The 72089-nt window shown below is 41.4% G+C and overlaps 1 protein-coding gene across 1 annotated transcript; it reads right to left on the bottom strand.

The window, feature by feature from the left end:
* Nucleotides 1-6714: 6714 nt before the first annotated feature.
* LOC149232759 (uncharacterized) lies at nt 6715-47767 on the bottom strand. The gene is made up of 3 exons (XM_089381996.1): nt 47530-47767; nt 47213-47445; nt 6715-6849 (listed from the first exon to the last, which is right to left on the bottom strand). The coding sequence occupies exons 1-3, from the start codon at nt 47765-47767 to the stop codon at nt 6715-6717; spliced, it is 606 nt and encodes a 201-aa protein (XP_089238122.1).
* Between the last annotated feature and the right edge of the window lie 24322 nt (nt 47768-72089).

Here is a 72089-nt window from a genome sequence, read left to right on the forward strand (position 1 = left end):
GAAGGGAACTGATGTTGCGAGTGCATATAGCATCGAAAAATTTTAAAAGTAACCTTTTTCCAGTGTTATCAATTATTCAAGCACTAGTGCATTGTGTTATTTAGTGTACCGTGTTTTTTTATTTTATAAAAATAAAATTTCTATGGTGCACCATGTTCTATGAGGGACCAGTGCTTCAATGGAATGTAAAGCATCGGTGAGTTTGTAGATCATAGACACATCGTCCAAAAAACATCTGTTAAAACATCTACTTGCCCACCTTCGCTAGTGACATCTTCTACAAATGGATTTTTGGGCTATTTTTATAAGGGCTTCCGCAAAAACCTCTGCTATAGTGAACTGGTGCGGACAACTCTAAACATGTTTACCAAGGAATGGTGAACTTTAATTCAGGGAATCACTAGATGAGATAAACTACCAGATTGGGAACACCTGTGGAGTGACTTCACTCAGGAAGATCTCAGGCTTAGTCTCACAGAAGGTGCTATCAATAGTAGTAGCAAGGGACCGAAGGTGGAGAAGGAAGAAGAAAATGTAGACCTTGTAGGTAAGGGAAAGCTGAAGAATAGTCCTAGTTAGGGACAAGACTCAAAAGGACAAGAGAAGAAGAAGAAGGACCTGTCGAAGGTCAAGTGCTTTGGATGTGGTGAGTTTGGTCACTACAACACCCAGTATCTGAAGAGGAGGAAGGACAAGAAAGGGTAGAGATTGCAGCTTTGATAGAGATAGATGAGTTGACCTCTAGACTAGAGGAATTCACATTGATAATAATTATACCTCCAGGTGGAGGAGGAGCATGATGCTACAGAGACTAGTTTGGCTAGGATCAGTAGGAAGAGACACAAGAAGTCTAGATCAGATACAGTGGTTGTTCACATGGATCAATACCTTCAGTACAGGAGCCCAAAGTATCTTAGTAGCAAGAGGATCTAGGTGTAAGCAAGGCACAGTCAGATCTTGAGGGACAATGTAGAGATAGTTGTTGTCAGATACATGAGAGGTAGTTGCAGATTTAGTTGGGTGTAGTCAAGTGCTTAGTAAATAGTGCAAAGCTAGTTGCATTCAGAGACTCAGGGGACAGTTTCAGAGCCAATTGTAGTGACACAGTAGATCAAGAAAGATCGAATTTCCAGTTGCAATTGCAAGAAATTTATGTGATTGGTGGTGTGAATTAGCTAGTTACAGGTATCAAACATAGTTCCATCCAAAGAGAGACTCCATGAGAGAGTTTCCATCCAGGAGTGGCAATGCGAATCAACTAGTTTCAGAGTGCAAGTGTAGTTCTAGCCAAAGGGAGACTCCATGATAGGATTTCCAACCCAAGAGAGATTTCCTAGTTCTTATCCAGAGGCAGATAGATGCTAGTACACACAGTTGCAATGGTAGTAGAAGTGCAAAGGCAGTGTAGTAGCAACAACGTAGAGGTACCAACAGTGTCATATCAAAGATTGGTTCAACTACAGCCAGTGGCAGGTAAATCAGAGTATGTGTAGTATTTGATGGAGTGTTTGCTTGGTTGAATTCTTCACAGTGATTTCCAATGACTAGGAGTTAGATTAGTTGAGATGTGAAGAAAGTAGGTACAATAGAAGTCAAACATCAGTATCATATGACAATCCAGCTACATGATGTTCTTCAAGTGGATAGTGGAAAGTATAGTGGAGAACACCTTCCTCGCTAAGAGGGAGTGTTAGTTTTTTTATGGATATGGTAGCATTAGACAAGTGTTCCAGTCTCAAATGATGTTAAGAGGCTAAGGAACACTAGATCTCCAAAACCCAGAAAAGATTTCACGAGATAAGCTTGGGAAACACCTTAATTAAATTAATTTGTCATAATTAAAATCTTTCCTAATTCCAACTTAGGAAAAGTGGTAAATTAAAGTTAATTAACTAAGGATGTTTAAGATTGATCCAGAGGATTCTATTGATGAAGTCTAATTGATCTTAATCGTCTATGGAGATTAAATCATGTTCGTTGAGACTCCAATGAGAGATTATAAGAGTAGGTTGAAGGGCTTGGGGATAACATTAGTGTGATCATTGTGAGCAAGGCAAGGCGAGCTACCCAATTCACAATTTTAAGTGAGGACACAGTTTGATCCAAGAAAAGAGAATCAGATAGAGGGAGAAACAAATATATGGGAGTAGAGATCCGGAGGAGAGATTCCTAGTATTTTTCCAGTGCGGGAGTGGCAGGAAAAGGGAGGTTGAATTTATTTGCAGAGTAGTTGTACATGCAATGCGAATAGCCAAAAACCCCAATGCAAGTTGTCGAAAGAGACATATATCAATAGCTGAAGGCTGGATCTATTTCTGAAAGTCAGAGAAAGTGGTTTCCAGTGATAGAGGGAGGTAGGATGGCTCAGTTAGAGTTATTTTCTAGGTAGTGTGAGTGGATCCAGAGCCACCATTGCGCATTTTGAGTAGAGGTGTGAGTAGCCAGTAGGGAGTGTGAGTGGTTGGATAAAGGCCAAGTTTGGTTGTAGAGGAGATATGAGATCTACAGTATATTTTTTTAGTTGTGATCTATATTTGCCAGAGGATTTCCAGTTTTCTCCATCAGGTTTTTTCCGGGAATGTTTAGTCCAAAATAACGATTTCAATTTTTATTGTGTGTGTATGCATCTATTTCTCAGTTATTGTTTATAATTCCACAACATTTTTATTATAAATAATGCCTCAATGATTTAATCGTTATTTGTCATAAATAGATAAACTGCTAATAAGTTAGAATATTAAACTTCAATTGGGCCTTTGCCATTCATAGTGTTGCCACAATAGGCCTACATAACACAAAGAGAGTCCTTCTCTAATCCAAAAGTCCCTTGCTACTTCCTTTTCAGTGTTTGTCATGGTTGGTTCAGTTGAATTAATCATAATTTCTCCATGCCCTCTAGCTCATGTTGAAGTCTTCCACACTATATTTCTTATCCATTCAAGTAAATTCACAACTTCGCATAGGTTTATGTGACTTAGAAGGAATTTTTTCACCTTTTGTTCAAAGTCATACTCTTAGCACCCACGTGTGGTTTTCTTTCTTCTTTCACTAGTTATCTCTCTTTCTCTCTATCTCTCCCCTCCCCCCCCCCATGACCCCACAAGAATTTCGAAAACAATCTTCTTTGCTCTGTCATATATGAAAAACATGCATGTTACTATGTTCTTCGCTTACTCCACTACTATTTGCTTCTCCCCCAACCAACTCTAACTACCCTGCATGAAAATTCGAGGTCTTGGAATATGTGGTCAATCAAACATCCCAAGTTGGTAAATTACTCATACCTTTAGAGAAATTTAGTTACCACTCCCATTCCTTCTTGTAATTATTAGTAGTTGCGTAGTAATATGAAATTAAATTCATGATAGTTAGGAAACTCCCCAGTTTGCTCTCCCAAATTCATATATGGCATATGAATGTGTGTTTCCTTCTCTCTTCTTCAATTTTAGCAATATATTAAATAAAAGGCATATTACATTGCATAAAGTTTGTCAAGATATATGCATTGGGAGTTTGTAGCATTGCAAGTCTTCATTTTGTTTCCTAAAAATAAATTGCAATTTCAGTTCCAAAAAGCTACAAAATTACATCTTGCATATGTGTACAAAAGTACACATTTATGAGTGTTGGCTTGGATTGGGTTGACCCAGGTTCAATCTATACTGCGCACTAACAAAACCCTCAATCACTAGACCTTTCGGCGACCACCTGCAAGCAGATCGCAGTCTCACCCAAAGTGACTTTGGGAGGATGCAGAACTAGGTTTCAACAACCTTGAAGGATTAGGAGATGTGGTATTATTATGTTTTCTTATTCTTAATAGTCATAAATTACTTCACCACATTACTTTAATCACTTAAGCATATCATATAAAACTATAAACCATCATTGTGTTAAATGAAACTATAATAATTGCAACTCTAAAATAGATAATAGAAAATATGCACATGAAAACACCGAATTACCATGGTTCACCCCAATGTGGGGCTATCTCCACAAGAACTATTTCTTATATAATGAATATTTGTACAACAAACAGTTCTTGGCCTGCGCACTAAGATGCAGGTTGTCTGCACACTCAGATGTAGACCCAAGCCTCCTCTAAAAAGTACAAATCACAATAATACAACCATAACATTGATATGGATCTCAAAGATAGATGATTATCTTCTTATTGTTTTACCCTATAAGGGTTACATCATCAAAATACCATGGTCCAAATACCATGGACTCCCTAAAACAAGAAACTATGGCCCAAAACCCATCGATCCTTTACAAACATCACGTGATTTTACAAAAAGGAGGGTCTTTGACCCAACCCGAAGCCCTTACACCGCGCGGTATCTTCCAAGTGCTCCATTGCACGTTCCACTTCGCGTTCTATTGCTCTACTACGCGGTACACTTCATGTTCTGTTTCTCTACTATGCACTCCATTCCACAAAATGCGGAGTCTTTGCCAAAATCTAGGCCAAGTTGGGATGCGCCCAATAAGCCCTCAACACTCACATGTGACTCTCCCGAGTCACTCAACCATTTTGCCTCTTATCTTTGCAGCAATGATGTTATAGGCACTATTGAACTTTTGCAAAATGTTTGTGACTTGCTTCTCTTCACTGCGAACTTCCTCTAGCAATGCCTCTATCACAGGTTATATAGCCTTCTGCATCATTGTTGTCTTACTTAGTCGAAGCTCTTGAAGATTCTCATCCACTTCTTAGGATATTTGGAGAGCCTCATCCTTCCATGGTTGAGTTCTCTCTATCAAAACCTTCTCTTCCTTCCGTAGCTCCTCTATTTTCTTCTAGAGGGCATTTCCCTCATTAATCTTGGTAAGATTTTGCGAGATTGGTAATGTCTTCGCAATTGCCCAAATATCTTTCAGTTGTTGCTACTTCTGTTGAATGTCTTCTTGAATTTTCTGCACATTTGGATCTTCCTATAGCAAAATCCAAATATGTAAGCTTTCATCCAAAAGATTCCCACAATCTACCACTATTGTAGAGATGTCGACCATTGCAGCCTTCAAGTCAGTCTCCCTCTACTCTCACACTTCCTGTGGTGTGGTTGGTTGTAGCTTCATCTACAACTCATTGATATTCATCTCATATGAAAATTGTACTTCGTAAATTCTATCCTTATATCCTTTCACTACAAGGTTGAGCTTCGCAACCTTGTCCTCCACTGGTTCCTCTTTCTAGGAATCAAGGTTTGGAACCTCTCAACATGTTGCTTCAACCACTTCCTTCAACTTTTGTTGTTGTTGTATTTCCTAATCCCTCTCCTCAATCACTTGGTTGAGCTTCAGCTACAGCGAAGCTCGCTCTCTTTCTACCTAAAAGTTCAACTGCGAGGTGTGTTGTTCGTGTAACTTCATCTCATCTATTATCTCCAGATGTAGCTTGTTTAATCTTTGCAATGGTACTACTACGATGTTCGTGTTGACATGCCTTCATTATTTAGACTGTTGCTAAACCTCGACAGAGTCAAACTGCAGGTCTCTGACAGGTATCGGTGCTATCTGCACTATAAGTGTAGGCTCTACTAGTCTTTCCTCTCCAATCTTCTCCACTACCTGTGATGGTTGTCTAACTAACTGTGCCAATATCTTCAACTCTGCAATTCGCTCCTTGACACATGTTAGAAGTGTGTTGTAGTAATCCTCTAACTTGTTCCATGATTCTGTTGTTACTTCATGGATTTTATCCCCAATCTTATCCAAGTCCCCATCACTAAGGACCACTGGCATTATATCCTTTGTCTTTTCTGTCTTCTGTTTATTTTTGGCTCTTGAGGCATCTTTGGCACCTACCTTCCTCTTCTCTATGAAAACTTGGTCTGTCTCTATCTTTTCAAACTCTTTAATTTTCTCATCACCTTCAGGAGGATCCTTGTGACCCTTGTCTTGTTGATCCTCTTCTTATGACTCTTACTCATCCTTATCCTTATCTTTCCCACTCACTTCTTCGTGCTGCAATCTCTCCTCCTCTGTCGGACTATCTTCTCCCTGTGTCTTCAGTGCAGTCATCCATTCCATTGACCACTGTTGTACCTGTGCTAGGGGATCATCTTATTTTACCAAATATGACAGGGGATGCCATTTCTTCTTTGTGTCCCTACGAGCCTATATATAAACTTTGTGGAAATCCTCCTTAAACTTCAGAACAGAGTTATATTGCTCGTGTAGGCTCGGCGAAAGGCAAGGGTGCTCGTTCACCAACATGTGTAAGTCCATATGACATAACACAAAAAACATATTGTTTTCCTGTGCTCGCGATGATTTAGTGGTATACCACAGGGAGTTATATCGCGTAGCTTCACAAACGTCTGATTATATCAGAGGGAATTACGAATCTTCCGGCTCACTCCATGCCAGCATTGCAATTATCAAAATTATTCATGTGTAATGAAATGTAGTACCTTTCTCTTAGACCTCGTGGCAGTCGTCCAAACACTCCCGGAATAGATATGTGGCTCAATTGTACTAAACCCCATTAGCGCATTGCACAGCTAATAAAACCAAAAATGCAGGGACTTCATTCACTCAACACTTCCTCATGATCTTCCCAGCTAGTATATGTGTTATGAAGCAAACTCCCTGGTCGCTGATGAACTGATATCATAAGCTCACTTCCCTTTTGTCAATCCAAAAATTTTCTTCAAGTTCTCGGCTATTTTTCTATCCTGATCTTTCCCAACAAATTCTTCTACGAGATTATGTCCTTGATACGACAATCTTTTGATTCTCCATGTGAGCATTTGGTCTATAGGGATCATCTTCCCCATCGAGAGGCATCCATCGTGCACCAACACAAGCAGTTGTCTCACACATCTTGTGCTCCCTGTACTTCTGCCGAAGTGTGACACATTCAACATGTTCAGTAATCTCAACTTCACCAATCTAGTTACCCATTGCTGTGGTTCTAACCTTGTCACACCACTCTCAAGGTAGTGCACCTATTTCAAGTATTTGTCTAGTGTGAACTATGGGTATTTCTTCATGTCATTGAAATCGTAGTCCGCAAACTTCAGCTGCAGAACTTTCCCAATGATTTCTCTAGCAAATGGCACTAACTCAAGCAAGCATTGACTCAAGCAATAAGGGCGTGAAGGTGCCATACTTCACATCCTTCGAATCTTTCACTAGTTTTTCATATGGTTTCCCTGGTGGAATATATAGTGATATAGGCGATGGAAACGCCACGCCATTTGTTTCCACCTACACTTGCTCTACTTCTTCTTCACTATTTCCTACTTGTACGGGCTCAACATGTTTCTTGTCCTGTTTCTTCTTCGTTCTTTCTTCCTTGGTCAGTTTTTTCGCGGGGATCTCCGCTATGTGCATGATGACGTTGTTGCAGGTAATGTTATTGAGAGCATCTCAGATGATGTTGCAGGTGTATCATTTACTACTTTAGATGTTTCTTCCATGACTCCGGCTAAGCCCTTCTTGTTGAATATACGAATAAATTATTCAGTCGTTAGGATTTTCATGCAAAAATTTCTGCGACTTCTTCACATTAGAAATGCTAAAATTCTTAATTCAGACAAATGCCAAATCTGGGCTGGACATGACTTTTTATAACAATTTTGAATTTCTAACCTCATCATTATATCAGATTGTGCTCATTAATTGCATATATATCCCTAGATCTTGACAATTTGTCTTCATAAATGCAACTTCCCATGTGTTTTAAAGTTAACAATCATATTTTTCAGGCGAACTTTGACGCATCCTATAGTGTAGCGAACAACCCCTCTTAGGTTGCAGCTCCTATGAACTTCAACACAATCCATATTATAGCGAAGTAATCTTCCTATGTCGAAGCTCTCTCTGCAGCGTAGTTTATAGTCCAGTTACCACTTTCAACTACAGGTGGCACAAAGACTTTTCTTCTTTCTTCTTCAGAGTGAAGCTATATGGGCAGGGTTGTCCCTGTAAAGCTTCAACCTACTACCATTTACTCTTCCCTGAATCATTTCTCCATTTAACTTTGCTAATTTAATTGTGCCTCCATCAGTAATATGCTTGATAATATATGGGCCCAACCAATGCATCTTGAATTTTCCTAGAAATTTTACAAACTCACTGTCATAGAGGAGAACAAGTTCTCCTACCTGGAACTTCTTCTGCTTAATATGTCTATCATGTCAAGCCTTTTCTCTTGATTTTTGTACCTATTGATGGAATCCTTCTATAAATTTGTCTTCCTCCAAAGCAAGAAACTATGCCATTCTTTTCTTCATTATATCAGGGTCTGCCATATCTGTAAAGGTTGCAATCCTCAAGCTAGGCACGATGTACTCCATAGGAATCACATCTTCTTGCCCATAAACTAACATGAATGGTGTCAAACCTGTCAACTTTTTACATGTGGTCCTATAAGCCCATAACACTGCTGGAATTCTAAGGTCCCAGTCATCTCTATTCACATTACATACTTTAGTAAGTGAAATCTCCAAAATATTATTAAATGCTTCTACTGTTCCATTGGAATATGGATGATAAGGGGTACTCTTCTGATGATAAACTTGGAACTCCTCAGTCAATGCTTCAATAGTCTTATTTAGGAAGTGTGAACATTGGTCACTCATCAAAATTAGACATCCAAATCTAGACAATATGAACTCAAAAATAAACTTCGCAGCAACCTTTGCACTGTAGTCCCTTACGGGTTGTGCTTTTACCCAACTTATCAAGTAATCAGTCATTGTAATTATGTACCTTGCACCAGTCCTCTTTCCAAGTGGGTTGATAGGTCCAACAAAATCAATGGCTCACTTATCAAAGGCTTGCAATGTCACTTGTGGTACTGATGGCATCTCATCTCTTTAGGAAGGCTTCCCTATTCTTTGACACACATCACATGCTCAGTAGTACTCCTTCGCATCTTTATCTAGTGTAGGCCACCACAATCATGCTCTCAAAACCTTTTGTGCATTAGATTTTCCTGGATAGTGTCCACTAGTTGCGTCCCCATGAGCCTCTACTAGAATCATCTATATTTCATGCTCATGAACATATCTGTGCATTATCTCATCTGGTCCCATGTTATATAAGTGTCCCGCTATTATTGAAAATTCAACTACCTTAATCACTAATTCTTTCTTTTGTTGCGTAGTATACTCTGAAGGAGCCATTCATGTCGTAAAAAATTGAATGATATCTATGAAATGGCCATCTACAACTCTAATTCCAAATAACTACAGATCAAGGAGATTATCCTCCATGTTGGTTGGTTCCTCCCCTGTTTCCAATCTTGACAGATGGTTAGGTCCTACATTCAGTCTCCCTAGTTTAATATTGATCTCAAAGTCATATTCCTATAATAACATTAACCATCTGCAAATATTTCCTCTTAAGACAAGCTTATTAACCAAGTACTTTAGCGCATAATGATCTATAAACGCCTTAAAGTGTGATCCCAACAAATAGTGTCTAAACTTCTACAAGGCATATACCATGGCCAGTCCTTCCCTTTCTTTAGTGCTCTAATTCTTTTCTTCTTTAAATAACTTCCTACATGCAAAATCTATCGGATGATCAATCTCTCCTGCACCAGGTTGTGCCAATACCACTCCCAAAGCTATATAAGAGGCATCCACATGGACATGGAATTCCTTATTCCAATCAGGGAACACTAGTATAGGTGCAACTACCATTTTTTCTTTCAATATGTCGAGGCTCTTCTAACATTCTTCATTCCACTAAAAAGTTACATCCTTCTTCAACAATTTCTCCATAGGCACAGTGATCTGAGCATACCCCTTGATGAACTTCCTGTAATACCCAGTATGTCCCAATGTAGTGCAAAGTTGTCTTACTATCTTAGGTAGAGGCAAGTTCACAATGATAACAATCTTAGCAGGGTCCACCATCATTCCTTGCTTACAAGCAATCTGTCCCAAAAATATGTCGAAAGGTACACAAAATATGCACTTCTTTAGGTTCAAAGATATCTGATATTGTCTACATGTGTTGAGCATAAGTCTTAAACTTTCAATATGTTTTCTCAATAATCCAAATATTGTCCAATCATCAAAATATACCTCTAAAAACTTATGGATGTATTGAAGAAAATCTTGTATTGATTTTTGAAAATATACTTCTGTAACCAAGCTTTGGATATCAGATGAAGGTTTATGTTTTCTTGATCCTCAAATTCTCAATCTTTTAGTTCTATCCAGTCTTGAATCTCCTTCTTCGACAGGTGCCACATCCACATATCCTTCAAACAAATCCTGGTCCTAGCAACAGAACCATTTGTTGTCTTGGTTCGGGTTGACCCAAGTTCCATCTATACTGCGTACCAACAAATCCCTCAATCACTAGCCCTTTCGACAACTACCTGCAAGCAGATCGCAGTCTCACCCGAAGTGACTATGGGAGGATGCAGAACTAGGTTTCTGCAGCCTTGAAGGATTAGGAGATGTGGCATTATTATGTTTTCTTATTTTTAACATTCATAAATTACTTTGCCACATTACATTAATCACTTAAGCATATCATATAAAACCATAAATCATCGTTGTGCTAAATGAAACTATAATAACTGCAACTCTAAAACATATAATAAGAAAATATACACATGAAGACACTGAATTATCATGGTTCACCCCATTGTGGGGCTACGTCCACTAGAACTGTTTCTTATATAACGAATCTTTGTACAATAAATAGTTCTTGGCCTATGCACTCAGCTACATACCCAAACCTCTGCAAACTCAGCTGCAGAGCCTCGCCTTCTCTACCAGAGTACAGATCACAATAATACAACCATAAAATTAATCTAGACCTCAAAGATATATGATTCTCTTCTTATTATTTTACCCTATATATATTATTACATCAAAGGGTTACATCATCAAAATACCATGGACTCCCTAAAACAAGCAACTATGGCCCAAAACACATTGATCCTTTACAAAAGTCACGTGCTTTTACAAAAAGGAGGGGCTTCAACACAACCCAAAGCCCTTACACCGCATGGTATCTTCAAGTGCCCCACTCCATGGTCCACTACATGTTTCAGTGTGCTCTCTACTCCACAAAATGTGGAATCTTTGCCAAAATCTAGTCCAAGTTGGGTTGTGCCCAACAATGAAATGCCCTATGAGTTGTCCATATAGCTATGAAAATGCATTTCTAGTCCTAATACTCACCTTACCCCTAAAAAAGTAAGAATTACATATTGCATTATGTTAAAAAATAACACATTCAAAATAAAAATCTATAATCAACCAATATGGTTGTATAAGGGCCTAATTTTAGGCCTTCTGCCCATCTATCAAAACATAATAGAACCAGATAGTTCCAAAAATCATTAAAACAATGTTGTTCCATTTATACAAAGATAACTTTTCACAAAAAAAATCCAGGTGACTCTGTGTCTTCTAAGAGCTTCATTTTCCTACTTAGTTCAATAATTGAGCTTGTTCTAGTACTTTTATGAATGATTGGTGATAAAATTTAAAGTGATCCACCATGTTTACTCTATAGAAGTGCCACTACCCCATATCTAGTTGAAGACCTTTTTTAAAGAGAGTTTCCACTATCTTGTTGCTCTCCTTGTAAACATGGCAACAACTAAAAACATAAAAAGTGTCTCTCATGTGAAGAAATTCCTCCAACAAAGGAAAAATATGTTCATTATGGCATCTATGTGCCCCTTTCACCCAATTGATGATTAGCTTTGATTCCCCAAAAATCTATATTGAGTCACAACCTTTTTCCTTTACAAACAATAACAATAATTTCAAAGTCAAAAGTTCTGCAAAATTGCCAATGCTAGTTCCCAAACCCATTTTAATGGAGAAAGAGTGTGTCTCAAATAGATGGAGAATAACACCCCCACCACAACGATATGCTTTTCCCTAAGAGGCCCCATCAAAGAAATCCCAAGGCTAGAAGGTGTCTATGTCTTAAGGAATAAGATTGCAACACGAGGGAGTTTTGTCCTTAGGGAGTAGAAGAGCATATATGGCCAAACTCAGGGTAAAAATTCTATCAAGCAAGAAGAGGAAATCTTAAAAAAAAAAATCCTATTTCAACCAATCCATATGCCCCGACAGATTAGCAATGGGAGAGTTTAGAACTTTGAAAGGTCTTGGTTCTCCAACCAGGATCACAGAGCTTCTTCCATAGATCTCCCTTGCCTTTCTATTATAAGTCCTAAATGGATTTTGCATATTGTCTATACACATTTAGTGAAAGTGCATTCACTGGAAAGATGTTGAATAGTCTCCTCCTCTGACCTACGCAAAGCACACCAAATAGGGCCTTCGATAAGCCCCTTCCGAATGTTGTCCCGGGTAGGTACTTTACTTTTAAGTAAACACCACAGGAAGATCCTTGAATTTGCAAGAAATTTTAATTTCCAAATATGTTTCAACCACTAGACCTACTCACCTTGAAGTTGGTCCGACATTAGTTGAAGATAAACTAGTTTGTGGGTATAATCACCAAAGGGAGAAACTTCCCACTAGAGCTCATATTCTCTCTCTATTAGATGGGTTTGGGAGGAGCACAAAGCTATGATGTAACCTCCCCAAGCCTCTGAAATTGCTTCGAGAATACCCAACCTCTTTGTTGTCTACCATCCTTGAGTCCAAATGGTTGTGTTAGTTGAATTAGAGATGGTTGTGTTAGTTGAATTAGAGATTTGATTCAAGTGGGTGATTCCTCTAGCATTCAGGAGGCCCACAAGTTCCCTTGAAAGGAGAAAACTATTCCCACACCCAGTCCAATGATCCAAACCTATCTACACCCAAGTTCCATTGCCACTTCTCCAGGCCAGTCCCTCCTCAATGACCTGAAAGGATGATAATACCACCTTATAGATAACATAAATATTAGCTCTCATCTTAGTTGGAGATTTGATCCATTCTTTAGTGGAGGTAAGAAAAATATATTTCATATGAACCACCAATGTCCATAAGCTTTGAGATGTCAAAAGTCTCTAGCAAAATTTGGTTACCAGCGCCTTGGAAAACAGTGGAATTTTCTTAAGCCCCCATCCCCCCCAAGCCTTCAGCATAACTATCCTCTCCCATTTAACCCACGACACGACAAACTGGTCAGGAGATCCCGCACATAAGAATCTCAAATAAATCTTGTCAATTTCTTTTAGGGTTCCTTTAGGGATCTAGGACAAAGACATCTAGCAAACCGAGATGGCCTCCAATATTAGATTTAATAATCATTAGCTTCCACACATGAGAAAGCCACCTTAGACTCCATATCTTTAACCTCTTCTCCAGCTTTGCAAGCAGTCAATATCGATCTTCGTTTCTATAAGAATTTGGCTTTAGGTGGAAGCCTTTGTACTTCATCCCTTCATCACAATGCATTAGTTCGAAAGGAAATAGTTATTGAAAGAAATATAATTGATCTTATTTTAGCTAAAAGAGAGATAGAATCGGTTTGCTAAGATTTACTGGCATTCAAGTGGTTCATCCAAACATATCCAAAAAATCCTGAAGCAAACATGCATCTCAGCATGAGGAATTGCAGAAGATGAGGATGTCATTAACAAAGAGTGAGTGTGTAATTGATAAATTTCTAGTCACATGTATGCCTTTGAATTCACCCATACGTTTGGTCTCCTTCAACTATCTACTTAGTCCCTTGCCACCATAAGAAAAAGTTGAGGAGATAAAACACACCCTTGCCTTAGGCATGTTGTGCATGAAAGAAAGGGGAGGTTGATTTCTTGATAAGCACCAGAAAGAAAACTAAAGTTATGTAGTTCATGACCCAGGAGATGAAAGGTATTTTGAAGCCTAGGTGGGTCAACATAAGTCTTAAATATAGCCAACTCACCCACTGATAAGATTTGGAAAGATCGATATGAAGTACTGATCCTTTTAATTTTCTCGTCTTTAAATTCTGAAGGGCCTTTTACCACCCCTATGGTCTTATGGATCTACCTTCCTTCAAGGAAACCAAAATATTCCCCCAAAATGGATCTAGAGAATATGGGCTTGATTCTTCTCGCAATTACTTTGGAAATTATTTTATAAATACAATTGTAGAGAGATATTGGCTTGAAATCATCAAAAGTATGTGGATTGTCCACCTTAACGATAAGGGCTGTGAAACTTGAGTTAAAATATGCCCTTACTTGCCCTGGAATTCTATACTCCTCCACCACCCTCAAAATATCTACTCCAATATTGTCATAGAACTTTGGGAAGGACTCCATCGACCCACCCATCTGACCCAAGATGCTTGTCCTTTTGAAAGTTGTGCATAACCTCTTGTAGCTAATTATTAGTAACCTCTTCCATTAGGTGAATGTTATCATTCTCATCAACAAACATTGGAAAGAGTTGAGCTATCTTGATCACTTCGGCTACTAAGGATCCATTTGGAGCTTTGAAGAGATTCCCAAAATATTCCTTCCCTAATGCTGCTAGCTCTTCAAAGGTTGTAGTTTGGGATCTAGTCCTTTCTTCCAGCCTGCAGATAATGTTTCTCATCTTCTTTCCCTTGGAAAAAAGTTGAATTTTTTTTGTGTTCTCATCTTTTCATTCTAACGAGACCAGTCTACTCTTTAGCCCCAAGTGGCTTCCTTTTGTTCCAATAGGTTCCACTTTCTAGCTTCAAGCTATTTTAGTTATTCTTTGGAATCATGAGTGGAAAAGCCCCCATCATTAGACTCTGACAAAGATCTAAGTTCATCCTCTACCTTCCTTAGATCATTAATCATCCATTTCCCATTTACAGACTACCCAATGAAAAGTGGTTTCTTTGACCTTGAAAATGTTACCAACAAAGTGATTAGCCATCAACTCTCCTAAGTCTGAATTGAAAGGAATCCAAGTAGAATGCACCAATTCCAAAATCTTCATTTTGAAGCCAAGATGTATTAAATTTGAATAGGCTCACTGGTTTCTTCCCTACCCATTTAATCTCCAAAAAGATAGGTCGGTGGTCCAACTCGCGCTTGCATCCTATCCAATTATGGATCAAAGGTGTTTCATCTACCAAACGTTTAGTAATCAGGAATCGATCTAATCTCTTCACAATTCTATCTTCTCCCACCGTATTGTTCCTCCAAGTTGGTTTCAACTTGACCAATTCCACATTGATTAAGTTGTAAGCCAAGAGTACATGAGAGAAAAAATCATGATAGTGAATCCATCCTTGCGTGTGGGCCGTAGACCTCTAACACCCCCATTGAAAAGTTTAAATCCCCCCCCCCAAATATCCTATTTGTAGAGGAGAGAAAATATTTCCTCATAAGAGATTACCAAAAAGGCTTCCCATCCTTATAAATAGACATTAAGGATGGTTAGTTGCATTTTTAATTTGGTAGAAAAACACTTGAACCCAAGAGTAGACTCAAAGCCCCATGAGTGGATTTTTTTAGCCTATTGCTAACCTTCCTGATCTTCCATGAACCCATTGCTTCTATAACTTTGGCAATTTCATCCCCATTCCCCAACATTTCTTGGAGGAGGAGAATACATTAACAATTTGAATCTACTAATCTCCTCAGGGATTTTTTTTTTATGGCCTCACCAGACCCTTGTAGTTGAAAGATTTAATGATCATTGGGAAACCCCTCCTAGGGATTTCACTATTATAAGTGACCCATCACTAGAGAGTTGTTTCCCTACTACTAAATCTAGTGGAGGCATATCTTGGGACTTGGCTAAGTGTGACTTCCTACCTCTTCCCTTCCCTTCAAGTTTGAATATGAAAATCTGCCCCAATCCCCTAGAGGAATATCCATAAAACCATAAGGGGGATGAGGTCAAAGATTGTAGTGTTGAGTACAATCGACGAATTCATATCGCCTTCTTCTAAGGAGACAATAAAGGATGTTATAGAGATAGGGTTTGGGAGACACTGACATAGTTTTGGAGCGCGGTGTAAAGAGGGGGATAAGGAGGAGGGCACAAGTTGCGAAGAGTCAAAACATATTTTTCCCAAATCACAAAACAAATCAACCAAATTCATAAGAGAGGTAAGGGAAGAGGGAAAACCCAAATGATGATTTGTTTGTTCCTCCACGTCGGAAAGGGTTTCTAATGCCAGTCCTCCTGCTTCCTTAGCCACTTCCATCTCCTTGCCTTATTCCAAGTCTAGAAGAATAAGGGGAGGAGGGAGAATGATTGATGAGGTTCCATGTCCCCGTGTTCCTTCCATATGTAACGACTTATCCTCTGAAGCCTCCTCTCTAAAGAGGCCCCTTTTTTCATCTCTGATAAAGAACAAAGTTACCAACTTAATGAGAACTGTAACCTCAAAACGAGAAATCTAGCCAAAATACCCCTATTTTTGTGTAAGAAACATGAAAAAACACCCCAAAAATGAAAAGTGGTGATGCTACTTCAACATTTTTTATTTTTTTCAAATTAAAATTCCAATTTTTTTTAAGCAACGACATTAAAAACCAAATCTTTTGTGCAATAAATATAAAAAAACACTCTAAAAAATGAAAAGTGTTGACGTTGCATCAACACTTATTTATTTATTTTTAGTTTTTTTTAATAATGGCATTAAAAAGTGATTTTTTTGTGTCATAAAAAAAGGAGAAACAGTGCAAAATAAAATAAAAAATGTTGATATTGCATCAACACTTTTTTTTGGTTGAAATTTCAACATTCTTTAGCAATGACATTAAAAGTAAAATACCATGGCTTTGAAAAACCTTAAATTCTAATAGTTTTTGACGATAGCATTAAAGATAAAATATCACAGCGCCAAAAAAACTAAAAATTTCCAACAATTTTCAACCATGGCATTAAAGATAAATATCATGACTTTGAAAAGAGTTAAAATTTTGACATTTTTTAACCATGACATTAAAGATAAAATATCACGACTTCGAAAAACCTTAAAATTTTGACATTTTTCCGTCATAGAATTAAAACCAAATATCATGACTAAAAAAAACTTGAAAATGAATACCTAAATAAAAGAGTCACTATACCAAAAGTAATTTTTTTAAATGCTAAAAGTATAGTTTTTTTTAAATCTTAACCTAAGACTAGTTGACACATTGCAACGAAAAATTAAAAATCAACCATCAGAGTGACACCTAGTGGGGCAGACTTCACCCATCGCAATAAAAACTTTAAAATTAACTATGAAATTAACACACAATGGGGGCATGTTTATCCATTGTAACGAAAACTTAAAAATCAACTATCATATTGAAATATAGTGAGTCGAGTTGCTAATTGATAGAACCCCTCAACCAAAAAACAAAGGGAAAAAATAGATAAATATATAAAAATGAATAAAAACAAAAAACAAAAAATCGAAAAAAAAATTAATAATAATAATAATAATAAGTAAAAAAAATATTAAAACATAATTAAAAAAAAAAGAGTTCAAAAACATGAGAAATAAAAATTTAATTAAAAAAAAAACATAAAAAACTTAAAAAAAACCTATAAACACAAAATTTCAAACCTACAAATATTTTAAAAAATAAATAAATAAAAAATAAAATAAAATAAATGAAGAACAAAAAAATATCTAACTAAAAACATAATTCAAATAAATAAGTCAAATTAAAAAATAAATAAATAAACACAAAGTCCACAAGGTCTTGGATAGACGGTGATGGGGTGCTTTGTTTAGGCACTCATTGATGTGATGTCACCGGTTCAATTCTCCGCCCCAATCGGGGTGATATATTGAACATGTTGAAGATGTAGCCATGTCAAAATTACAAAAATAATAAAATAAATAAACACAAAAATTAATTAAAAATAAAAATAAAAAAATAAATTAAATTAAATTAAAAAAAAAAAAAAAAAAAAAACAAAAAAACAAAAAAACAAAAAACAAAAACAAAAACAAAAAAACAAAAAACAAAAAAATACGCCTCGCCGCTAAAGGGTCGTAGGCAAAGGTGACTGGAGTGGTGGTGACCTTTCTCACGGAACAAAAAACAAAACAAAACAAAACAAAAAACAAAAAACAAAAAAATACGCCTCGCCGCTAAAGGGTCGTAGGCAAAGGTGATTGGAGTGGTGGTGACCTTTCTCACGGCCCTTCACTGGTGGAGCATCCCATCCATTCATTGACCCCCTCATATTTTTTTTTCAATTATTTAATTTTTTTTTAACAATTTTTTCAAATTTTAATGTTTATTTATTTTATTTCTTTTTTAAATAAATATACAATAAAATATGTTTCAATTTTTTAAACATTTTGTATTTATTTATAAAAAGAAATTAGTTTTTAATATTTTTTTAATTTTCTTATTCCAATTTTTTTAATAAATTTTGATTTTAATGATTTATAATGTTTTAATTATTTTCTTTTTATGTAATTTTTTGTTTTTTTCCTCAAATATTTGTTTTAAATATTTTCTTCTTCTTTTTTCTTTTAAATAATTTTATTTACTTATTTATTATTTTGATTTTTTTTAAGTTGTGTTTTTTTAAAGGTTATTTTGTTATTTTACTTAAAACTCTATGTGAATCATTATTTTTGAAAAAAAAATAAAAATCCAAAGTTATGATCTTTGGACACAGAGTTCATAAAAATTGATATTTTATCAACTTTTTTTTGGAAAGTTTTACATAAAAAACATTTATTTGACCTACAATTTTTAGCAAAAAGGTTCTTAAATGTGTATTATTTTAATTATATCTATATGCAAAATGTGTATTTTTTTTCAAATGTTTTGAAAATTGTTATTTTTTTAGTGACAATTATTTTATGTGTAATGAAGTATTTATTTTCTTTGTTTGAAGTTCAGCTTTCCATTAACTAAATGAGGCATTCCAAATGGGAGTGCTCTATGCTACTGGCTTGCCTAGTGGAAAACCAACTCAGTAACATAGATTAAATATCTTTTGGTTACAAAGGTTTTGCTTAATTAGTACATTAAACAAATAGAAGCTTTTCCCAAAATTTGCAAGGAACCTTGAGAAATCAGAGGAACGAAGGCCTTACTTTAACGAGCTACATAAATAAAAACTAAGTATTGTCATATGTTATAAGGAAAAGAGACTAACTAGAAACAACGTTAAGCTTATATGGTCGCCTGAAGCTATAAATTCCCCGTGCTAGGAGTCGCCTAAAGCCATGAGGTAGGAGTTTCCTAGAGCAATGACCTGAGAGCCATGAACGTAGAGTCACATTGAGCCACACATGCCAGTCTGCATGGACCTTTTGACCAGAGTCTCTAAGGCAATGTGTTACACTAGGGAACTTTGCATTTGTGAGCCACAACCTGCTAAGACGAAATTTCCCACATTTATGTGCCAAGACTCCACTTAAGCCGTGAAATTACCACCAAAACCCACCATCTATGTTACTTTCAAGATTGAAGAAGAGTAGACTAGACCATTGTTGGTGTTAACACCCAGGTTGTTCCCTATGACTCCCAAGGGAATACGGCCGGGGTAACCACTAACCAATCTTTGGATCACAGTTTCTAGCCAAACTGTAATCAGAGAGGGCTCTCTCTTTATGATTTGTCTCTGTTATGATGTTGTTTTAGGCTAGGTATTATGCTCAGGTTTTGGTTTATGTTTTGGTTGAAGGACTTCTTTCAGGTCTTACAGTGTAGTGTTTGAGGAGTGAAATATCATTGGGCGATGGAGTCCGGAATTGTGAAATGATTTGATATGCAGGATTGGTGGTGTTCAAACTGCAGGGCCTATTTTGTATTTTAGACAAACAAACTTAGCTTAAATGGTGATGTATGTCAACCAATAGAAAGCAATTAAGAATTTTCTATTAAGCTGGTGAGGTGAAAGTGTAACACGCTGCGCAGGAGCAAACTTGAATTCCTGTGACAAAGGCTACTGTGAAAGATGTATTCTGAAAGTGCAGCAATTAAGAATTACACTTATCAAGATTGCATCTGAAGAAAACATTCATTAACAACGCAGATTGAACTCAGGGTATTCATTGAATAAATCCTGAAAGTTATTCTTTTTCCTTGTTGCTAGATATTTAAAGTGAGAAAACATATGGATTTTAACAAACAAAATACATAACAGAGAGAGTTACAGAGACTTATTGTATGGTGAAATACACAGGAATCCAGCAGTTTCCAACAGACACCAGTACGCATTCAACACTTCAGAAATCCGAGAAATTCCATCACTTTCTTTATTAACTTCTGAAAGGATTACAGCATAAGAACTTCTTCAGGAGAAATCAACAACAACCCTTGCAAGCTCATGCGAAGGGGGCTTTATAGGAATGCGTATACAAAATATCTCAGGCATTGAGTCATCTGAGAGAGAAAATATCTTCATAAATTTGTTCAGAAAGTAGAGAAGAAGTTATTACAACTTTAAATGCAGCATAAATGCCCTTTATGTCTGTCAGAGGATAATTTTGACCTTTGGAGGTCATTGAGTCGGTTGCAACGCTTAGCTTTAATGCTGATAAATGCGCCTTTATTTCTTGTTGCGCTGTATTTTCTCGGCCCTGCCAGCTGTAGTCTTCTATCTCTGCTTTGTTGGCCGATCCATCTGCTGAGTTGGCTCAGCTTTAATCCGCCGTGCATGCTGATTTTGTTAAACTTTGCTTTGCATGACCACTGATATTTTTAAGAAACAAAATTGTTAAGTGACTCCCTGTTTACAAAATCTTCTGTATTGCGTTTGTCCACCATTCTTGCGTAGGGAGTTGATGCCTGAGAATAGCATCCATTGTCTCCTCTGCCTCTGTGTACTTGAAGAAATTGGGAGCCACCCCAAACAGGTGATTGATCTCATTCATTATAAAAAACAGATTCTCGACTCTGTTGTAAAGAGACTGTCCTGTGGCTGGCCCTATTTCCTCTGAGGTGCTGGGCTTATCATTGATCTGGCCAGTGGCAAATGTATTGACCCTTTTAGCATACTGGTCATGTGTGAACAATCTCCCTGCGCTGTTCAGTAAGCCAGGGAGTCCTCTGCTTTCTAACACTTGAAACTTTTCCAAAAACTTGTTCACCTCAGTTTGCATATCCTGGGTTCTTCTCTCCAATGTCTGCACTAAGTTTCTCAGTGTGAGAACCCTTTTGACCATTTGGATAGTCTCAGTTCTGTTTGTAATTCCCATGGTAGCCAACTGAGAACTTGTTCTATGGTTAAGTACATTGATCATTCTGGTGGCCACTTCAGGCATATTGCCCAATGAAGCTCTTGATCTGTAAATCTCCTTCTGTGCCTTTGGGATGAGCTCTAATTGCTCATGGATTGTCTCAATATATGGCCATTGCACATTGATAGATTGACCAATGTTAGCCCACAGCACTATTTTAAGCTCAGCCACCACCTTGTCTAACTTGAGCTCATTCTCTAGCTCTTTGATCTTGTCTTTGAGGGCTTTGATTTCCCTGCCCTTTTCTGCCACTTCTCTCTTTGATTTATCATGTCTGTCATTCACCTTGGCCAACTTATCCCTGGTCTCATTTAACTCTGTCATTTGAGCTTCCAGGATTTGGATTTCATTCTTCAGCTTTTGCATATCCAGGCTTTGGGCCTGCTCTGTAGTTGTTGGCACTGCTGAAGTAGATGTTGCTGTCTGTTCAGTCTGTTGAGGAGGAGGAGCAGTGATAGGAGCAGTTTCCTCAAGATTTATGATTTGAGGAGGAGGCTGAGAGGTCTGACACTCTTCTCTTTGTTTTAATGCTGCTTGCAATGCTGCCTTTGCAGCCTCTGATTCTCCTAATTTCTCTTGTGCTTGAACAAGCTCTTTATAAATGGAGATCAACAAATCTGTGGTATCTTTCTCCTGCCTTTGTTGGGCTACCTCATCTGTCTGAGGGTGCATGGTGGCTGGGAGTTTGATTTTCTTCCTCATGGCAGCCATGTCAGCATCCCTCAACTTCAAGATTTCCTGTATCCCTGAAATATCTTTGGGATCATGCCCAATTTCAACGATTATGTCTTCCAGGGACCTTATTCTGTTGTCCTTCGCCTGGGATGATGCCTTCTCCAATTCCAGTTGAGAGGTTGTGGCATTAAGGCTGCTCTTTAGTTTGTAATTTTCTAATGTTTCATCTGCCAAGGAGGCATACACCATCTCACCAGTCTGTTTATGCAGTTCAATTTTGTCCATTGGGTGTATGTCTTTGGCCATGACTTCCAGGTTGGTCCTGAGGTAATCTGAGGTAGATTGGGGATGCAGTGCTGTGGGCATAAAATGACTCATGATCATTTTTCCCTCACCTACATCAAAGGCAGACATAAGTCTTTGCTGATTGGTGGGAGCCATGTTTAGCAGGTGATTGTACAGCTGTATTTTGATAGGATCATTCCTCCTTTTGATGTCTATAAATTGTTGTTTGATGCTTATTTGTCCTTCTTTTTGTTGGCTAGAGGAGCTGACCTCCCCTCCCATAGTCCTGTCCTGTTCCTGCTGGAAGGAACTTGCTGAAGCTTCTCTGCTGGGTGGGCCCATGCCCAATGCTTGTCTTATTGCTGCATCATCCTCAGAAAAGTCATTTAATCTTTGTCTCTTCTCTCCCTGGTTGATAGATGAAGTGAGAGGAGTTTCTCTATCCCTTTTTCTGCTTAAGTCCTCCTTCTGTGGAGTTTGGAGGACCGAGGCATCAGTGGTGACTTCTGGCCTAGGAGGCACTATGTTTTGAGCCTGTTGCTCAGTGGAAGTTGGAGTATCAATTACTCTCTCCTGCTGTAAGGGCTGCTGTCTGTCATGTTGCCCTTCTTCTTGCTGCAGATCTTGTTGCTGTTGTTGCTCTTCTTTATCTGTCTGCTCTGTCTCCATTTCCTTTTCTTTGCCTCTGCTGGATATATTCTCAGTGGCCTTGGTAGTTTGCTGCTTGGCAGTTGAGGAGGATTCAGCTGCTCCCGTTTGTGTGCTTGGAAGTGTGAATACCTGTGAACAAAGCTCAAGGTCAGCCAACTTCTTTAGATTCCTTAGTGCCCTCTTGTTCAGCTCTTCTTGTGACAAGGGCTCTTCTAAGGTCCCTCTCCTCCATTTGTCTTGGTTTGCATATTTTTCAATGTGAGGGATACTATGGTGATCATAGGCAGATAACTTATATTTGAGCCTCCTCATGGATATGAAATGATTAGGGTCATAGGGTACCCATATGAAACTGGTTTGCAGGCCAAGGGCCTCAAGCATTCTCTCTGCTTCCCTCCATCCTTGCTCCCTCTCATTATAGATAAAATGGCCAAGTTGGCTTTTGACCTTCAACTGTGCCTTTTTTCCTTTTCCTGAAAAATGAAGCACATCAACTCTGACAAATTGCCTAAAGTACTCTAGGGCAAATAGCCTCATAGGCACATACTTGGGTAATTTGAAAGGAGGTAGATCACACCCATATGTCCTGATGACAGTGTGGTTTTGGTAGAAGTACCAATCCCCAATGCTATAAGCTTTGGACAGCTGAAGAATTCTCTGCATGTCATCAGTGAGTCTCGGAGGAGGTGAGCTCATCAGCATTGCCATAGTTGGATGGATGAACAGATCCATGAATTCACAGTAAGTGTATGGAGACTCAGGTCTAATGTGGAAGACAGATGACCAGTAGACCACTGATCTGGGATTGCCTTGGGCATCCATTCTTTTGATTGAAAAGTGAAACTTCTCATGTTGATGGTACAAGATCAAATGGTAAATGTAGGAGGTGTATCTGAACATCCTATCTCTCCTTAAATTAATCAATTGCTCATGAATCTTGTCTGATATGTAGGTGGCGTAGTCATAGCAGATTGGTGACTTGCCAGGAGCAAACATGAGCATCAATACCAGCACAGTTGCATCAATATGCTCAATTGAACTATATCCCAAGATGGGAGAAATCATATCTGCAAGGTCTCTGCCCAGCTCATTGAGGTATACATGAAGAATTGGAGGGCCCATCACAATGTTAGTTTTGATGTATAATTGATTAAATTTGACAATTTGAGCATCTGTGAGTTTATCCCCTTGTTTTATCAAGTTTACCAGTGATAAAGGAACCAGCTTCTTCTGAGGGTTGAAGCAAAGCATGTCTCTGATAGCTTGAGGGGTAACATAGAAAAGTACTGAACCAGATGGGTCAACAACAGCTCTCTGAGAAACATCATATTGTTCAGCACAGAGGTGGATTAGTTCAGGGAACTGGTTGACCTGAGGGAGCTTAAAAATAGGGAGGAAAGAGTCCCATAAGCCCAATATATCTGTCCCATTTTCATGCTTGGCTTTCAACTCATTCAACAGATGAATGTGGAATTTGTTGCTCATAAGCTTCTCTTCTGTAATTTGGTAATCCATATCTGCCAAGGTTTGCCATTTCAAGTTCTTTTGAGGGGCATTCAGAGGTTGAACATTTAGTACTACAGGTGTCTCCATTGTAAAAGAGGATTTTGGGTTGAGTGCTAAGTGGTTTTAACTGAGCAAGACAGTGCTGAGGAATTTCTTTTTACCAGGGAGGTGAATTTATGAGGAATAGAGAGTGGTTCTAATAAGCAGCAATTGAAATACTGTTTAGAGTGTAGATAAGACCAATGCTTGGCCTCACTCTGTCTCTCGTGGCAGGTTCTTAATGAATAACCCACTGTCTCACGATTGCGCGAGCAGTTGACAGTTTCTGATAGGAACTCGGGAATTAAGGCTCGGCTAGTGTTTTTCGACCTTGTAGTTGACAATAGAGGCTCTGCAGGGGGAACTCGCCGGTGAATTTATGAGTTTTAGCATCCTTTAATCTTTCTGAGTGATTTATAGACAATTCCAGGCGTACGGAGGGAAGATAACGAGAAATACCTGGCAAACAGCAAGCAGAGGTCGTATATGCAGGCAGGATTGGTGCTCCGGAGGTCCCCTGGTCAGGTTCTGCAGGTTGGTGGACTGCGGACGTAAAAATTGCATGCAGGCGCAACAAACTCTTTTTGGAAGAAAAAATGGAAAAAACGCGAAATTTCACTATAATATTGGTTTTTTGGACTTTTGGCGCGTTTTTCTGCTGACGTCAGCATGACGTCGTAGGTGGGGTCAGGGTCGGATGACGTCAGCATGACGTCATCAGGCCAGGTGGCGGGCTCTGATTGGTCCAGGGGGATGATGAAGTGGCATGACAGATCGGCCAATGGTTGAGCGCAAAGGTTGACGTGACGGCATCGTGGCAGTGACGTGGGATGACGTGGAGGTGACGTAGTATAGGCGGGGAAACAAAAACCGGAAACCGCCAGTGGTTTCATATCGCACCGCTCATGGTACGGGGGAGGTATCTGTCAGACGTACCTCCGACGGGCTGTGGCGGGGACGCGTGGCTGCCGCGTGACGTAACCTTTTTACGGACATCGGACGATATCGGTCGGATGTGAGACCCGCTCCGATATCAATGAGGACCGTCGGATCTGGAGGGCCAGATCCAACGGCTGTCGGGGCAGTGAGGTGATCGGTGGGTACGGCGGGTAAACGGCGGACGTCGGAGCCGCTCCGATGCGATAAGAGCCGTTGGATGTTCAAGCTCCGATCGGACGGCTGCCGGATCAACGAAGTGATCGGTGGGTATGGCGGGGGCGGTATTATTTAACATTTATTTTCGGGATGCGCGCTTAGGCTGAAGACCATCGGGGTGTGGTGGTTTGGTAAGGTTTTTCAATATATTTCGAAAAACAAATATATGCGCCGAGACTTTGGTTTAAGCGGCGGAAGTGGTTTTTTTTTGGATTTTTCATGATTTCAAAGGGGTTATGGGTCAAAAAGGGGCTTGTATAGGGTTTATATTTGCAAATGGGGTGCAATGGGTTTAACAATGGATTCAGAAAGGGGGAGGAAGGCTAGGTTTAGGTTTATCAACATGACCAGGTGTCATTTGATCCCTTTTAGAGAACATATGGCTATAATGCCAAGGGGAGGGATATTTATACAAAATTTGGGGTTTATACACCATGGTGTTAATACTAGTAGGGGAAAGGCAATATAGGGGATTTACATAATAGAGTTAGAGTTAATATGGATGGGGGGAGTGAATGGAGGGGGAAAACACTAAGTTTACTTGAAACTCACTTAGTTTAGGGAGTAGATCAAAATGAAAAGATTTTAGACAAGAAATGTGGCTTCTAAAAAAGATTAAGAACCACCATGAAACCATAATTCTTCCATGAATCACAAGTGATGAGGGAATGTTAGTAAATGACATGGAAAAGGGAAAAGGGAAGTCAGTCATGCTTTCTGCTGCAACTTGATGAAGAAGAACGCCTTGCCAACTGATTGACTTTGCTCTGGTAAACATAGTTAACACATTTGCAATGGTAAAGATAACCTTTCTGCAACCCCAACTACTTACCCAGCTACTTGCCTAGCATTTTTTCATTTCTTCTTGGAGGGTGCACTTGGACTTGCAGACCCTTACTTGCCTTTTCTTTTCTTTGGCTTTTCTTTTGTTTTTGTATCCACTTCTACCCTTATTTCTTCCAAGGTCCCAGATTAAGCTGTTGGGAGCCTATTTTCTCTACCTAAGCTACTTGTCTGCCAAGATTTAACAGTTTGGACAGACTTCTTTCTCTAATCTACAACTGGAAATTCAAAACATGGCATGATCCAGATTAGACTGTTGGACCATCCATCAAAATTGGGATGCATTAATCTATTTACACACCTTGTACTTCCTTGGAAATATGTGATCTTTGCATGATCAAAGTAGAGCATATTTGGACCTTCCCTTGCCAATCATGAAATATGAAACCTATTGGTATAGGTAGCTAACAGTTGGGAGGGACTGACTCCTAAGAGGAACACTAGAGGAGTGTCACAACCTGAAAAACATTCAAAAATCCCATAAACCGAACTATGAGGATGACCAACCATAACCAAATTTGAGCATGATGCTTGGCTAGGGCAATCGACATACTAAGAGGAGGCATAAGACTTTGTGGGAGAGGTGAGCCATCACAATTAGTTGAGTTGGCCAACTGTAACCCTAAAGAGATGATGCAGATGCAGAAGAGAAATGAAGACCCATCATGAAGTACATGGAAATACCAAGCCTCCAACATCACGTGAGCTAATAAGCACCAAGAGTTGGGCCAACCACCGGGTGCATAGACACAATAAGAACTAGAGGCATGACTGCCATGAATGAGAACAGTTGATGTAACACCCTCCTCCCACCTCTACCTAAGTAACCGACCAACTAGGATAAACATGTGATGAAAAGTTATTATGATATGATTTGACATCCTAAGTCATGTTAAGGAAGTGGAACCGATGGAAACACACCATACAGACCTTCAACATCATTAATAAGACTCCTAAGAACCATCCCAACCTTTCTACTAACCAACCCCTGAGTCCTACTGAGGTTTTAGGCCTCTTGACATCTGAACACTCCCATGCTATGGGTTTGACAGCGTCCAGGAGGCTCTTGACACTCTCATGACAAGGCATGCCAGCATCTAGGGACTATTTTGCTTAGTGTCCTGCCAGCGTCCCCGAGATTTGAGCCACCTTTTCAGGCCCAAATCCCGAGTCACTTACCAGAACAAAATGACACCTTTAGAACATAAATATATCAATGAAACAATGATGTAAATACAAATACTTGAACAAGCCCTTGACTGGACCCCTACCAGCCATGACATGCATTCCATCAAACATATCACAAATATATAATTTACAGGTGTAAATAACATATCTAAGCTTATGGGTCTCGTACTTAGTTGAGAATCGCTAAGAAGCATTGATGCCTCAACACATTAGCTGTCATTTCATCTATTAGGTAATAGATACATTATTCATTCATTTACAAGTAAAAACATGATGATATCCATACATAGCTACTATCATAAAACATATACATAACCAGCATAATAGCAACATAAATACCAGGAAATCACAGCCATATAATCCACATATAAACCAATATAATACTCATATAAATACAAAGAGAAATAACCTCATATTGATGATGCAAATCCAAATCGGGTATGAGACTACCACATTCCACCCGACCATAGAATGGTTAAGCTAAATGTCTCTTCAGCCATTCACCCCCATTCCATATTCCAAGCATGAATGTGGGATCTCATAAAACACATCAATCCAAAACCATCCAGGGCTTCCAGAGGCCAACCACCTCAACCCATCAAACACTGATTCCACCTCACGGTTGGACATTACAAAACCATCATTAGATTGGTCTCTACCCAAGCCTTCCAGGTCTCCTGAGCATTTGTTCCAACCAAGGCTTCCATGATCTAAATGTTGGGCAAAATTGTTAATGCTATGCAAGCTCCCTCATCAGTATTAAAAGAAAATGTGTTTAGGATCGTCTCAAATTAACCAAAATGTGAAGAATTAGTGTCAAGTATTGAGTGTCTTTTATGAGCAATATCTCCTTGGACCTGCTTCAGTGGCTAGGCCCTCTTTGGATTAATGGCCAATTCTCTGATTACATGCATCTGAAGTGATCCAATGGCTTTGCAACTTGCTCCATTAGACTCAAAAGACCCAAAAACCCAAAAAAATACTATCCAAGCTCTGCAATTGGACTTCAATTGATCTAGGCTTGACCTACTCTCCTGGTGGCCCTATGCTTCCTTAAACTTCAACATAGAAAAATCACATATAGAAATGCCTTTCTGCCTCTACAAAATGTTCCATTGTGTTCAGAGCATCCAAATCATCTAGGAATGACTCTTTATGAGGCAAAATTGGTCTAAAATTGAAGCAGTTATGGTATCTTCAGTTTTCCCTAGGAAAACTCCACCAAATCTAGAGAAACTCTAGTTAACCCTGCCAAATTTGGTGCAATGTCGGATTTGTCGAACCTGCCAAACTGCCGCCAAGTTAATCTGAAATTAATTAGGGGTTAATCATGTTTAATTACCGTTAAACTCTATTTAGTGCATTAAGCGTGCGATTAGCATTAATCCTGGCTCTTGGTTATGGTTTTCGTCACATGCGAAGGTTAAGGTTAGAGGTTACCTCCCAATCTGCCACTTGCTATCACATTAAATAGAAAGTGCGCCCATCATATGTTAAGTCACATTGGTGCGACATAGTGGTAAGTATTTGGGTTTGTGTGGGCGAGGTTGCGAGTTTGATTCCCCAACCTGCCAAAACATTTTAAATGACCTTTGAGAGGGCACATGGCAGCCTCTGGGCTTGCCACATGTCAGCCTCTCATTGGTCCACCTCACATGCCCTAGACCAATAATATGCAGAAAATTGTCAAAATGCAATTGAGCCACTTGTGGGAATATTTCAAGCATATTCCAAGGAATATTTCAAGAATATTCCAAGGAATATTCATTGGAATATTTTTTTTGTTAATTGGGTTGTACGGATGCCTAATCAACATCCCAGTCAGTATGTACCCAAAATTTTCCTTGTTTGACAAAATGGACAAAATTCTCTATCTTTCTCATACGAGCTCCGTTTTGAGTGAAATGAGTTGCGTTTGGATCATATCGTTGAGACGGACATGGTCATTCAAGTTTTGAGTGATTTTGAGCACTTTGATTTTTGAGCAAATTTTTGCCCCTAATCCAGATTCTGCTCACTCCTTCCCACTGACAGGATTTTGGACCCACAAAAGTTGGTTATCTAATGAGAGTTGAATACTCTTATCCTTCCCAAGTTTTTCAATTGATTCTATTTGGAAAAATCTCCATGACAACCACTTGGGTTCACTAACATGCCTTGCCTTGCAAATGGCTTGGCACTTCAACCAACGTTCTCCTTTTTATACTGACCCAATCCAACACTTGTTGGTTGCTTACTGATTAAACACCATGCTATATCAAAGTGATCCCTTGGTGCTTGGAAAGTCGACTGATGGCCTTCCCACTAAGAATCATGTTCCTCCTTTGCAACACATGCATTTGATGAAAGCTTCTCCTTAGAAACCACTTTTCCAAGTTAAGCCCATCTCCACGGTTCCAAATTCCACATCTGAAAGAATGCATTCACCATCTCTTTCACTTCTTGGCATCAACACATCAAATGGTCTACAATGGCAGCAAATTTTTTGGCAATTTTTTCCACTTTCACTTTTTGATTCCATCATCCTCCAGTATTAACATGCTGCTCATGTCATAATTTGAGAATGAAGGCTAATCATGAGCCTCTTGCTCAAGCGTGGACCTTCCAAAATCCTGCGACATCTTGTCACAAGAAACACCACTAACCTTGAAAAACACTCATGCAAGAATATAACCTGATGACCTCTTCCTTTTTCTTCTTCAAATCAATGAATGTCACATCATGTGAACATCGCCATGTACTCTTACATCTTGGTGTATAAACCATCAACTAAACACAAGTTGAAAAAACATGCTTCTTCAAACAACTGACTTTCAAGTCAAGCAAAAACATGTACAACAACTTGATTATTTACAACAAGAATTCCACATTCTTATGAAAGAATTCGTCAAATCTCCCTTTCATCTTTGGAGACAAAATCAACTTTTCCAAGTTGATATAACATGCATGTAACAATCAATTGACCACACAAGCCGACACTCATGCATCTGCAAGTGATCAACATTCTCAAGTTGACAACATACATGTTAACAATTATCAACTCTCACACAAGTACAATCACAAGTACAAGATTCCCATTGGTATGTACGAGTACTGAAAGAGCTGAAATGACTAAATTTGTTGCAATAAAGTGAGTCAACATACTCCACTTTCGAACACCTTCCTCGTGTAAACATGCAAGTTCAAGAATGCAACATGCATGCAAATTTGTAGTTGCAAATTGCCATCTTTGCTTCATCTAAGTGAGTCAACATAACTCTACTTTTCCAACATCTTGCTTCATGCAATATGCAGCATACTTTCAGGAGAAAATAAATGCATCCAAATAACAAGGAAATGCATCAATAAGGCAAGATTTGCATCAATTATCAAAATAAATGCAAGGCCTTAATTGGTTAATAAATCTAACCATCTCTTTCCAAACCATTTCAATGGCACTTCTTTCAGCTGCACTTCATCATGTGTATCATCCTGACTCACATCAATTATGGAATCCTCTTTTCCATTATTGCCAAAATCCCTCTCCACCTTCTTCAAATGTCATGGATGACTTGTTGGATGCAAAGTCCAACATTTGTTTACAAGATGACCCTGCTTATGGCAATGAGTGAAAAATAATTGCATCTTCTTTTCAATTTGGTTTTCATTATCCAATGGACCTTTGGCTTTCTGTCTCTTTTGTTTCGAAAGTTTCCTGTGTATGGCTATCCTCTTCCAACACCTCGAAATAGTATGGTTATTCAAACCACAAAAGGAACATGTAAATTTTCTCCAAATATTATGTGAAGATTTACCATGTTTATCATAATCAAAAGAAACTTGATTAAAGCCATATTTATACCTTGCACATTCACCTTTGTCGCCTTCTTGAAGAGGTGAATTTCATGAGGTAGTGGCTCTCTTCGGAATACCAACAATGGTTTCAATGACATTAGAGATTTCAACATCCTCTTGTTTTCCATTTCCACTAGTTGCATGCTTATGAGCACCTTCTTGCAAGGTGGGTATAAAACTTTGCATTCCTCATGAACACAAACTTCACAAGTTTGAGGTAATGAACATGTAATGAAAGTCCTTCTTGGAACACCTTCATGTGCCTCCTTGGCTTTGGAGCATTCTCCATCATGCTGTCCATAACCAAGACCCAAATACCTAGGCTCAACAACAATTGGCTCAACTATGCCTTGTGCATGTTTGCCTAACCCTTTACCTTCATAACCCATCTTCATCAATAATTTGGACCCTATTCCTCTAGTGTGTCTTTAAAAAGCACCAAAACATTCATTTTGAGAGGAAATTGAAGATAAACTTGAATTGCATACCTCATTTTCATGCACATACTTGGCTAGGGTTTCCTTGGCATCATGGAGTTGAATCTCCATCTCATGCATCTTTTCAAGAAGCTCTTGCTTCTCCTCCTTCATGGCCATCAACTCCTCTTGAAGTATAGTGTTCTCCTTCCTATCTTCATTCATCTCTTGCACCATATCTCTCATGATGATAAGCTCTTGCAACATCTCTAAATCAAAGAGTGTTTCTAAGGAAGATGGATTAGAAACATCACTTGTTGAAGATGCCATCACACTTGTAATGCATCAAAAAGCTTCATAAAGCTTCAAAAAGTTTCTCAACAAAGAAGCATCTCCCTTCTTCATCTTACACACATAAACTTGCACACAGTTAAATTCTCCTTGCACAAATACAAAACCAATAGCTAATTTTCTAGTTAACCTTGGCAAACCATCTCAGGATTAAAATGAGCTAACAGTGCCCGATACCAACTTGATCTAAATGTTGGGCAAAATTGTTAATACTATGCAAGCTCCCTCATCAGTATTAAAAGAAAATGTTTAGGATCATCTCAAATTAACCAAAATGTGAGGAAATATGTGCCAAGTATTGAGTGTCTTTTATGAGCAATTTATGAGGTTAATTAGTTTTTTGAGACACATATATGATAAGTAAATTGTAGAGAAGTAAAACACAACAACTCATAACACAAATATGATAAAGGAGTTCACACCTCCTAGGCTACATCTCCTTGGACCTGTTCTAATGGCTAGGCCCTCTTTGAATTAATGGTAAAATCTTTGATTACATGCACCTGCAGTGCTCCAATGGCTTTACAACCTACTCCATTGGATTTAGAAGACCTAAAAACCCCAAAAATGACTATCCAAGCTATGCAATTGGACTTCAGCTGATCTAGGCTTGACCTCCTCTCTTGTTGGCCCTAAGCTTCCTTAAACTTCCAAATCATCTAGGAATGACTCTTTCTGAGCCAAAATTGGTCAAAAATTGAAGAAGTTATGGTCTCTTTAGTTTTCCCTACGAAAACTCCACCAAATATGGAGAAACTCTAGTTAACCCCGCCAAATTTGGTGCAATACCAGATTTGTCAGACCTACCAAGCTATCACTAAGTGAATTTGAAATTAATTAGGGTTTAATCATGTTTAATTACCATTAAACTCCATTTAGCGCATTAAGCACACAGTTAGCATTAATGCTGGCTCTTGGTTATGGTTTTGGTCACATGCGGAAGTTAAGGTTAGTGGGTACCTCCCAATCTGCCACTTGTTATCACATTAAATAGAAAGTGCACCCATCATATGTTAAGTCACATTGGTGCGGCATAGTGGTAAGTATTTGGGTTTGTGTGGGCAAGGCCGTGAGTTTGATTCCCCAGCTAGCCAAAACATTTTAAATGACCTTTAAGAGGGCACGTGGTGACCTCCGGGCTTGCCACATGTCAGCATCTCATTGGTCCACCTCATATGCCCTAGACCAATAATATGCCGACAATTGTCAAAATGCGATTGAGCCACCTATGTGAATATTCCTTGGAATATTATTTTTGTTGACTAGGTTGTACGGATGCCTAGTCAGCATCCCAGTCAGTTTGTACCCAAAATTTTCCATGTTTGATAAAATGGACAGAAGTCTCTATCTTTATCATACGAGCTCTGTTTTGAGTGAAACGAGTTGTGTTGGGATCTTATCGTTGAGACAGATGCGGTCATTCAAGTTTTGATTGATTTTGAGCACTTTTATTTTTGAGCAAATTTTTGCCCCTAATCCAGATTCCGATCATTCCAAACTAGTAACTCAACCCACAACTTATTTTGGGCTTCCAGAGTGTTTATCCAACCAGGGCTCCCAAGAATAGTAACTCAACCCACCTAGAGCTTCCAAAGCATTTGTCCAACCAAGGGTTCCAGGACTAGTAACTAAACCCAAGTTGTTACAAGGCTTCTAGAGCGTTGGCCAACCAAGGCTTCCAGGAACTAATAACTCAACCCAAGCTAAGGAAACATGAGAACCAACAAGAAATACAAAGAAATAAACCCACATCCCTATGGCTATCCAGGAAATGGCAAGGGTAGGCAAATCCACTAATAAATTAGGCAATCCTCCATGCCAGTGACATATCATGACCAATAAACCACATGCATTTGCCATGCATGCCAAAACAAGTGAAGAAAACATAAATGCAACTTGGTACCCACAAGAAAAACCTGTTATAGTTGTTGATATTGATGCCCTCTTACGCTTTCTTGCTCTTCCTTTGCTTTCTTGCCCCAAAACCCCAATTATGCCATAGTCTCCAAGGGTGCTCAAAGAAAGCTCTAAGTGTCCAAGAGTATGAGAGAGAGAATAGAAGAGAGCTCCACCAAAGCCTATCAAAATCCTACCAACTGATCCTTAGAAACCTTTTTATTAAGGAGGCCTCTATTTTCTTCATTTTCCATTATTTTCTTTCAATTTCCTCCTCACGTAACATGTGACCTTTCACCTTCCTTTTCTCCTAATTTCCATTATTTCATAAATAAAATGCCAATTAATGCCTCTTTTCCTTTCCAAAGCATTTGCCAATTTCCTTAGCCATAAAAACTGAAATGAACACCCACCAAGATGTTTTTCCCACCATTCAACTTGGAATACATGTCCCATCAACCGTGGTCTTATATTTTTTTACATGGATTTTTAACTAGGGCTGTTACAGAACCCTCCCCCTTGGGAGAACACTATCCTTGGTGTTCAATGACACCTACAACTAGCAAACCACTGAAAACAGTATTTCCCATGGAGCTTTATAACACAGCTCGTTGTAGTATTTACAATGACTATCTACTAAAACATGACAAGCATACCGTTTACTGGAGATTTATAACACAACTCATTACGGTATTTACAATAATAACCACATACACATTTGCTTCAACTGGTGAATAGCCATATTGTCTATGGAGATTTATAAATCCAGCTCGATACAATATTTACAATGATATACACATATGCACATTTTCTCAACCAACAAATAAAGGATATGATGCTTGCATCAATGACAAGGGAATCCAGAGGCTCACACCTCCACCCTCAAAAGTAGTATCAGGATTCACCTCCTTCCCAGGAAGTCCAGAATCCATTGTCAAAGTCAAAGTTGCATCCGATTTACAATGCTACAATCTTGCACCACTTTTCCTCTTAGTGAACAGTTACTGGCTCATTGTTCCAGGGCACACTCCTAATGTGCATTTGATTCCATCTGGCAATGCTAATGACCAAAACAAATATATCCCCGACCTTCCCTTCTCTGCTACATAGTCCCTCAGGCAATCTGGTCACTCCCTTCTATGCAGTCACACCTTCCAAGTTTCGTTGGCACCCCCAACTCGGGTAGTTCATCCCTTGGCAAGGCTTCCTCGCATCAGAAGATACAAAAAGTAACGCATATCCCTACCTTAAAACCATCATACCGGCCATAGCATGCTCATGGAAATCAATGGACACTATTGGGTACCAGTGTCCCATAATGGCCCTGCTCTTGAATACTTTACCAACATACTGATGCATCTTCCAATTCCTTTTGTTGTTGCAAATTATTGCAGTCAATTTCAACCACTCAACCAAGCATTTCATGCTTTCCTGTACCAAGCACATAATTTCCATTAGATTCAAAATAAATTGAAATAACTTCAAAACATACCTTATTGGTGGTTCGTCAATAAGGTATACTTGTAATTTTGTTTACTTCCTGTCACAACAAGTCAAACTAACTGTCTGATCAAGTCATCATGAATAACCATGTCACATCCGGTTAGCTCAAACTCAACCATCATAAATTAAAATCATGAATCGCATGAAATCCTCATAGACCATAATCGCAAATCACATGTAATCATCACAAGTCAGAATCATAGATCACGTGCATAATAAAACTTAAATAAAATATTGATACTTATCCTTCATCGATCCTTACTTCTGCCTTTTTTCTTTCTGTACACACACCAGATCGGTTGCCACACCCAACAATCACCCAGTGCCTTCTCCTCAACCATGTGCACATACACATAGTGTGCATCACACACATACAACCACACATGACATACAACACCATGTGTTACACAGTAATTTGTCACTGCCTTCCTGTCAGTCACCCTGCTGTGCCAATCACTAAGCTTCATGCCTTCTGAACTGGCCCAAAAAACCCATTCTCCTAAAGTTTTATTCACCAGCGCGTCTGTTTGCAAAATGCCCGCGATGACTGGCGCTCCATAGTGTATCTCGCGCGCTGCCAGCTCGGAAGGACATCACTTTTCCGCGCTGGTCGCCAGCGCGCCTTTCCCGTGTTCTTCCGCGCTGACATGACTATCCTAGTTATGTGGACGCGGCGACATCGCGCCAGTTTCCTCATAATCCGCGCTGATCCAGTTTGGGCGAATTTGTTCAAACAACCAGCCTTCCAGATAACTCCAGGTTTGGTTGTTAGCTTTGTGAATGTCGACTCCCTTCTATGGCATGTCTGTTCGACCCTTTGCAACCATTTCCCTCAAGGATAAGCTCATCCTTCCACCCTTTTAGGAGGCTCCTTCTCCTATATAAACTCTCACCATTACCATGAGCAGCTAGTTAGACTTAGCTTGGAATAGCTTGGATTGTACAGAGCTTGTAGTGCTCAGATTGCTGCTATAGGTTTGGTGTGCTAGGTGTGGAAGTGATTGATTGCTTAGGGAAGGTTGTTTGGTACTATTTGTGTGAGAGAGAGAGTTGTTTGTCTTGGGAGAATCATCCTCAAAGGTGAATGCTTGAGATACATGCTGACTGGCCCCTCCTGAGAAGGTTACCGACGTCAGAACATTTGGTTGTATTCTTCTCTATTCTAATTAATAATAGATGACTGCTATTATTGTTCCATTCTCATTTGTCTATGCAATGGTTAAATGTGAATTACATCTTTTCTGACTGATGTATGGTTGCTTTTACTAGATTTCACGCTTGTGTTTGTTTCCCCTTCGTGTATGCAGGTATCTATTCGCGGAGATCGTGGAGGATTGTGACCAGCCGAAGCGGAGGAGCGAAGGCAACATCTCTTCGTCAAACGACAACGCAGGAATCCAAGTAGGTGCTCATTACCTCTTGTTTAATTGTAATTAGGAACATGCGTAGCAGCATTGTGTGATTGTTGCTAGACCCCTGCTGGGCTAGTAGGGATCGCCTCTATCCGTAGAGGGGATTTACCTCTCCAACAATTTGGCGACTCTGCTGGGGACCAGCCTTTTTGTCTCTTGAGTCCACTTTTGTGTTTGGCTTTGATTGATCTCTTTTCGAGTTTTTGGGATTGTCTCTTTTGCTTATGAACTTTCTGGGTGTTTCTGGGAAGCATCTTTATTGTTAAAAGGCTCTTGCCTTTGGTTTGGGAAGTTTTTATTTTTGGCCTTCCTTGTTTTTTGCTCTCAGCGCGTTTTAATTCCGAACAGTCGCGCTGACGTCGCGACCCTGTTCTTTAGTTTTCTTTTCATCGCGCCTGTACGTCTAACAGTCGCGCTGACCTCGTTTTCAAAGGCAGCGCGCTTTATTCGTGTCCTTCCGCGCTGGCATCGCGCCCTCGCTTCTTTGTGGTTTTTGTCATCGCGTCTGTGTGTTTTATTTCCGCGCTGACCTTGTTTTTCTAAGACAGCGCGCTTTATCCCTGTTCTTCCGCGCTGACGTCGCAAAGTTGCTACAGGCCTCCCCCTGTCAGCGCCGAGTTGCTGAAGGCTACCCGCGCTGATCCTGTAAAATTCATTTTTGACCAAATTGGCCTCTTGAACCTCTTGCTGTGACTTTCCCTTTTTCTCTCCACCTGTCTGATGACTTGTTTTTCATTGTCTGAACTCTGAACTGCTTGATTGCGGAGCTTGGTTCCATAGGGTTCCGTTTTTGCTCAGTTTTTAAGTTTGCAAATACCTTCCCTTTTTTCTTTCGCTGCTTGGTTCATGTTTCCATCGTTACTTTTGCAATTGCTGGGTTGTGTTGGGTCTCTAGTTGACTGGTTGTGACTCTCGTCCTTCGGGTGTTCGCTTTTCTCTATTGATTTCACACTCTAGCCCTAGGACATCTAGAGGCCGTGTGTGTGTCAAGCCTACCGTAGGGGATCTTGTTTGCTTGTTCGACCAGCCGATTTCAGATTTGTTTATGCACTTGTTCAGTGATTGTTGGAGTGTTTGGATTGTGTTTCCGAGTGGTCTTTCGCTTCCTCCTTGCTTGCAATCCTCGCTTGTCTTGCAAGAGCTTAGATCACACAGCTCGTGCGGATTTTGTTTTCCTTTGATTTGGAAGCTTTGGTTGAGTGTTTCGGGGACTTTGTGTGCTTTCATTAAGTAGTTTACTTGGTGTTCCGGTTCCTCCAAATTCATTTAGATGCTTTGTGTCATTGAAAAGAAATCAAACTAGTAGCTTTGCTTTGAAAAATTGAAAAGGAAAAGAACATTTCATTGATTTGCATCTTCAAAAAGAAAAAGTTTCCTTTCCTCGTTTTAGTTGCATTAAGTTGCTTGTTTGCTTCTACTTGTTTTGTTTGGTTAAAAATTCCTTGCCCTCTCGTAGCTAGAATTCATCGAACAAAACGAAATTTTTTGGCATATAGATTGCATCTAGGTAATTGTGAGCGAACATATGATAGAGCTTGAAATCGAAACTTAATCTCAAGATCAACTGTAAAATGAACCAAATGAATCTAAAAAACGCATTGGAACTAAACACAAATATCTAGAGGTCTAGGTTAGAGACGTGTTCCGGCGTCTTTAAACATAGTCACTGTTGTTTCACATTAGGTTGGGTGATTCCTCCTTCTGTGGCTCGATAGTGGTCTAACACGGACTGCGCTCCCACGTACCGTCGCGTATATAGGGAGACCCCACTAGGCTTTTATCCTTTATCCATAGGAAGCCGAGTCGGCCGCCCTACGATTCGCAATGCAGTGAACACAGCATTCACGAAGATTGACCACCCGTACCCTAAAAAGTATTCTGTGGTTTTGCGAAAAGTTTGGCACACCCTCTACCTAGAGTTCCAGAGCAGTCACTTTTGATCCTTTTCGGACTCCCTAAATGAAAATGTGCCTGTGAGCGTCTTGTCACTTCGTGCTCATTAAACATTCGAAGGAGACTGGAGTCATCTTTTCGTCCTTTTCTCGACTCCTGAAACATGAAAAGGTCAAGTTTGGTTCTTGTGTCTTAAAATTAATTTGGCCACGATAACATCACCTATTTTAGATCTTGTGTGCGATAGTTTTGAGTAGGGTTTTATCGTTAGTTTCCTTTAGGTTTTCTAAGGGGTCTGGTCATCCTGGCTGACCCATCAACTCCCGGTCTAAGTGATCAAGGTTCTCCGTCCTCTGTTGCTCCAGAGGTACCAGTTGTAAGCGGTACTCTTCCCATTGTTCCGAGTATCCGGCCTATCAACGTACGTGCCCCAGGCGACGAAGATTACATAGAGGATTGGAATCCCATCTGGGAGCCCGATTATACCCCCCGTACCCCTCGCACCCCTCTCGGTATGTCGTCTCCAATGTCTTCTTCCCACATGGATGAGACAGCTTCCAGCACCGGTGAGACACCCGTGGTCACAGACATCGAGACCCCGATCCCGGCTTCCTCTCCCCTCCCTCCACGATATCAATCAGTGAGGGATAGGTATGCCGCTAGAACGACTTCTACTACTATATGGGATCCTAGTCTTGTTGCCTCCACTGGGCCTTTTGTGTCGCAGCCCCTTAGTACACCCCTTACGACAGGGCTTAACACGCCCGTCACCTCAGTTCCCACTCAACCTACTGTCTATGTAGCACGTTCGACTCCGGTCGTCATTGCTGTACCGGTTTCCTCGTCTGAAAACCCTCAAGATGGTTCCTTTGTTGGTGGAATTCCAGGATTAGGACCGTATGATGCTTTTGGGGAACCCATAACGGACCCGGATTACGAAGGTCCCTTCTTTTTCTATGATGAAAACGGTGAGTTCCTTGAGAGCATCTCAGGCCTCCCTCATCGCCCTTTCGAAGAAAACGAGGAACCCTTGAATGTCACGTACGATTACGCTACTCGCATGTTCATACGGAACCGGGATCCTCCCAGGCAGCCCATAGGACCACCCAATCAAGGCCAGCCATTCTATGTGCAAACCCCCCAGGGGCAACCACTTTATGGCCCGCCTGACCCAGGACAATCTGGGGGCCCACAAGGTCAACCTTACCAGGAACAACCCATGGGCATTGGAGGTCCGCCATATCCATATCAAAATCAACCCACTGGACAACCAGAGCAACCTTCTTTTCAACAAGGCCAACTCGGTTTCCAGCAAGGGTACCCCTCTGGACAAACTGGCTCAGTTTACAATCCTCCAAATCAACCAGTAGTCCAGCAAGGGTATCCTCTTGGGCAGGGTGGACAACCCTATGTACAACAGGGCCAACCTACCGCCCAGTCTGGTCAATTTTCTGGGCAGGGTGGACAACCCTATGTTCAACAGGGCCAACCTACCCCTCAAATCATGAATCCTTCTGGGCAAGGGGGGCAACCTGCTATACAGCAAGGCCAACCCTCTGCTCAGCCCATACACCAAGGAGGGCAGCCTGCCATACAGCAAGCCCAGCCCTCTTCTCAATCTGTTCACGCTAGGGGACAAACGGGCCAACCGTCTATACAGCCAAATCAACCCGTTGTCCACCCTCATCGTCAACCTGGACAAGCTGGCCAACCTCGACGTCAACCAGCTATCTAGCCAATTCGACCATCCGTTCCGCGAAGACAACCCTTGGTGGCACATGGACAACCTGGTGCCCAGCAAGGCTACCCTGCTGGCCAACCAGGTCCATCTCGAATCCGACCAAGTCAACCTTCGGGACATATGGTTCAACCCCAGCCGGTTCAAGGACATTACTCTGGTCCTCAAACTCAAACAGGTTATCAACCCTCGTACCAAACGCAGCCTGCCTACCAGGCTCCGTATGGGACCCAACAGTCATCTGGCTACCAGCCACCCCAGGGGCAAAATCAGTATACTCCTTATCAAAATTATCAGCAACCACAGGTCACTCCTTATCAAAATTATCAATATGGTCAACCTGTCGGGCAAGCCGCTAATACATGGGGAGCTGGGGGGCAGACACAGGGACAGCCGTCCGCATATGGCCAAAATCGATACGGACAAAACTCCTACGGACAAACTCCCTATGGACCAGGTCCATCGGGACAAAATTCCTACGCGCCAGGTCCTTTTGGGCCGGGCCCGTCCGGACAAAGTTCGTGGGGGCAACCCCAATCTGGGTGGAACCCTAATGTCGCCTCGAATCCGCAGCCACAGATGTCCTTCAACCCGCAGCTACCATTTTTGGCAACGTTGGAACTACCTGATGTGTCCAAGTTAACAAATGACCCTATTTTGCATAATCCATATTGGCCACCGGTTCCAACCAAAATACCAGGTGACTGTCCAAAGTTCGACGGCAAAGTCGGAGAGGATCCTCAGGCCCATGTAATGACTTATCACCTTTGGTGCTCATCTAACTCATGGCTTGATGATTCTATCCGACTTCGCCTCTTCCAGAGGACTCTCACTGGTTCAGCTGCTAAATGGTACATCGAACTCAATCGCGGCATGTTTTCATATTTTAACTCGTTGGCTATGGCCTTTTTAACTCATTTTCAGTTACCCATTCGGTACGAGACTGGGACTCATCTGCTCACGTCTCTAAAACAGGACACGGCGACGCACATCTCTGATCATATACATGAATGGAGAAGGCGCCGTCGCTTGATTAAATTTTGGATCCCTGATCAACTCCTGACCGACTGGTTTACCACGTCCTTTGTCCCTAAAATTGCCAAAGATATCGCAATGGGGGCGTGTGTAACTGAGGAGCAAGCAATCGCGCGAGCTCAATACCTGGACTTAGTGTATTCTCAGTCAGGTACTTTGTATGAGTATTTGCCAGATGCCCCGAGGCACGGACAACCCAAAGCTCCACCAAAGCCTTCTGTTGATGGAGTTATCGGTTCCGTAAATTCATCATCTAAGAAATCGACCGCGAATCCTGGGAAGCAGAAACAAAATGCCTCTAACGAGAATGCTTCTCAGAGCCAATCTATTCCTGGGAATACCTCCGAGGTAAATGCCGTTCAATCCACCGCGGCAGACAAATCCTCGAAAGGCAAAAAGAAAGGAAAGGCCAAAGAAAAATCTGGACAGCCCAAGCAGAACCCTCCTAAACCTCCTTCCGAGGAAGGAGCCAAACGGAAGCCTAAGTATCCTTGTCTCATTTGCGAGGAGGATCACTACACCAAGGATTGCCCCAGGCGGTCCGAGGTTAGTCGGCTTTTGAAAGGTGCTCCAGGGTCCCCTGCCGTGCTTAAAGAGCCTTTCCCGTCCCAGCAGACGCATCAGGTGGCAGATCCCTCTCAATCCTCTTCCTCGTTTGGTTCTCAAGTGTTCATGGCTAGAACCATCCCCATCCATGTCACGACTCGAGCGAAAGATTATCCATCTTCAGCCGGGAAAGAGCAGGAGGTTCCCTCCAGCGCTCCTCCGTCCAGTTCTGGTCCCCTTCACATTGAACGGCCCAGCACCAAGACGATCCCCCGACCCCCTCCCAAAGGTGTACTCAGGAAGTCATCTTATAACCCCAATGCTCGTGCTGCACAGCATTATAGCATTGTCGAGGACTTAGCTCAGGCTCCGTCTGCTATGTCCGCATTAGAAGTCCTCCAGAGCTGCCCCTCCCAGAGGAAGTCCCTGCTATCAGCGATTGGTGGCATAGACCCGGCAGATTCGGATTTAATCTCTTTTGATCTCAAGGGTTTTACGCAGAGATTGCCTCACCAGGTGGCCTTCCTTATACAGGTTCTCATCAATGGCAAAACGATCCATCGTACGGTCATTGATGAAGGTGCCTCAACCTGCATCATGTCGGTTGCTTGTTGGAAGGCTATTGGTTCCCCTGCTCTGAGCCAGTCTCCTACCACCCTAGAGGCTTTCGATGGAAGAGAATCTCGTCCATATGGTATCCTCCCGCGATTGCCTATCTCTTTAGAAGGGAAAACGGTAGAAGTCGAGGTTGAAGTCGTTGACGCTAATCTCACTTACAACCTCCTCCTTGGACGAAGCTGGACATATGCCATGCACGCCATGGCTTCCTCTTTGTTCCGTGTCGTTCGTTTTCCCCATCAAGGGAAAATCGTCACAGTGGACCAGCTGTCCTTTTTCGCTTCCTCTTCTGAAGGGAATGTGCCTTTCGTAGAGCATACCTCCAAATCGCTAGTGAGTGTGGGTGCTGGATTATTTAAAGATCCCTCCCTGATGGGAGTCTTTCCCCTCCCACCTCCAAATCTCGCCTCTGTTAACATGATCGCAGTGCGTTCCGATCCATGGGTGCTCCCTCATTTGAATCAGGAAGACTCATGGGGCGAGATGATGCCGTTGAGTCCCGCCGAGCTCAACTACATCGAGATAGTCGCTGCATCGGCTCCACCTACTGAACCTGCTTTTCCAAGCAGTGTTCCCGATTCATATGACCGCTTCCCTTGGTTGGGAGAAGAGGCCACTTTGGATCCCCTGAAGGAATCATTTCCCTCCGACGAGGCTATCATTGAGACTATGTCTCCCGAGGAGCTCCCTTGGTCAGATTACCACCATCGCTCTTCGTTTCTCCCTCCTCATTCGGAAATGGCCACATGTCTTGAGCGGTTTGCTTCATGTGTCCCATCTATCCCTCTCCAAACGCCTGTTCAGTTGTATCAAGTGTCTTCGGAAGGAAACATGGGTAACATTACGCAAACTCTGGCTATCGACATCTCTGTCAAAACAGGGGTTGTCGAAAATATTTATATTGGAGTCACATGCACTCCTGAGGAAATTCAACTTTATACCGATTTATTTCGTGAATTCCGTGACGTTTTCGCATGGTCTTACGAGGAAATGCCCGGCATTGACCCCAGTATCGTGGAGCACGAAATCCCTACTTATCCCAGCGCTAAGCCTGTTCGTCAGCGTTTACGCCCTGTGCACCCTCGAAAGGCTGTAGCCATCAAGGCCGAAGTCGAAAAACTCCTTCGAGCTGGTTTCATCTATGCCATTCCTCTCACAGAATGGGTATCTAATATAGTCCCTGTGAATAAAAAACAGGGTACTATTCGGGTTTGTATTGACTATCGCGACATCAATCGCGCCTGTCCAAAAGATAACTTTCCTACGCCTTTTATTGATCAGCTTATCGACGATTGCGCAGGAAGCGAAATTTATTCATTTATGGATGGCTTCTCTGGTTACAACCAGATCAACATAGCCCCCGCAGACCAGCACAAGACTGCTTTCATTTGTCCTTGGGGCACCTTCGCTTACAAGAAGCTACCTTTCGGTCTCAAAAATGCCGGTGCCACTTTCCAGCGTGCGATGTCATATGCTTTTCATGATATCCGACACATCATACAGCCTTACCTGGATGACCTACCAGCTCATTCAGCTAAACATCAAGACCATCCATCTCATTTACGCGAGATCTTTCTCCGCTGTCGACACTACCGTATTCGACTCAATCCGCATAAGTGTGTCTTCTGCGTAGAATCTGGCCGACTGCTCGGGTTTATCGTCTCCCGGGAAGGTATCCGTCTGGACCCCCTTAAGGTTGAGGCCATTTTGAATCTTCCTCCCCCTGCCTCTCTACAGCAGTTACAGAGCTTGCAGGGGAAAGCCAATTTTCTCAGACGATTCATCCCAAATTATGCCGAGGTGGCTAAGGGTTTCACGCGATTATTGAAGCGAGACACGCCCTTTCGCTGGGACGCTATCGCTCAACAATCTTTTGAGCGTCTTAAAGACCTTCTGGTCTCAGCTCCGCTCCTAAGACCTCCAAATTACCACCGTGACTACACCCTTTATTTGGTCGCCGCCGATACCACCATCGGCATGGTTTTAGTGCAAGACGACGATGATGGCACCGAGCATGTTGTATATTATCTTAGCCGCAACCTTCTGGATACGGAAACTCGCTATGCATACGTCGAGAAGTTGGCATTGGCAGCTGTCTGTGCCGTCCAACGTTTCCGTCATTACATCCTGTTGCGCACGACGACCGTGATCTCTGATTGCAACCCCATGACCTATATTTTGTCACGTCAGTTGCTGGGGGGAAAATACTCAAAGTGGATCGTAATCCTCCAAGAGTTCGACTTGGAATTCACTGCAGCCAAGTCTAAGAAATCGCTGGTCTTCGCCGAACTGCTCTGCTCCTTACCATCTCCGTCTACACCATCTCGTTCAGAGGAACATATTCCGGATGAAATGCTATTTCTCATCAGCACTCTCGACCCGTGGTACGGGGACATTATCGTATATTTACAAACGTCTTCGTTTCGTCCCAACACATCGAAAGATGCTCGACGACGAATTCGTCACCAAGCTCAACCATATCGTATCTTGGGCGATACCCTGTACCGCCTCGGCGTCGATTCTGTTCTTCGCCGGTGCTTAACTCTCGAGGAGGCTGAGCGAGTCTTGAATGACTGCCAATCCGGCGCTTGTGGCGGCCATATGTCCGGATATGCTACCGCTCAGAAGATCCTCCGCGCTGGTTATTTCTGGCCTTCTATCTTCAAGGATTGCATCCTTGTTGTACGTGCATGTCACGAGTGCCAGGTTTACCACCGGAAGATGCGTGCACCTGTTGCACCACTGCACCCTGTCATAACCGTAGGTCCATTTGCAAAATGGGGCATCGATTATACGTCCTGTAACCCTCGTTCGGCCGGGGGGCATGGGTACATTATCGTTGCTGTGGATTATTTCACCAAGTGGGCCGAAGCGATGCCTACATTAAACGAAGACGGTCATACAGCGGCACAGTTTCTATTTAACCATATTATCACTCGTTTCGGAGTCCCTCAGGCTATTGTTACAGATCACGGAAAGCATTTCCGAAATCATATGATGACGGAATTAACGACCCAGCTAGGCTTGCGCCAAGATAGTTCGTCACCGTACTATCCTCAATCGAACGGTCAAGTCGAAGCCGTGAACAAAGTTTTGATCACCATGCTTCAATGCACCATCAATACACACAAGTCGAACTGGCATCTTATGCTTTTCCCAGCCTTGTGGGCCTACCGGACTTCTGTGAAGGATGCCACCGGTTTCACCCCGTTTCAACTGGTCTATGGACTGGAGGCTACCCTTCCCGTCGAATGCGAGATTCCTTCATTAAAATTAGCTGTCGAGTTGCTTCCCAACACCACTCCGGTGGAGGAACGACTTCTTTACCTAGAACGGTTAGACGAGACTCGTCGTTTGGCTTCTCTAGCTATCGAAGCACAGAAGAAGAGAGTCAAGGCTCACTTCGACCAGAATATTCATCCTCGTTCCTTTGTTGAGGGAGACTTAGTACTGCTCTACGATCAAGCTAAGGATAAGCTGGGGGCAAGAAAACTCGAATCCATGTGGTTAGGTCCCTACATCGTGAAAAGAGTTTTACAAAAGGGCGCATATGAGTTGATTGATTATGAAGGAAATCCTCTTGACAAGCCCCGCAACGGGCTGTACCTGAAGAAATATTATGCATAACTTCGCGCACTCACTTTGTATATACGTGTGTTTTGTGTGTTGTGCATGTTTTCGTTTTTGCCTTGGTGTGAAAGCGTGTTTGCCTCTTATTGTGTTTTCTTCTTCTTGTGCAGATGTCTAGTGCACCTTATGTTGGTTTCGCTGATGACGCCTGCCGTAGTACTTGCAATTTGTCATCTGCGGCGTGGGTGATCTACAATCCTCAGGGAGAATTGTTAGACCTTCAGGGTGTCTGCCTAGGTCGTATCACTAACAACGTTGCCGAATACAGCGCTGTAATTGAATTACTTGCCGAAGCGGTTGACCTCGGCATCCGAGAATTAGTGGTGAACCTGGACTCCCAGCTGGTCGTCCATCAACTTAACGGGCGATATTCCGTCAGAGACCAATGCATACTAAGGTTGTACCTACGTGTAAGATTGTTGGAACGGAACTTTGATTATATTACATATCAGCATATTCCGAGACGATTAAACACATTGACTGATGCATTGGCAAATCATGTGTTAGACAGACATTTGCGGAACAGATAACATCATGCAAGAAGACATAGAAAGCATAATAGAGTAAAGCATATGTAAATAAATCATTTCAAGCATAGTTTGCATATGTGTGCTTTTAAACTTGCATTAAAAAAATATAAATTCATGGGTCATGTGTCGTGCAAATTCATACATAAGATCACAGTTGTACTGAACAATTGCATAACATAAACAAAACAACATCACATGTAACAATGATCCATCCAAAAACCGGTATGTATATATATATATATCGTGTGGCGCACTAAGGCGCTCAAAAATAAGTGTATATGTCCAAAATATCAGTACGTCTGAGTCATGTGTCTCAAAGTAACAGTGGAAATAAAGCCTAGGCGACTATTCGGCTGGATGATGCTCTCTGTAGTACACAGCTGCCTGTGCTACCCGCCTCAGAAGACGGTGCACCCTGGGTTCCACCCCCACTGTATGGATCTGATGCTGTAAGGGGACCTCTTCGACCCCCTGGTAGTCAGGCACTCCCTCCAGCAACCCCTCAAGGTTGCGAGCCACAGTCTCTGATGTGTCAACCCCTGGAGGGACTAAGGCCAAAGCCCCGGCCCCCTGTCCTTCTCTCCGTGCCGTGGCAGCCAGGCCAATCGGTCTAGTGGGCCCCACATCTGCATACCATGACATTTATTAAGACATGTACATAAAAAAAAATTCCAAAACATTACAAAACTCAAAAAAGTCAAGTGTTATACCTGCATCATCCCACTGTTCACCTGGGGGCAGCACCATATCAGGGTCATTGCGGAAATCCATACCCGCGTATGGCCAGTCCTCCACGAAGACAACCTGCTGATCTAGCCAGTCCCGGAAGAATGTCCCCCAGGCATGTGGCCGGCCGCCACCCCCGCGTGGCATGATGCGAGCCCATCGTGTGGCCCTCGTCTCCCGAGGATCCCTAGGAGCATCCACGGCCATCGTCTGCAGCCGCATGGCTGGCACTCACTCTAGAATGAGCGGGACTAAGATAGACCCGTAGCCGAACTGTTTCGTCTCCCCGCGACGACAGTTTCTCAGCTACCTCTTCATGTTGTTGGTCACTGCTGTGCACCAATCAAACACTGTAGGCTCAAGGCAATCAAGAGCTAGCATGAGGTGGGTCTTTGAAGCCTCGTGGTTGGCCATGCTTCCCGCTGCCCGGGTCACCATGAACAGGATGGTGCGGAGGACTATGTTTCCCACTGTGGGGATTGCTACTTTCCCACTCCTCGTCTTCTCAGCCTCCGGGCATACTCGAGCCATGAGATCATCTAGAGGACCGCCGCCAGGTCGCTGTCCCTCTATGATGGGCCTCGCACCTCGGCGTGACAACCCAGTCAAAAAGAAGATATCCATGTGGTCAAATTCGATATCCTGGCCCCGGATAGTGAATTTCATATCCACCGGGTTCCATGCCCTGATCAGTAGCTCGAGAAGATCATGCTGAGCTCTTAGGCGAGGTGTGAGGAAAAATTTCATAAAACCGCAAGCCCGCATGGCATTGCAGCAATCCACATTGGCCCAAGCAGCAATATCTTCGACATCGTGCACTCTTTCCTGCCATTGGAAAGCCATTACGTCCTGCACAAACCATGAAAAGAAATTAGAAGTGCTGGCATAGGATTTTTCACGTTCAAAATTGAAACAAAAAATCTTTTCCGCGCCAGCGCGGCTGTTTTAAAAACAGCCGCGCTGGCCATGGCGACCCTTCGTTATTTTTCGAGGTCAGCGCGGAAGAACACGGGTTTTCCGCGCTGACCCGAAGTTGGTCACGTTTTGTCCTATTTCGGCCAGCGCGGACCCGCGTGGGATATCCGCGCTGACCAAGAGCGCATCCATGCACCAAGAATTCGCCCGATTGGGCAAATTCAACCGTTAAAATCCTACCAAAAACAACCAAAATGCAGGGCAAGGGAACGAGAACCTACCTGGAAGAAGCGGTTCGAGAAATGGTGTCCGTACGGGCTGGAAATCACTCCGTCAACTTTCTGGCTTCTCCACGTCCTTCACGTCCCAAAATAGTAAAATGGTAAAAATGACTTATTACTCCCCCTATTTATAGTAAAAACTCATGAATCGTCATATTTTTTGGGTTTTTGCCATTTTTAACCATGAATTTAGCCCTGAATTTGTTAAATGCATGTTTCAATGTGTTTTTTGTACACATATCGAATGGATTTATGCGGGTAGTGCTCTTGTGCAGGTTCGAATAAAAGGTGAAAATCCTCATGGTCCTAAAATCACTTGGTCCCAACAATGTCGTCTTTGAGCTCTTTTCCGACATAAAACAAGAAAAGATGGCCGAGCCTCCTTTCAGCTCGTTAAAGGGAACGAGAGGCGGTCATTTTAAGCTCTTTTTTCGGACCGTGTAACTTAAAAAGATTGCCGGGTGTTTGTCGTTTCACACTCGTTATGGGCCCTAAAACGACGTGTTTTCGACCGCTTTTTTACTTTTTCGGGTCAAAAGCACTATTTACGAAAAGTACTCCTCGATCGTAATGGTCGGGCGGTTCTTTCAAGCATTGTTTTATACTTTTTCGGGCTCGAGAAGACACAACTGTACGAAAAAGGACCCCCCTGGAGTCTTCTTTTCTGTTGTCTTTTCAGGCTCTCTAAACAAGAAAAGACGCCGAGTTTTTCCTTTGTCAGGCTCGTTAAACACTTGATGACATCGGGTATTGTCGAAATGACACTCTTCGAGCACATGCTATCCCCGTCAAGCTTGTCATCCAAAAATAACCGGGGTACCTGCCAGAAATGGTGGGGAAAATGGAACTGTAATCATAGTCGTGTCGGCAGTATGTCGCTCTTGAACATGGCACTCTTCTGCTTCGTGTCTGGGTGGGACCATCTCATCTTGTTTTTCACTGGCCTCCGTGGGTTTGGGTTATCTTATTCGACCTCTCATCTACCCATTGCCATTATTACTATACCCTCTGCTCATTTGATGTCAAATACTGCCAAACCCGCTACAGTGCCGCCGATATGTTCAAGAGAAGTTGACCTTTGCAATAATACAACCTCATCTGCTATCTCACACAAATCATTCTTTCCTCTGTCTCGCGTCGATGATGTGGGAATCATTATGGCCCACCTTCGATCAAGGTCACTTCCTGTCGACTTCAGCTCATTATCCGGGAAGGTGACTTAGAGACTCCCTTCAGGTGCCTTAGAGCCTGCATGCCCTAATGGCAGGTTCTTCGTGTTCGACGCGAGGTTTACATCATTGGCCTCCGATCGAATGATTCCGTGGGTGTTCGACACCAGCTCATTGATTCACATGCCGCGGATTGTACCTATAGTACCTTGAGGGCCATTGTCATTATTGGTGGTACCTCTCGCGTCTGTTAACAATTTTCATCATTGACTGGTAATCAGACGATGTTCATGCATGTTCGACTTCAACCCATGTATTCACATGCTTGAACTTGTACTTTGTTCGGATCGGGACGGAGCGCAAGACCCTGGATCCCTGTCTGTTTATGGTCCAGGTTGCGATTTTGTGGATGATCATTACATGACTCATTGATGGATGGCTGCGCCCATACCTGAGTCTTCATGGATGGCTGCGACCATACCTTATCATTATTATGGTCTCTTTAGCTGGGTGGCTGCGTCCATTCCACAGACCTTTTCGCATGTCTTTTGGATGGCTGCGCCCATGCCTCAACTGCATGTACTTGATTAGAGATATTTCGGTCCTTCCTGGTGATGTTCCAGTTCGGCGTGTGTTGTAAAGCATTTCACCCCTCCCACTCTCTCGGTCTTCATGCTTTAGGGGGCATCTGTTACACAGTAATTTGTCACTGCCTTCCTGTCAGTCACCCTGCTGTGCCAATCACTAAGCTTCATGCCTTCTGAACTGGCCCAAAAAACCCATTCTCCTAAAGTTTTATTCACCAGCGCGTCTGTTTGCAAAATACCCGCGATGACTGGCGCTCCATAGTGTATCCCACGCGCTGCCAGCTCGGAAGGACATCACTTTTCTGCGCTGGTCGCCAGCGCGCCTTTCCCGTGTTCTTTCGCGCTGACATGACTGTCCTAGTTATGTGGACGCAGCGACGTCGCGCCAGTTTCCTCATAATCCGCGCTGATCCAGTTTGGGCGAATTTGTTCAAACAACCAGCCTTCCAGATAACTCCAGGTTTGGTTGTTAGCTTTGTGAATGTCGACTCCCTTCTATGGCATGTCTGTTCGACCCTTTGCAACCATTTCCCTCAAGGATAAGCTCATCCTTCCACCCTTTTAGGAGGCTCCTTCTCCTATATAAACTCTCACCATTACCATGAGCAGCTAGTTAGACTTAGCTTGGAATAGCTTGGATTGTACAGAGCTTGTAGTGCTCAGATTGCTGCTATAGGTTTGGTGTGCTAGGTGTGGAAGTGATTGATTGCTTAGGGAAGGTTGTTTGGTACTATTTGTGTGAGAGAGAGAGTTGTTTGTCTTGGGAGAATCATCCTCAAAGGTGAATGCTTGAGATACATGCTGACTGGCCCCTCCTGAGGAGGTTACCGACGTCAGAACATTTGGTTGTATTCTTCTCTATTCTAATTAATAATAGATGACTGCTATTATTGTTCCATTCTCATTTGTCTATGCAATGGTTAAATGTGAATTACATCTTTTCTGACTGATGTATGGTTGCTTTTACTAGATTTCACGCTTGTGTTTGTTTCCCCTTCGTGTATGCAGGTATCTATTCGCGGAGATCGTGGAGGATTGTGACCAGCCGAAGCGGAGGAGCGAAGGCAACATCTCTTCATCAAACGACAGCGCAGGAATCCAAGTAGGTGCTCTTTACCTCTTGTTTAATTGTAATTATGAACATGCGTAGCAGCATTGTGTGATTGTTGCTAGACCCCTGCTGGGCTAGTAGGGATCGCCTCTATCCGTAGAGGGGATTTACCTCTCCAACACCATGCAATACATGCATGTACGCCTAACACACAACACATACACCTACACCCAGTGTACAACACAACATAACATATATGCCTACATCCGGTGTACACAACCACACAATACATTCACTTACACCCGATGTACAACACAATACATATACATACACAATGTACCACACAATGAATGCACATGTCACGATGCCACGACTACATAATGCACATACATAGTACCACATGTACACAACACAACATGTACAACATGCACCTAATACCACATGTACAACATGTACACAGTACCACCTATACACAACACCACCTGCACAATGTGTACACAACATCACATGTACATGACACCACTTGCACAACGTGTACACAATGCCACATGTACACCGCACCACCTGTACAATGTGTACACAATACCACATGCATGACATGTACATGACACCACATGTACACAACATCACATGCACGATATGTACACAGAACCACCCGCACACAACACCATATGTACATAGTACCACTTGTACAACATGCACACAACACCATATGTACATAGCACTACATTTATAGCATGTACATAGCATCATATGTACACAACATTTCATATCCAACATGCACACAACACCATATGCACACAACGTTGCATATCTAGCATGCACACAGTACAATATTTACACAACATCGCATATCCAACATGTACATAACACCATCTATACGCAACATTGCATATGCAATATTCATGCGACACTTTTTGTACCACCATGTACATAACATTGCATAATCAACATGTATACACACTATATATACACAACACCACATGTGTACAACATGTACAACATATAAAACATATGCATAATAGTAGTACCACACATCCAAAACCACACCATCTCTACCAAGTAACCTTGCTTCCAGTGTCTTATGCATGCTTGTCCCAGTATGCCACAGACCACACTACTTTCATTTCACTGATGTATCCCTCGGTATAGTTGTCCATTACATAGACATAATATAATCACATAATATCAACTCATAACCACATGATACTGACCTCATATATTTGTCAGGACTACTCTTCCCACTTGATTCCTCATAGCCAGGAACCTCTTCATGCCATTCACCTGCGTAAGCAATCATTCCTCCATAGGAATGATTCCTAACAACCCAATTAGAAAACAACATATATACATACATATATACATATACATATTAGCATTAATAATCATGATCCATGATGACCCTATCACACATGATATACATTCATGTCTACACATATAGACATCAACAGAATCATGATCCCTGATGACCCTGTCAAATAGCAACGTACATACATACATATATGCATATAAACATTAGCATAAAGCAATCATGATCACAACATAATTACTAGATATCATAAGGTCAAGGTTAAGATAATGCCCTTTATCCTTGCACAACATTGAGAACAATTTTTCCCAACATAGCCAAGGCCTGTGACGCCTCAAATCCATTCACCTTACCTTTCTTTATTAACTTTCCCATGATTGTCCTACCATCGTCCATTTACACCAATGGACCCAACTAGTCCAACTCCCCCAGAGCTCCATTAACTTCCTCCTTCCCCAACCAATTCCCAAGACTCTCAAAACAATAAAGGCAAGATTGAGAAGCAAACACGAGGAAAAGAAACAACAATATGACACCATAAACAAATTGGCATGGCCATGCACAAGACGCAAACAAAACCACAATCAAGCACAACAAATCACCAAAAGAAAAAAATCACAAGACTGACAATAAACACCATGACTCAATCCCCATGGTCCCCAGTGCTTCCAAGGAAAATTCAACCTGAGCCTTCTTCAATATTTCATGGGAGTCTCTTTTCCATGCAATCCCCCGCATCATATTTCCATCAACACATAATTGTGAGTGCATAAATAAACATAACAATACATTGGTTACCTTACCTTGTTGTGCCAAACACATTGCTTGCAACTGAACACATTCATGCCATCTCTCAAGGGAATCCAATTCCCTTGACATATCCACCTGTAACTATAGACTAGCTAATATACCTGTCAGATAAAAGTTCATGAATCTAGCACATATCCACATAATGTCAGACGCAATCAAGGTTAAGAAGACTTCATGTATGCAAAACAATCATTCATTTGGAATTGTAGTTTCCAAACATAGCCAAAGGAATTCTTGCCCAATTCCTTAATTTTACCTTTTTATCTTGTTGCAATCAAGGCTTACTATGTACTGTCACATCACCCAATTGTTATTTATATAAACACATCAATTGTTACCTTGTCATGCTAATACCAAACATGCTTCCTGTAACTGTTTACACATGTCAACCACATGTTCCAAATATCAAAACAATTATATCTATCAATTTGGAATCAACCTTTACCAAGACTAACAATCATGTCATAATCCATAGTCAACTCATAGTCATTAGACATAATGCTACAACTGTCACCTACTACACTTAACTACACATCAACTGTCTCAACACATATGTGTTAGTACAATCATCTTAAAACAATATCATTTCTTCATGCAATCTTATAGACACATACTCATAACATGCAAGTAATCAAACATTCAAACAACAGATAGACGACTTAATAAACACCAAACACTCAAACACTAAATAAATGACATAGTCAAACATTCAAACATCAAATAATTAACATAAGAAAACTCATACTTTAACGTATCTCAAGGGAGGATATCTTGTCTGCACAATCAATCTACTTAGCACGATATAACTTTACAACACATCAGCTCAAACATAATTAAGGTCATGATATTCATAATAATCACTAGCTAACACGTTCACATCATAAACTCATAAATAATTATCATTCATACATAATAATCACATCTGAACAGTCAGTCTAGATTATTATGACATAATATCACAACATATTAACTCATACATGAATGTCATAACCCTAACCATTTTCATAGACCAATCCAACTTAGTATGATACATATAGCATCAAGATATTAATGCAATAACCCTAATCATCAAGTTGTTAGCATATAACAACAAAAAGTTATATATCATGCTCATCAACAACATATAACCTAATCATCAAGCCAACTATCATATAACAACATCAAGTTAACCTATACCATACTCATCAACAACATATAACATAATCATCAAGCCAACTATCATATAACAACAAGAACTTAACCTATAACATACCCATCAACAACATATAACATAACCATCAAATTATCTAACCTAAAGCAACAATAGCAATGCATACCATCACAAGTTACTATCATTCATGACTATCTGACATGTGTATATGACTACATTGATCAACTAGCATCTATCATGTATGTAACCATAACATCAATAGAATAAAAGACATACACATAACCATAATGCATATAACAATCCTTAACCTACATACCTGCATGCCCAACATACAAACCTATATGACGACATGTTGTTGCCTCGAGGTCCAATGTTGCAACTTCACTTTGATGGTTTGCATCTCCTGCTTTATCTCAACCAAGTCATTAGCATCACAACATACCAATATCATCATGATGACCTAATTGTGTACAATGACCTCACAATGCATGTCAACCATGCCCATAATAAATGCATGCATAATAACATACAGACACTAACATGCATAACAAATGCATATTCAACTGACATGCACTCATGACGACACATTCCACAACAACACCATCAACCTTCACACTACGACATCACTCAACCATGATCAACACCATGCAAATGCAACAAGCACATGGACTACAAGCATAAGCAACACACATGCAATCAACATGAATGCATGACCAACACACACCGCCCATCCAGTCCAAGGGGTGAACCATGCTATGATACCACTCTGCAACAGCCTCCTCCCACATCTACACACGTAATCGACCAACTGGGGTAAACATTTGACGAGAAGTTACTAAGATACGATTCAATCTCCTAAGTCACATTAAGGAAGTGGAACCGACATAAATACACCATACAAACCTTCAACATCATCAATATGACTCCTAAGAACCATCCTAGCCTTTCTACTAACCAGCCCCTAAGTCCTACTGAGGTTTTAGGCCACTTGACCACTGGACACTCCCATGCTATGGACCTGACAGCATCCAAGAGGCTCTGGACTCTCATGACAAGGCATGCCAGCGTCTAGGGACTATTTTTCTTAGTGTTGTGCCAGTGTCCCTGAGATTTGAGCCGCTTTTTCAAGCCCAAAGCCCAGGTCATTGCCCTGAACTAAATGACACCTTCAAAACAGAAAGATATCAATGTAACAATGATGTAAATGCAAATACTTGAACAATCCCTTGACTAGACCCCTACTATCCATGACAAACATTTCATCAAACATATCACGAAAATGTAATCTGTAGGTGTAAATAACAGATCTAAGCATAGGGGTCTCATACTTAGTGTCATGCGGAAAGAGTCAATTTTGCGGACAAAACCGACCTCCCTAGAAGCTAAGGCTTTCTAGTGACAAACAAGACAATTAAGCACTATCTTTCCCTAAATATGCATTTAAAATACAAGCAACCAGGTGTTTAAAGCATACCTTTAGTCCAACGTTGTTTGTAGCAGTCCAGTCTCTCCGATCCAGATGAGCTCCTCCTTCTCTTTGAAACCTGCATTCACTAACAAGCAAACAATTACATAGCACCTGAATAACTCATATAATAAAACATATTCATCATAAAGACCAAGGAGTATATGAAACAAATTATATATAACAACTTGTTGAGAAAAATGAACTTAATTGTATTAAGTGGAAACAAAAGAAACCATTACAACCAGTGCCTTGGTGTTGTGCAGGTCCCTCCCAGGGTCTAGCAAGAGTTCTCCTTTACTTTGATCAGCTCACCCACTTCCAAATGAAGCTAAGAAAGGATGGGAATCTCTCCTCTCAAGCTCTATAAGGGAGTCCTAATTTCAGCAGCATCTACCCTTAGGAATGTTCAGCTTTCAACCTCCCCTCCCTCTGGCCCAATGCATGTATTTATAATGCTTTGGAGGAAGTTAATCAGGTCCACCATCAATGGGATAAGCCCCTCTTTCAATGGGATAGCTCCCCTCTTAATGGGATAAGTTCCTCTTTCATAAGGATACATGAACCATCTGGAGGCGCTCAATACACGTCAAACCATCTTCTAGAATGCTCTAGAATCGACCACAAGTAACTTTTTTGAAGTAAAACTCGTGCCTTTTGACCTTTACAGGAGTACGCACCCACCCCTTTACAGACAGAGCGTACAAGTACACAGGTATTGTGAACTTGGGGTGCGTACACGCAGGTAAGGTTAAGAGAAACTGCGTAACCAGAGTTAATTGACTTTTTAAGGACTTTCTCTCTTTCTTGGAGTTTGACATGAGGAGCAAAGGTATAAGACTTGCCAAGGAGGATAGTATGACAGTTGATGGAGCCATACTAACTGCAAATAGTCATGGTGACAAATTTTAGTGTAACAGATTGCCCCATAAAGTGCGAAACCTGTAGTAGATTATGGTTTCATATCATCTAGGAAGGGTGAAGTACTTTATCATTTCAAGGATTATCTTGTGGAGAGCCCAATCGGAACCTGCAAATATTCAACACAAAATACATATGTAAGATCATATCATCGCTGAGGTAGGCATTCCCATACTCAGATTGAAAACTTTAACTAACAAACTAACTACTGTTCTGATATAGGAATGATTTCGCAGTACATCATAATCATAGACTCATGTAAACATAGTATGGACGCAGCCATCTGTTTATGATTAGTCTACTGTAATGAATACAAAACTCCTCGCAGCCTGGATGGTGGAAACTAGATCCAGGGTCTTCGTTTCTACTTCCTGAAATGGTACGATTCTATCCATGCGAATAAATGAGTTGATGTCGAACATGGTAGAAACCACTTGATTACCAGTCGATAATGTAAACTGTTAACAAGTGTGAGAGAGACCACCAGTGATGTCAATGGTTCTCAAAGTACCCAGTACAATCCATGAGATGTGAATGAATGTGTTGATGTCGAACATGTCACGAAATCCTTCGATCGAAAGTCAATGATGTAAACTGTCGTCAAAGGCGAGAAACCTGCCATTGATGCATGCAGATTTCAAGGTACTGATGATTTCTAGGTCATCTTTCTAGATAATGTGCTGATGTCGATAGAAAGCGACCCGTTGCAGGCAAGCCCACAACACGAAATCATAAATCAAGTTGAAGAAATGTAGCTGTAAGGACTGACTCAGGGATGGTCAAAATGGATGACGGGTATTTTGCAGATGAATGGTTTATTTGCAGTGACCTCTTAAACACATAACGACACGACAGATGGCTTGGTGACAAGTGACCCAAAGTTAATACCCGGAACCGGTTGAAGATTTTCAATGTGGTTTGATCAACTGCTACGCAAAGGATTTCCCAACCCAGGTGAATGAAAAGTGTCGTGTTCAAGAGTGGTGATAAGGTTTCTTCTGAGACAAAGGATAACAAATAGGCTCATTTTCCTCTCTTTTCCCCCACCATTTCTGGCAAGTACCTCTTTATTTTTTACAAGCTTGAGGAGGATAACATATGCTTGATTATAAGCTCATCCTTCGGATGAGTCCAACTTAGTTTAGATTCGAACCCTAAGAAGGAGTGGTCTGTTCCTGTTTGTAATCGAACAGGTCCTTTACTGTGAAATTTTAACGAGTCCAGTATAGGAGAAACTCGGCGTTTTTCAATTTTAGAGAGTTTGAAAAAACTTAAGAAGAATCTAGGGTTGAACTTTTTCATAAATTTGTGTCTCCCAAGCCCGAAAAAGTATAAAATAATACTTGAGAGAACCGCTTGATCTTTACGACCAAGGAGTACTTTCATGATTAGTGTCTTTGACTTGAAAAGTAAAAAGCGATCAAGGACACGTCGTTTTATTTCCAGTATCGAATTTGAAACGACAAATATCCGGCAATCTTTTCATGTTTTTATGGTCAGAAAAGGGCTATAAGAGGACCGTATTTTAATTCCGTTTTAACGAGTGTAAAAGAAACGCTCGGCAATTTTTTCATGTTTTAGGAGTCAGAAAAGGGCTTAAAGATGACTCTGATGTTTTTGTTTGTGAAAAATGACAATTTTCCCTGAAAATCCTTTATCCTGCACAAAAACCAACACATTACTCATACCTGTTTAAGATAGATAAAAATATGTTGAAAAATACCTTTTCATGGTGAAAAATAAACAAATTTACCATTTATTTACCCAAAAAACCTATAAAAAGGGCTTTTACCAATTCATTTTTACCATTTTACTGTTGAGGAGAGAAAAAGGGCTTTTGGCAAGAAACTTCCCGTGGACATTGCGGAGAATCCGACCGTCGAAATCGAACGTCGTCTCTTTCAGGTATTCTACAAAATCCTTCTCTTCATTTTCATCCGTTTAGAATTTGTTTTTAGGCCCTAGTTTCATTTTTTGGAGGCTTTGGGGTTTCAAGGTCCGCCTTTCGGGGTACGCAAGTGCTCCACTGGTGACCCGCGTACCCCGACATTTTCTCAGTTGGGAAAATGGCGGGCGTACGCACCTTGCCTTAAAGGAACCCGCGTACCCACACTCTGTTCCTAAAGGCAGGGTGCGTACTCCGCGCAAAGGGTTTACAAACCCCAAATTCTCCAAATTGGACCAATAAATTTTGATTTTATGGATTCTAATGGATGTTTTCTGGTGTGTAGATTGCCCACCATGCTTGATTGGCGCGAGAGAGAGCACGAAGATGTTGATTTGGCCGCCATTAATCATCAACCATCCATTGATGCTTTGAAGGCATGCGGTCTTTACAAATACTGGGCCATACCTGGCATGAGGGCCCAGATGCGCTTCCTAGAGTGGCTGGTAGAGAGATGGAACGTCCAGGACTAGTGCTTTTACATTGGAGGGCACCAGCTCGAGATAGATCCCTCAGATATTTATTTTCTCACTGGTTTTCCCAAGAGAGGCGAACACTTGACTCTGTTCAGGACTAGGCCGGGTGGCCAGTCCATCGCTAGTCTCCGACAAGAGTGGTGTAACACTCAGTCTCAAGAGAAGGGGATAAAGATCAAAACTATATCCCGACCTGAACTTATGGTGATTTCTTTTACAGTTACCAGACTTTGCGGGGCTACCGCTTTACACATTGCCACTGGATCCTAGATGCGGATGGCGATTGATTGCTATCGGGGCACCATTTTTAACTGGTGTGATGCTGTGTTGGCCAACTTAAAGGGCCAACTGACTAGAAAAAAAAAACGGACAGCTAAAGACTTTTGGTTATGGGCCTTTAGTTGTGAGTTTTTCCCTAGAGAGGGTTCCGATGCTGATCCCACAGCAGCTCACTAATGAGGTTGGGCCTCCCCGAGAGCCTAAATTGATGCGATGGGTTGCGGTTATGGCCTGTCATCCTGACGAGGGCACGGAGGTTGTTCGATTTACTCCGGAGTACTTTCACTGGTTGGAGGACCAGATCTTTTCTATACAGGATTTTCCTTATGCCGGAGTTGATTTTCGTGGAGATCCGGACATGATTCTTTCACCAGGAGAACAATGGGATGACACAGGTAATTCATTTTTCACAAGTTTTAAATTATCAATTTTTTTTTTGTTTTTTATATCGTCTCAAAACTGACAGTAATAATTTTCAAAATGCAGATGTAGGCCCACATCGTCCAGCCAATCTCCAACCTTTCGAGAGGAGGCTACCAGTTGCAGCGGCACCGGCCCCACGGGACGAGGCCACAGAGACCCTAGCTGAGTTGGAACAAGACCTAGAGTGTCTTACAGTAGACATACCAGAGACTACTATAGATGATATTCCTATCAGGATTCAGCGCTATGTAGTCGCAGTCCCAGGACCTTTTAGGAGGTTCTTGTGTAGGGTGGCTCGTGCAGTGGTGTCGTATAGAGAGCATCACCAGTGATTGGATGGTCGGTTTTGTAGACACATGTGACATTTTGGTTTTTTGTACTTATCATTTTTGCTGATCATAAGGTGTTTTTCAACCTATGATCGAAGACGATGTATTTTTTGACACACTCCTATCTATATATATCATTATTACCGGCTTATCTTGTTAAACATGTGTGATGAAATGTTTTTAAATTTACATGTATGATTATTGCAAATGTCTATTTAACATTCGAGAAGCAATTGCATCTGCTAATGTATTTAAAGACCTTGGAATATGCTGATATTCAATGTAATCAAATTCATGTTCCAAGAGACGCACTCTCAAAAATAACCTTAATAACACTGGATTTCTAATGGCATACACTCTATTAAGTTGTAACACAACGAGTTCAGAATCTAACCTCACTATCAAACTCCGAATCCCAAATGAAATAGATTCAGACAATAACTCAATCACTGCACTGTATTCTGCAATGTTGTTTGTTGTTTGACCGAGGCTCACCCCATGCATAGAAACTAACTCGTCAGAGGGCGAATAGATAACCCAAGATGCGGAAGAGATATTCCGTGTACTACGACAAGCACCATCAGCAAATCCAATGTATGTTTGGAGAGGCATTAACATCTACAAACATCAAGGGTAAAACCAAGATAAGCAGAATAACGACGAAAAACACACTTTCTAAGCTAAGCACACTGTCTAAACTAACAAACACACCAGCTAGAAAGAAAAACCTAACCTAACTAAAATCTCCATACCCATCATTTAAGCATAATACCTCTTTAGGTAAAGTCCATTTCTGGGTTTACCCAAAGAGTCCCCGTCAAAGTCTACTAGCTCATAGGCCCCTTTTGCTAGCTTTCGCTTGACAATGTAGGGCCCATGCCACATGGGAACGAATTTTCCAGCACCTAATTTATCGTTAACTTGATCATATAATAGCACTAGGTCTCCTTCTGAAAAATTTCGAGGGGTCACATTTCGATCATACTGAGCTTTCATACGTTTTGCATGAGTCTCGATCGCCAATGCAGCATCACGTCGAGTCTCATCTAATTGATCTAAGTATAATAAACGCTTCTCCTCTTCGGAAGTAGCTGGAAGTAATTCGACGGCCATTTGAAGTGACGGGATTTCGCATTCAATAGGCAGCACAGCTTCCAAACCATAAACTAGTTGGAAAGGAGTGAACCCTGTTGATGTTTTCACTGAGGTTCGGTACGCCCAAAGCGCGGAAAATAACATGTTGTGCCAATTCGACCGATGAATACCAATGATTCGTCGGATCATGATAACTAAAACTTTGTTGATGGACTCAACCAGACCATTCGCTTGTGGATAATAAGGAGTTGAGCTATCGTGACATAAACCAAGCTGGCCTGTAAGTTCTGTCATCATAACGTTTCCAAAATGGCGCCCATGGTCAGTGATTATCGCTTGTGGGACACCAAACCTAGCAATAATGTGATTGAATATGAAAATTGCAGTTGTCTTGCCGTCTGCCTCGAATGTAGGCATCGCCTCGGCCCACTTAGTAAAATAATCTACCGCAAGGATGATATACGCATGCCCCCCAGCCGAGTGAGGGTTACATGTAATAAAATCGATACCCCATTTGGCAAAAGGACCAACGACAATTATAGGGTGGAGAGGAGCTGGTGGAGCGCGCATCTTGCGATCAAACACTTGACAGTGGTGGCATTTCCGGACCGCAGTAATACAGTCTTTAAATAAGGACAGCCAGAAGTAGCCAGCGCGCAATATCTTTTGGGCTGTGGCATACCCAGACATATGACCGCCACACGCTCCAGAGTGACAGTCATTCAGAACCCATTCAGCTTCCTTGTGAGTTAAGCAACGTCGAAAAACCAAGTCCGCCCCACGACGATATAGAGTATCTCTAATAATTTTGTACTGTTGGGACTGGAATCGAATTTTCCGACGTTCCGACTTCGAAACTTTGGGCCGAAAGGATTGGGTCTAGAGATAGACGATGATATCTCCATACCACGGATCTAAAGTGCTGATGAGAAACAAAGATTCGTCCGCAATGGGCTCCTCTGCCACAGTTTCTGTGTCAGCACGCGGGAAGTCACACATTAACTCTGCAAAAACTAAAGATTTCTTAGACTTAGATTTCTCAAACTCCAAGTCAAACTCTTGCAGGATAACAATCCATTTGGAGTACTTGCCCCCTAGCAATTGTTTAGTCAAAATGTAGATCATAGGGTTGCAATCCGAAATGACTGTAGTTTTACGGAGTAGAATGTAGTGACGAAAACGTTGGACAGCTTGAACGACTGCCAATGCCAATTTCTCCACATGTGAATATTTGAGTTCAGTTGGATTTAACGTCCGACTAAGGTAATATATCACATGTTTCGTTCCGAATTCGTCTTCCTGAACTAAGACCATTCCAATGGTGGAATGAGCGGTGGCGAGGTACAAAAAGTAATCCTGGTTGTAGTTGGGAGGATGCAGCAACGGTGCATGGGTCAACACGTGTTTGAGTGCATCAAAAGATTTTTGAGCTATCTCATCCCAAGAGAATTGAGCATTCTGTTTCAACAACCGGGTAAAACCCTTGGTAATCTCGGCGTAGTTAGGAATGAATCGTCGTAAAAAGTTTGCTTTCCCCTGCAAACTTTGGAGTTGGCGAAGACTCGAAGGAGGAGGCAATTTAATGATAGCTTCTACCTTCGAGGGATCGACGCGAATGCCGGCTTTCGAAACTACAAATCCCAGCAATCGTCCCACTTCTATGCAGAAGACACATTTGTGTGGGTTCAACCGAATACGATAATGCCTACACCTCATGAAGATTGCTCGTAAATGGACAAGGTGATCAGCTCGATGTAATGAATGAGCAGGCAAATCATCAAGATACAGTTGCACAATGTGTTTGATGTCATGAAATGCAAATGACATCGCCCTTTGAAAAGTGGCTCCGGCATTCTTAAGCCCAAAAGGTAATTTGCTATAAGCAAAGGTCCCCCATGGACAAATGAAAGTCGTTTTTGGTTGATCGGCAGGTAGAATATTGATTTGGTTGTAACCGGAAAAACCGTCCATAAAGGAAAATATTTCACTGCCGACACAATCGTCAATTATTTGATCGATATAGGGTGTTAGGTAGTTGTCCTTGGGACAAGCTCGATTAATGTCCCTATAGTCGATGCATATTCTTATTGTTCCCTGTTTTTTGTTAACCGGAACAATATTCGATACCCAATCCGTTAACTGGATCGGATAAATGAAACCTGCTTTCAACAGCTTCTCAACTTCTGCTTTAATGGCAGCCGCTTTTCATGGGTGAATCTGACGCAAACGTTGCCGGACGGGTTTAGCATCCGGGTAAGTCTTGATCTCATGGACAACAATCGCGGGATCAATTCCTGGCATTTCCTCATAAGACCAGGCAAACACATCACAGAATTCTTGAAATAGGGCCTTGTATGTCTGAATTTCGTCATCTGAACACGAGGCACCTATATGAATGTGCTCAACAATTCCGGGCTTGACTAAAATGTCAATGGGAATAGAGCGAGAAATGTTTCCCAAATTCAGCTCTGAATCAGGATGTTTCATTGGATTCTGAGCTTCTTTGACATATTCAGCTGTAAAGATTGATGAGAAATCGTTTTCAAAACGATCATCCTCAGGTAAAAATGAAGATCTGTGATGGAGATCTTCCCATGGTAAATCGTCTACACATAGGACTTCACGAAGTTGCTCGTCAGATGACACAACTTCGGGAAACGCTATTAACTCCGAGGTTGACGTGAAAAGTGATTCCTCACGGACCACATTCATTTGGTCGATTCTGGTTGAACGCGGGCCAGTAAAAGACTGCACGGCTTCATAGGCAATTTCATATGGACTCAAAGGCATAGCATCACCAAATGAGTCTATCTCAGATTCAGAAGGAACGATCCAAGGATCGTCATAAACAATGGTGTCTGAAGTAATCATATGAATGGATGCAAACGAAGACAAGGCATTGATTGGAGGAAAAGGAAAAGTTCCCAGTAAACCGGCATCTTTAACTAATCCTACTCCAACATCCTTATAAGGGATAGTTGTTTTACCGACATGCTGAATACTCTCTGAAGAGGCTGGGTCGGATGAAAAGTAAGCCAGCTGGTCTATGGTTACGATCTTGCCATTATGTGGAAACTTTATTACTCTGAAGACCGATGAAACGACCGCTGTCATAGCGTAAGACCAACTTCGACCCAAGAGAAGGTTGTAGTCTAGAGGGGCATCAACCACCTCCACATCTAGACTAACGGTTTTTCCTTCAACCCCTATAGGAAAATCCTGTAGAATGCCAAACGGATGGAACCCACGGCCATCAAAGGCCTTAGGAATTGTCGGGGATTGATTTAGTGAAGGAGAACCAAGCGATCTCCAGTATTGTATTGACATAATACACGTGCAAGCTCCCTCATCAATTACAGTCCAATGAATAGGCCTATTTTTGACTATCACTGGGATCTGGAAAGCCATCTGATGAGGTAAACGCGGTGTACTATTTTCTAGATCAAAGATTATTAGGTTCGGGTCCTGAACATCAACAGCTCCTATAGCCGAGAAAAGTAATTTGCGTTGTGCTGGGCATGATTGCAGCACTTCCAAAGCCGACATTGCTGAGGGTGAAACAGCTAAATCCTCAACAATGTTGTAATTCTGGGCCGCTCTCGCATGTGGATTGAAAGCAGACCTTCGAAGTACACCCTTGGCGGGCGGTTTGATTACTAAGTCCAGGTTAGGTTTCTCGATCTGTAGTGGATCGGAACCGGGAGCTGAGGTTGATGGATTAGAATGAGAAGATTCTGCTTCTTTGCCATCAACAGGACTTTTACTACCATAATCTTGTGATCGAGTCGCAATCCTTACATGAGACATCATCAATATGGGTTCTTCACTGGCACTCGAGGAAGAACCTATCATCTTACTCTCCTGCTTTGGAAATGGATCTTTCAAAACAGCAGGAGTTGGGGAACCCTTGGCAATTTTCACAACCTCGGCCCGATGAGGGCAATCTCTTGTAAAATGATCCTCTTCACAAATAAGACAAGGATATCGAGGTTTGCGTTTTTCGTCATTGGTTTCCGACTTTTCAGTTTTCTCCTTTGGAGTTTTGTCTGTTTTATTCTTCTTCTTGCCTTTCTTTTTCCCACCGGATTTTGATTTAGCCGTAGATGACTCTACAGCGTGAATATTAGCGGAAACTTCAGCAGAAGATTCTCCTGTCGGGGAGTCTGGTAAGGTTATAATCAGAGAAGAATTCTTTGAGGATTTCTTCTTACTTTTAGTATTCACCGTACCAATCATGCCATCAGCGGCATGAGACCCTGAAGGAGCAGCAGCGATTTGATTTGACTTAGGAAGATCAAGGATCTTTTCGTGTAACGTACCTGACTGAGTGTAAACTAAGTCTAGGTACTGCGCTTGAGCAATCACTTGCTCCTCAGTAACTACTCCGGCCTTAGCTACGTCTTCAGTAATCTTCGGTAACAATGATTTAACAAACCATTCAACTAAGATTTGGTCTGGGATAAAAACTTTCACTAACCGCCTTCAACGTCTCCATTCATGAATATGATCAGAAATATACGTGGACGTCGATTGTTTTAATGAAGTTAGTAACTCCGTGCCATTATCATATCTGACCAGCAACTGAAAATGAGTTAAGAACGAGGTAGCTAACTGGCTAAAATTATAAAAAGAGGCCCGTGGTAACTCAATGTACCACTTGGCCACGAGACCAATGAGAGTACGCTGGAAAAGACGTAAGCGTATCGAATCATCCGAGATGGAATTAGAGGCACACCAGAGGTGGTAAGTCATCACATGATTCGACGGGTCCTCTCCAGACTTACCTTCGAACTTGGGTATGTCACTGGGCAACTTATTTGGCATTGGTGGCCAAAACGGAAGATAATTTATTGGATCGTTCGTTAGGTGCGACAAGTCTGGTAAATCCAAAGTTGTGATAAACGGTAATTGCCGATTAGGATCCCTAAAACTCTGGGTCACGAGACCAGTCTCAGGAGGAGGATAACTTGGAATAGGAATCGCGTTCGGGATATTGTATCCTCCCAGAAAACCAGGATTAACCGGACTGTACTGGGGTTGTTGAGGTTGTTGATAAGTGTACCCAGGATACAGTTGATACTGGTAAACTGGCTGCTGGACAGCAAGCCCGTATTGGTACTATCCCTGGTACGGTTGATAAGCGAATTGTGGTTGACTTGTGACAACCGTACTTAAACCAGGTTGTCCTACAGGCATCTGAACCATAGTTTGAATCGTGGATCCAGACAATGGTAAAGATGTCTGAGGAGTAGTTACAGAGACAGTAGAAACCGGAGCTGTCGATACTCCAGAAGTAAGTGGGGTAGATTGAACAGATGTTGCGGTAGTTGCAGCAGTCGTTTGAGATGGAGTACTAGGTGCAATAGGCCCAGACTGAGAAACTACCGAAGGTACAGAAGTTTGAACATTAGACTGGACTGGTTGCTGGGGTGAACCAGAAACTAAAGGTTGTCCAGTTTGGGATGACAACTGTACACTTGGCTGCAATACCTGTTGAACTTGTGATGGATCCCACAATATGTTCATTTCGGGGTATTGACCCATAACAGGTTGAGGATATTGAGATCCATAACCGGATTGAGGGTAGGATTGATAATTGAAAGGTACATTTCCCGTACCTTGAACATAAGATTGACCTTGGGGTGGTTGGTAACCTTGACTCGAGTACTGACCTTGGGGTAGATACCCTTGAGGTAGGTACTGATGCTGGGGTTGACCTTGAGGTATAAATTGATACTGAGGTTGACCTTGGGGTACATATTGAGGCTAGGGTTGACCTTGAGGAATGTATTGCACCACGGGTACATACTGTCCTTGAGGTTGCCCCCCAGACGCAATTTGTGTACCTTGAGGTTGCCCCCCAGGCGTCAATTGAGGCTGCCCCCAAGGCGGTAATTGACCACCTTGAGGTTGAGAACTGGGAATTGAACCTGACATCATGTAAATGTCTCCTACACCCAACGGTTTATTACCATTGTTTCCAGTTAATAACCCATGTTCAATGGGCTGAGGAGATGCTCCTGCAAAAGTACCAGAAAGTGACTGATACCCAGAGGGAACAGAAGGACCGCCATACAAAAAAGATTCAGGAGATTGAGTAAACATGGACGACTGACCAGACATATTTACAGGAGTATAAATACCTCCAGGTGGATAAGGAGCACGAGGTGGAGAAAAACTTAACCCTAAGCTGTCCAAATAATTAGTTAACGAAAGATACCAAGTAGTACTTCTAGGTGGACTGTAAAAAATGGATTCACGCTCCCTTAGATCAATAGTAGGTTGATCTTCAGGGATAGGGACGCCTATTTCTTCTTCTGGAGCAAGTTCTTCAATAGCTATCAAACCAGAAGGAAGATTTTCGGTGATGACTCTTTCTACCCTAGGTGAATCAGGAGCACTAGAAGTTGGAGTAACAGGTTCAGATATCTCAGGTTCTTCGCCTATATCACTAGTAGATGAAAAACTACCAGCAAGCTCGGAAACTGCAATAGCTTCGGGATTATAACCTGTTTCTAGACTTTGGTAATCAGGATGAACTACCAACGAAGACTCTCCTTCTTCAGGTGAACCTACTTTACTGCCACTAGGAGTTACAAGGACTTTCAAACCTTCGTAATGACTCGGGACGTCTTCAGGAGGTTGGCCCCGAAGTCCACAGGACTTCCTCAACAAATCGGCCACGGTTACAATCTCAGGAGACTGGCCCCGAAGTCTACGGGACTGTCTCGATAATTCAGCCACAGCTAAAAACTTTTAACTACTGCACACGCAAACAAAGTAAAATCTCAAAGAAAACCGCCTAAAGTCTCTAAAGAACCAAACAAATTCGAATCACACTCCTAAAGAATCTAGGGCGTCAAACCATACACAAACAGTAGCCTTCCGGACCGAAAACACTAGTTGGTGATGAAATCCAACATCACCGAATTCAGTACAGAAGTGGCGGGTGGAACAGTTACCCCGACAACCTGCTTAATGAATAGACCGGCACAAGTTCCTCCACTTTAACCGTCTCGAGTGAAGTGAACCCCCCGGAAAATCCAAGTGAGTCTAGCCGACGTCTGCTCCAGGTACAATGGGATCTTCCCTCTACCCTCACCTTGGGTAGAACCCTAAAGATAATGGTCACTAAGGTCACCAACAGCAACAAATATACCTGGGGGAACAGTCTACGATCCGATAGCACGCAAGGGCAGAGTATCAAGCTCAATCCCCTTGCCGGCTCCTTGACAATAATCCAAGGTTTACCGACAAGTGACCCCAGGCTCCTCGACAATAATCCGAGGTTTACCGTTTGTAGTACGTGCGTATCTGGCGTCGTTCCCAATGAAGGAGGATTGATCCCCTCACTGGTTCGGACACGATCTCGTGCTTCTCCTTTAAGAGGAGTTTTCCCAGAGCATAAAGGTAACAGTTGGATTTATCCTACCACAAGATGAGCTACTTGTTTGGTTTTGCTATCTTGGAGAGTTAATTACTCTCCTACTCCAAGACACTAGCCTGATCTATATTGGTGTTTCAAAGCCCTAGTAAATAAAAAGTTACTAAGTAAATTTTACTTTAAGTGTTAATTTTTATGGCTTTTCTTTAGGACAAAAGGTAGTGGAGATGAAACTGATGGTGTGTAGACTTGACTGAAATCCACTAAAAAGATGCACCTAGGATGATTTATACTATCTTTCCTTTTTCAATGAATTCCCTAGCTAAGAGAGTTGGAGAATGCAAAATTGATATAAAGACAACTTTCTTCGCAATGAAAATCAAAGAAACAATCTCTTTATCTTTTCCAAAGCACACAACACATGACCACTAATTATTTCACGAAAATTCCTTTCTCTTTTCAAAGACTTCAAATGCTACTAAAACAAACTTTCCTTCAAAGAGATTTTTGTATCTTTTCCTATATTAACAAAGTATGTAAAACTACTTAACAAAAATCAATTTTAAAAAATCTATGACAATCAAATCAATTTTACCTAAAAGAAAATCTAAGAGAAATTCACCTAAAAGCAAATCTAATGAGGCAAAAGCCTACAAAGTATAATTCCAGGATGTTTTACTCAGTCATAATTCAACCAAAGACTAGTTCATGCAGAATCATAAACCAGCCAAAAACAAAAATCAAAATCTTTTGTTCTTTTTCTTAAGAATGAAATTCACAGCTTTAACAAACAAGCTTTGTCGAAATTCCGCAAAGAGACAACACAAAGGTAGGTTTCTCACACAGGTAGATTTTATGAAAGGTCCGACTCCTAAGAAGACTGAAAAGACCAGGGAGATCCAAGGTTTTACAACTTCTAAAGCCAAAGTCACTACAGGACCAATGCAAAAATCAAACCTAGGGCTAGAACTTCTATGAATTTCACTAAAACCCTTGATACTAATGAAACAAGCTGAGATGAAAACTTTTGACAGGTAACCAGTGGATCTGGGCAGCAAAAAACAAATTATAAACAAAATCTAAGAGGCAAAAAGGAAAAAATGGAATTTTCTCAACTTTTGACAGGGTACGCAGGCAGCCTGTTTGCACAGGTGCGGCCACGCTCTGTGTACAAAGCTGCAGTGCGTACAGGTATGCACTGTGCTTAACGCAGAGGGTGCGTACTGCTAGCAAAACCAAGAAAAATAAAATCTAACTTAACCCTAAGCTATTCCACCCAAATTCACAGTCAATCAGTAAAAAACCAGAAAGAAACCGACTTTTCTCAAATCAAAGTATCAATCAAAAGAGAAATCAATCAAATCCATGATTTCCCAGTGGAGTCGCCATTTTGTCATGCGGAAAGAGTCAATTTTGCGGACAAAACCGACCTCCCTAGAAGCTAAGGCTTTCTAGTGACAAACAAGACAATTAAGCACTATCTTTCCCTAAATATGCATTTAAAATACAAGCAACCAGGTGTTTAAAGCATACCTTTAGTCCAACGCTGTTTGTAGCAGTCCAGTCTCTCTGATCCAGATGAGCTCCTCCTTCTCTTTGAAACCTGCATTCACTAACAAGCAAACGATTACATAGCACCTGAATAACTCATATAATAAAACATATTCATCATAAAGACCAAGGAGTATATGAAACAAATTATATATAACAACTTGTTGAGAAAAATGAACTTAATTGTATTAAGTGGAAACAAAAGAAACCATTACAACCAGTGCCTTGGTGTTGTGCAGGTCCCTCCCAGGGTCCAGCAAGAGTTCTCCTTTACTTTGATCAGCTCACCCACTTCCAAATGAAGCTAAGAAAGGATGGGAATCTCTCCTCTCAAGCTCTATAAGGGAGTCCTAATTTCAGCAGCATCTACCCTTAGGAATGTTCAGCTTTCAACCTCCCCTCCCTCTGGCCCAATGCCTGTATTTATAATGCTTTGGAGGAAGTTAATCAGGTCCACCATCAATGGGATAAGCCCCTCTTTCAATGGGATAGCTCCCCTCTTGATGGGATAAGTTCCTCTTTCATAGGGATACATGAACCATCTGGAGGTGCTCAATACATGTCAAACCATCTTCTAGAATGCTCTAGAATCGGCCACAAGTAACTTTTTTGAAGTAAAACTCGCGCCTTTTGACCTTTACAGGAGTACGCACCCACCCCTTTACAGACAGAGCGTACAAGTACGCAGGTATTGTGAACTTGGGGTGCGTACACGCAGGTAAGGTTAAGATAAACTGCGTACCCAGAGTTAATTGACTTTTTAAGGACTTTCTCTCTTTCTTGGAGTTTGACATGAGGAGCAGAGGTATAAGACTTGCCAAGGAGGATAGTATGACAGTTGATGGAGCCATACTAACTGCAAATAGTCATGGTGACAAATTTTAGTGTAACACTTAGCTGAGAATCGCTAAGAAGCATTAATGCCTCAACACATTAGCTAACATTTCATCAAACATATCATGGATATGTAATCTATAGGTGTAAATAACATATCTAAGCATAGGGGTCTCATACTTAGTTGAGAATAGCTAAGAAGCATTAATGCCTCAACACATTAGTTGAAATTTCATCCATTAGGTCATAGATACATTGTTCATTCATTTACAAGTAAAAACATGATGAGAGCCATACATAGCTACTGTCATAAAACATATACATAACCAATATAATAGCAACAGAAATACCAAGGAAAACACATTCATATAATCCACATATAAACCAATATAACACTCATAGAAATACAAAGAGAAAAAACCTCATATTGATGATGCAAAATCCAAACTCGAGATGGGACTACCACGTTCCACCCAACCATAGAATAGCTTATCCAAATCTCTCTTCAGCCATTCACCCTCATGCCATGTTCCAAGCATGAATATGGGATCTCATAGAACACATCAATCC

The sequence above is a fragment of the Pinus tabuliformis genome, chromosome J (genome assembly GCF_031772625.1).
Source record: "Pinus tabuliformis cultivar Carrire ecotype Pingquan chromosome J, CPIR1, whole genome shotgun sequence".
Lineage (NCBI taxonomy): Eukaryota > Viridiplantae > Streptophyta > Pinopsida > Pinales > Pinaceae > Pinus > Pinus tabuliformis.

Coding starts and splice junctions, on each gene's coding strand:
- LOC149232759 (XM_089381996.1), bottom strand. CDS start 47,767: ATGCGGCTGCAGACGATGGCCGTGGATGCTCCTAGGGATCCTCGGGAG. Junction 47,446..47,529: donor TGAACAGTGGGATGATGCAG/GTATAACACTTG, acceptor CATGGTATGCAG/ATGTGGGGCCCACTAGACCG. Junction 6,850..47,212: donor TGCACCGTCTTCTGAGGCGG/GTAGCACAGGCA, acceptor ACACTTCGGCAG/AAGTACAGGGAGCACAAGAT.